The sequence below is a fragment of the Helianthus annuus genome, chromosome 3 (assembly GCF_002127325.2).
Source record: "Helianthus annuus cultivar XRQ/B chromosome 3, HanXRQr2.0-SUNRISE, whole genome shotgun sequence".
NCBI classification, from domain to species: Eukaryota; Viridiplantae; Streptophyta; class Magnoliopsida; order Asterales; family Asteraceae; genus Helianthus; species Helianthus annuus.
The window spans coordinates 166,851,449-166,907,274 of record NC_035435.2 but is presented as its reverse complement, the minus strand read 5'-3'; the positions used below and the strand labels follow the sequence as shown (position 1 = coordinate 166,907,274).

The 55,826-nt window shown below is 36.3% G+C and overlaps 3 protein-coding genes and 1 long non-coding RNA gene across 4 annotated transcripts; 3 read left to right on the top strand and 1 right to left on the bottom strand.

Annotated features, from left to right (window-relative positions):
• The first annotated feature begins 1,421 nt into the window (after positions 1 to 1,421).
• Positions 1,422 to 3,058, top strand: LOC110932498. The gene is made up of 7 exons (XM_022175827.1): positions 1,422 to 1,461; positions 1,593 to 1,677; positions 1,767 to 1,905; positions 2,010 to 2,065; positions 2,297 to 2,612; positions 2,716 to 2,796; positions 2,891 to 3,058. Exons 1-7 carry the CDS (start codon positions 1,422 to 1,424, stop codon positions 3,056 to 3,058), a joined length of 885 nt encoding a protein of 294 aa, XP_022031519.1.
• Positions 3,059 to 14,558: 11,500 nt separating this feature from the next.
• LOC110932497 lies at positions 14,559 to 17,238 on the top strand. The gene is made up of 5 exons (XM_035988261.1): positions 14,559 to 15,060; positions 15,138 to 15,285; positions 15,492 to 16,276; positions 16,320 to 16,403; positions 16,499 to 17,238. Exons 1-5 carry the CDS (start codon positions 14,559 to 14,561, stop codon positions 17,236 to 17,238), a joined length of 2,259 nt encoding a protein of 752 aa, XP_035844154.1.
• A 20-nt stretch (positions 17,239 to 17,258) lies between these two features.
• On the top strand, positions 17,259 to 18,128 carry LOC110932496 (ATP-dependent DNA helicase PIF1-like). Its single transcript, XM_022175825.1, has one exon. It carries the CDS (start codon positions 17,259 to 17,261, stop codon positions 18,126 to 18,128), a length of 870 nt encoding a protein of 289 aa, XP_022031517.1.
• A 22,541-nt stretch (positions 18,129 to 40,669) lies between these two features.
• Positions 40,670 to 45,671, bottom strand: LOC110930557. Its single transcript, XR_002587918.2, has 3 exons — positions 45,535 to 45,671; positions 41,108 to 41,161; positions 40,670 to 40,844 (listed from the first exon to the last, which is right to left on the bottom strand). It is a non-coding gene; the product is annotated as an uncharacterized LOC110930557 (long non-coding RNA).
• Between the last annotated feature and the right edge of the window lie 10,155 nt (positions 45,672 to 55,826).

Genomic DNA, 55,826 nt, shown 5'->3' with positions numbered 1-55,826 from the left:
TTTTACTCTTTTTATCATTTTCGTATTGAGTTTTGTGTAATTTAGGGTTAGACAAACAGAAACAAAGAAGAAAATCTTTTTGTTTGTTTTTTTATGCGAAATAGATGATTATTGTAAATTGACTGTTTGTTACAGCTTCATGAGGATGAAGTTTTTATTCTCTCCAGATTTGGTGTTGGAGAAAACACTGATGCTTACAAAGTTATTAACCATGGTTACAAGATTAACTGTTACCGATGTACGGTTGTTACACGTGCGAATGGTTGGCAAGGTGTTGATTACGGATTTAATTTCATCGCACATTCACACATTCTTAATGGAGATGGAAAGGATCTGCTCACGTGCGGTATGACTGTTTCTGATAATCTGATATATGTTTTGCCTCCCTTTTCAATGTCACTAATTTCTGTTGCTATGTTTACCATTTTAGATGTTGCTGGAATTGTTGTCTCGTGTGGAGATATGGAAATCTTTCCTAATGAAAGAAAAAAGATGAATTTGGATCTTCAAGATGTCCAGTAAATTCTAATTTGCCATTTATATAAATTTGTTTGTGTGTTATGATTGTATTTAATACAATTCCAATGATTAGTTTATTTTATATAAAAGTTCATTAAATGTTGTTCTTATTTAATACAATACCAATGATTAGATTATTTTATATATAAGATTCTTTATTGCATTTAATGGTATATTCATAGTAAATCATTTTAATTATGTAATGTAAATGATTAGTAAATCATATACTATATTCACAGTAAATGAGTGTATGAACTTTCAATGTTGTTCTTTTAATGCTATTCTTTGAGTTAAAACATCTACTATATGTTGTTCTTATAAGTTGGCTATTTGGTCGCGTTATAATAACTTTTAACCAGTGTTATAATGATCCATGGCAGTATCTTTGTGTTGCTCCCCCATCTAACAACCTAACAACCGTTAACCACTGTTACATATAACTACTGCTAGCTAAGGTCTGATACTATTACAACAGACAAAGTAAACAACTGTTTCTTCATTCCACTGCTTCATTCCAAGCAGGGCTTTGGTCTTTAGCAACACTTAGCTAGGGCAGTAGATTAAATAGCAGCACTTTGTCTTCAGCTGTTGTTGTACACAAGCAGTACTTAATGGACAGCAGTTGTAGTATACAAACAGTAGATGAGGGCCATCAGATGTTATAACCACTTTAAAGGGGAAAGTCTAATGCAAACAGCTGCTTAAGAGATATACACTGATGTGTACCAGTTTTGGCTCTTATTATCTGTTTCTCACAAGAACGCAAATGATTGTATTTAACTTTTAATGTTGTTCTTTTACCTTTTTCTTTTTGGGGAGAGGTAGTCCGTTGTACTTTGTGGAATGTGTATGCACAAGAATTTAATGATTTTTTGTCTCAAAACTCTCCGAATGGGACTGTGATGGCTGTTATTCAGCATGCGAGGATTAGGAAGTGGCAGGGTAATTTATATTTGACTGATTTATTTCGTTTAGTTTTCCCAATCTCCGTTTTGTTACATTTTTTAAGAACATTTTTTTATTTCTTTAGTGATTTGTAATGAATTGTTGGATATGTATATTGTTTCTTGCAGGTCAATATACTGTTCAGAGTGATAAGTTTGGAAGTCGTCTATTTCTCAACCAAGAAATTGATGAGTTTAATGAACTTCGCAAGAGGTACTATCCGTGATTTATATTTCATATTTTTCATGTTTTTATTAACATAAGTGTGAGTATTAACGCTAATTGTGTTTTTATTTTTATAGTCTTTTAGTGAAACAATTTGAAGCTGGTGCTTCTTCTTCTCAAACCAGTCTTTCATCTCAGAGTGTATTTCCAGTCCGTCAAGAATTTCTAATTGAGACTCCTAAGAGACATGTTGATGAAATTATTGAGATTGATAGTGTACGAATAATTCTATATACATTCATAAGCATTTTAATTTTGTTAATGTTTTCTGTGTTTTATCAATTGAGCATGTTAATAAAGCTTTATCTGTGATATTGTAGGGAATGTCATGTGTGGTAGTTGCAACGATCAAAATTGTTCAACAAAACTATGGATGGTTTTACCCAGCATGTCGAGACTGTAACAAGTAGGTGTTGACCAAAATTGAGTACTTACAATATGCTAAAACCATTTCTGATGAGGTCATGAATCTGTCACCTGCTTCATTGGTTTGTCCGAAATGCGATAAAGAATGCACATCGATAACCATAAAGTAAGTTAACGTCCGATCTTTTTATGTCCAGAACCGCTATGGTTTTTGTTGTAATTTACTTGGCATTTATTACAGGTTCAAAGTACATCTGAGAGTGCAAGATGAAACTGGCAGCGTTTCTTTTGTGATGTTTGATAAAGATGTAATGAAGCTTATTGGTTCAACTGCGAATGATATAAGGGAACGCCAAGTGAAGCTCGATGATACTGAAACTTTTCCCCATGAAATATCACGGTTGGTTGAAAAGAAGTTGGCGTTTAAAATTGAAGTTTCTTATTACAACCTTAACCATGACTACCACGTCTACACTATCCAAAAAGTATGTGATGATCCGGACATAATTGCTGAATTGGTTGGTGGTAATGGAAATGCTCTTGAGGTTGCTGATGAGGTAAGAGTTTTTGTATATCCTATATTGATTTATTTTTTTCTTCCCAATTTTTGTAGTTTAAATATCTTAATTAAATTCCCTTTTGGTAATATTTTGATATTAGGTGTTTAGTCAAGAAGGTTCAGAAATTAAAACTGTTCAATTATCTGAATCCTCACAGATGGCCGGTGCTGATATTTCAAAGGTGAATAAGAATTCTACAGTTTTGTTTTTTGGTTTAGTATAGATTATATTACATTATTTGATACCTTAGTAGTTGTTTTGTGATTTAATTGAAGGATGTTGTATATGTTATGGCCGACTCTTCCGTTGTCGAAGCCGAGAAGGATTCGGCCACCAGTCCTAATGGTAAACGTTCATTGCAGGATGTGGAAGGTCAAAATGTTGGGGAACTCTCTTCTAACAACAAAAGGAGCCGGAGGAAGCCATCTAGGCTTAACACTTAGCTTCTTTCACGTCGTTATATTTTGATGGTAAACATGCTATGTTTTTTGGTATGTACTTAAGTACGTGGTTGTTTGAAGTTTGGTTGTGGTTGGTAAGTGTTAAACTACTCATACAGTTGTTTTCTATGTTTTAGATGTTGGTAACTTATGAACTTGGAACATGTGGTAAACCATTATGTGGTTTACTTTTTTGTATTATACTGGAAATATAATCTTTGGTTATAATGTGTGCTTTTGATTTGTGAATATAGTATATGGGATGTCTAAATTAGATTGACATAGTCTAAATTCTACTTTTTTAATATAGAGTTTGAATGTATCTTCAGCAGTTGTTGTACACAAGTAGTACTTAAGGGACAGCAGTTGTAGTATACAAACAGTGGATGAGGGCCATCAGCTGCTTATTATCTGTTCCTCTTTAACCACTGTTACATATAACTACTGCCAGCTAAACACTGATACTATTACAATAGACATAGTAAACAACTGTTTCTTCAGTCCACTGCTTCATTCTAAGCAGGGCTTTGGTCTTTAGCAGTACTTGAGTTAGGGCAGTAGATTAAATAGCAGCACTTTGTCTTCAGCAGTTGTTGTACACAAGCAGTACTTAAGGAACAGAAGTTGTCGTATAGAAACAGTGGATGAGGGCCATCAGCTGATTATTATCTGTTCCTCTTTAACCACTGTTACATATAACTATTGCTAGCTAAACACTGATACTATTACAATAGACATAGTAAACAACTGTTTCTTCAGTCCACTGCTTCATTCTTAGCAGGACTTTGGTCTTTAGCAGTACTTGAGTTAGGGCAGTAGATTAAATAGCAGCACTTTGTCTTTAGCAGTTGTTGTACACAAGCAGTACTTAAGGGATAGCAGTTGTAGTATACACACAGTGGATGAGGGCATCAGATGTTATAACCACTTTAAAGGGGAAAATCTGATGCAAACAGCTGCTTATGATGAATCCACTGATGTTGTAACAACTGTCACTAAAATCCATAATTAGGATGGTAATTAGCTATTAAGGAAACCCTAATTAAGAAACCCAAGTAATTCTGCATTAACCCTAAAATTTCCAGAACAATCGGAATCAGGATCAGGGCCCCTAAAACTCAAGGGGGGATAAACCCTAGCCAACGATTATCTTCATAACTTTCAATCAAAATCGAATTTTATAAAACTGTCAACACAGCAAGCCTAGTTACACACGTAGCTACCCTATGAACATAGGTTACCACTCGCGTAGCGCGACGCCTATAGGGGGTACCCCTCGCGCTACGCGACGGTGTCAAATTTCAGGTATAAATAGTAGAGGTTGGGACTTGAATTCTGGCACAAAATCGACGAGAAAATTCGTTCTGTACGTTGAGATATCACCAGATTACTCCAAAAACACAAATCGCTGCCGCAATCAGGGTATAACTCGATCGCTATTACGATTCAACGTCCGATCGATTATAACTATCCAACGATAGTCCGGGTGCTGCTCAATTGAGCTTGTACTTTGATTATTCGTCGTGATTTCGACTTGAATATTTGAGTGCTGTTCGAATTTGGACTATGCTCTGTTATTCGTTGTGAATCCGATTGAATTATCGAGTATTGCACTGATTAATCGTTGTGAAGGTTTAATCTCGTGAATTGACGTAACTGCTGTATTAAGTTACCTACCTAGTTGTGTGCACTAGATTACAAAGCTAACTCAATAGGCTAAGCTCTACCTGTATAAATCTGCAATATATCAAGGCTTATCTGTAGACTAAACTTGGGCCATATGAATCTGCATGATTATAATGTGAGTCATTCTTCTTTTTAAATTGTTTTCTCACAGTTTGTGAGTAAGTATTACAATACCTCAAATTATTTTCAAAGGTTATAATTACAGGGATTAAGTCTTTGTAATCACCAAATTACAGCTGGTATGTGGGGTATTGTGCACATTACTGTTATTATCACTCTATGTGAGTGAATATTACTCTATGTGAGTTATTATTACTCTGTGTGAGTACACCGTCACTACTAGGGCAACGGGACCCAATAGTGGTATGACCACAGTCACAGAAATGAATCGAGTGACAAATACCCATTCTTGATAATTGGTTGATAGAAACATTGTAATCGCTCTTAATACTGTAAATTATAACTAATGGGTCGTTTTAGAAAACAGAATGATTCACATAGTATTTCCCGCTGACAAAACCTTTTTAAAACGCGTTTCAGGTAATTACAGTAGATTGGAGTAAGGATTAGATCCAGCACTGAAGGACTTCAAGAAGTGGCTTATTTCATTAATTAAATCAAAATTAAGAAATATCGTTTTTTTTTTATATTAAAAGCTACCTTTGTAAAACATGGGTTTATCCCATCTATTTAATAAATAAAATCCGGTGTTTTTAAACTCTGATATTTTTCCTAACTCACGGTCCTGATGAAATTTCCGCTGCAATGTTTTCTTCAAAATAAAAATAATCACCGGTACCACGGGACTGCTCACGACACCCGATTCCGTCCAGGGTGGGTCGGGGGCCGTGACAGAAGGTGGTATCAGAGCTAAGCCACTGCTTTAAGCCTATAAGTGTTGTGATAATAATACTTAAGCTTAAATAAAAGAGTTAGGAGATTTCTATTAAATGGTAGCACAGCTGAAAGCAGTTAGACTTGAACATAAGAAAAGATGCCTTAATATAAGCTAAGCCACTGGTTTACACAATTAGGTATTATAATAATACCTAAAGTGAAACGGAGAATTAGAAACTTAATATTATCTGATGGCACTCTGGATGGTATTTAGACTTGAATTTAAGAATTTTGCCTTAAAATAAATTTTAAGGTAAATTACTTATATAAATATAATGTAATGGATACTGGTATGACGGTTAGCAGGCAATAGCACTTAATTGCTATTTATTCTTGCTTATTGATATTATTTGGTCTAGAATAAGATATGTTATGGGAATACAAATTTCCTTGATTCTGGATAAAAGCCCTAATAAAAGAGGCACTTTTTGAAAAGATACTATTTATGGGAAATAGAAAATTTTCTCCAGCAAAACTGGGTATAGAGTAACAGACTCTCCAGCTTGTCCGGACATATTGAGATTACCGCTCCGGCGCGAACCGGATAAGACGGGGTAAATGATATGTCAAATCAGTGACAAGATTTCCCTAAATAGTATCATGACCAAATACCTGAGTGGTTCTTGGAAATATGAATCTGTTAAATACATTGACCTGATAAATGGTATGTTTATTTCAGCATGTGAAATATGTGATTATATAGATAGGTATATCTATAAGCAAATTCCAAAAACCCATAAGGATTGACAAATTGAAATAAAGTACAAGCATCCGTGTCTAGAATTCTCTATCAGGAATCTCTTTTCCGATATCAAACATTATTCCGATTGATCAATTGTCCCGTAGCTCGTTTGACAAAACAATGGAAACCCATTAAGTTGGGACATCATTAAGAGTAAAAGAAATTCTAAAAGAATTACCATATACGATTTACGCAAATAAAGTTGTGCTAATACACAAGAAAACACATGAAACTTATTAAATTATATGTCCACAAAATCTGAAGATTGCGCTAATCTCGGATTTAATTATTTATTTATTTAAAATTATTTTAAATTTGCCTTATTAATTTATTCAATATAAGCAATCTTAAAACAATCATATACTCAGATAATGATACACAAATTTACCTCCTATTCCGATTTAAGTTTATGATAATATATCAGTATTTTAAATACCCTGGTTATTGTCAGGAGCAGATATTGAGTAGCCTAGCCTTAGTTAGGCATGGACTGATCACCTATGCTTAAACAAGGCAGCACTAACCAATATCCAACCATAATAATAACCATTTAATGTATATAAATTAAGTTATCATACTTATTTATTCCAACAGTCAAAAAGAACATTGTGAGCATTTGCATGCACTCTTAACTTTGTTAAGAAAAGAGAAATTGTACGCCAAATTCTCGAAGTATAAATTCTGGCCACAGGAAGTGCAATTCTTAGGTCATGTGGAAAATCACGAAGGTATCCATGTGAATCCTTCTAAACTAGAAACAATTACTAAATAGATGGTTCCGCAAACAGCCATAAAAGTTCGAAGTTTTCTAGGTTTAACTGGATACTATAGACAATTTATTAAAGATTTTTTTTTTCTACGATAACTAAACCCTTAACTAAGCTAACCTGTAAAATAGTTAAGTTTGAGTGAGGACCTAGACAAGAAGAAGCTCTTAAGATATTGAATCAAAGGTTAACAAGTGCTTCAATTTTAGCATTGCCAAAAGAAACTGAAGATTTTGAAGTATATTGTGATACTTCAAAATTAGGAATAGAATGTGTGTTGATGCAACGCAAAAAGGTAATTGCGTATGCCTTCAGGCACTTGAAAAAGCACGAGGAAAATTTTACAACTCATGATTTAGAATTAGGAACTATGATTTTGCCCTTAAGATTTGGAGACATTATCTGTAGATACAGATCACAAAAGATAAAGGTACGTATTTGGGCAAAACAAACTAAACATGAGGCAAAGAAGATGGATGGAAATCCTAAATGAGTACAACTGTGATATCCAGTATCACGAAGAAAAGCAAATGTAGTTGCAGATGCTTTAAGTCATAAGTATCAATGAAAAGCAAGAGTGAGTCCATGCTCTTAGATTAAGATCTACGGTTAGATTTAATGAAGCAACTAAAGAAAGTTCAAGAAACAGCAATCGAAGACGATGCTGAAGGAATAAAAGGACAAGCCAAAGAATTAAAACAAGGAAGTGATAGAATTTGGAGATTCCCTAAGAAAACAATTAGGTACCTAAGCAGGGAAAATTAAGAAATAAGATTCTAGATAGATCTAGGTATACCATGTACCCAGGTAACAATCAGATATACCAAGATTTAAGAAATAACTTTTGGTGGATAGGAATAAAAAAAAAAATGGACATAGCCAGTCATGTATCTAAGTGTCTCACTTGTTCACAAGTTAAGACAGAGCACTAGAAACCTTTAGGATTACTCCAACAATTAGAAATGCCTATATGGAAATAGGAACTCTTAACAATAGATTTTGTTACTAAGTTACCCAAAACCAGAAAAGGTAATAAAGCAATTTGAGTAATCATGGATCGATTTACCCAAATCAGCTCATCTTCTAAACTATGAAAGAAACCTTTAGCATGGAAAGGTTAACCAAGTTATACGTAGATGAAACAGTATCCCTACATGGAGTTCCACTCTCCATAGTATCGGATAGAGATAGTCGATTTACTTCTCATTTCTGGAAAAGTTTTCAGAAAGCAATGGGAACTCGACTAAATACTGCATATCATCCACAAACAGACGGACAGAGTGAAAGAACAATACAAACTCTAGAAGACATGCTCCGAGCATGTGTAATTGACTTTGGTGGTAATTGGGATAGCCATTTGCCATTAATTAAATTCTCCTATAACAATAATTATCATTCAAGTATCGAAACTGTCCCATTCGAAGCACTGTACAGACGCAAGTGCAAAACCCCAGTTTGTTAAGCAGAAATAGGAGAAAGTTAATTATCAGATCCTAAAATTTTACAAGAAACCCCTGACGAAATAACTCAAATCAAGAAAAGACTGAAAACAGCTCGAGATCGTCAAAAGAACTATGCAGATAATCGTCGTAAACCTTTAGAATTTCATGTAGGAGATAAGGTACTTTTAAAAAGTTTCTCCTTGGAAAGGTATAGTACGATTCGGTAAGAAAAGAAAGCTAAGTCCGAGATACGTTGGACCATTCCCTGTGATTCAACGAATAGGACCAGTAGCTTATCAGTTACAACTACCAGAAGAATTGGCTGGAGTACATGATGTATTTCATGTATCCAATCTCAAGAAATGTCTATCAGACAAATCCCTGGTAATACCTCTTCAAGATATAGCGGTAAATGAAAAAATTAAAATTCATAGAGAAACCATTGGCTATCGAAGATAGAAAAGTCAAATTTCTCAAACACAAACGACTAGTGTTGGTAAAAGTCAAATGGGAATCCAAGAGAGGACCAGAATACACTTGGGAACTGGAATCGGAAATGAAGCGAAAGTACCCTCATCTATTCTAGTAAATCTCGAGGACGAGATTTTTCTTAAGGTGTGGAGGATGTAACAACTATCACTAAAATCCATAATTAGGATGGTAATTAGCTATTAAGGAAACCCTAATTAAGAAACCCAAGTAATTCTGCATTAACCCTAAAATTTCCAGAACAATCGGAATCAGGATCAGGGCCCCTAAAACTCAAGGGGGGATAAACCCTAGCCAACGATTATCTTCATAACTTTCAATCAAAATCGAATTTGATAAAACTGTCAACACAGCAAGCCTAGTTACACACGTAGCTACCCTATGAACATAGGTTACCACTCGCGTAGCGCGACGCCTATAGGGGGTACCCCTCGCGCTACGCGACGGTGTCAAATTTCAGGTATAAATAGTAGAGGTTGGGACTTGAATTCTGGCACAAAATTGACGAGAAAATTCGTTCTGTATGTTGAGATATCACCAGATTACTCCAAAAACACAAATCGCTGCCGCAATCAGGGTATAACTCGATCGCTATTACGATTCAACGTCTGATCGATTATAACTATCCAACGATAGTCCGGGTGCTGCTCAATTGAGCTTGTACTTTGATTATTCGTCGTGATTTCGACTTGAATATTTGAGTGCTGTTCGAATTTGGACTATGCTCTGTTATTCGTTGTGAATCCGATTGAATTATCGAGTATTGCACTGATTAATCGTTGTGAAGGTTTAATCTCGTGAATTGACGTAACTGCTGTATTAAGTTACCTACCTAGTTGTGTGCACTAGATTACAAAGCTAACTCAATAGGCTAAGCTCTACCTGTATAAATCTGCAATATATCAAGGCTTATCTGTAGACTAAACTTGGGCCGTATGAATCTGCATGATTATAATGTGAGTCATTCTTCTTTTTAAATTGTTTTCTCACAGTTTGTGAGTAAGTATTACAATACCTCAAATTATTTTCAAAGGTTATAATTACAGGGATTAAGTCTTTGTAATCACCAAATTACAGCTGGTATGTGGGGTATTGTGCACATTACTGTTATTATCACTCTATGTGAGTGAATATTACTCTATGTGAGTTATTATTACTCTGTGTGAGTACACCGTCACTATTAGGGCAACGGGACCCAATAGTGGTATGACCACAGTCACAGAAATGAATCGAGTGACAAATACCCATTCTTGATAATTGGTTGATAGAAACATTGTAATCGCTCTTAATACTGTAAATTATAACTAATGGGTCGTTTTAGAAAACAGAATGATTCACTCAGTATTTCCCGCTGACAAAACCTTTTTAAAACGCGTTTCAGGTAATTACAGTAGATTGGAGTAAGGATTAGATCCAGCACTGAAGGACTTCAAGAAGTGGCTTATTTCATTAATTAAATCAAAATTAAGAAATATCGTTTTTTTTATATTAAAAGCTACCTTTGTAAAACATGGGTTTATCCCATCTATTTAGTAAATAAAATCCGGTGTTTTTAAACTCTGATATTTTTCCTAACTCACGGTCCTGATGAAATTTCCGCTGCAATGTTTTCTTCAAAATAAAAATAATCACCGGTACCACGGGACTGCTCACGACACCCGATTCCGTCCAGGGTGGGTCGGGGGCCGTGACAGATGTGAACCAGTTTTGGCTCTTTTTAGCTGTTCCTGTTTAACCACTGTTACATATAACTACTGCTAGCTAAACACTGATACTATTACAATAAACAAAGTAAACAACTGTTTCTTCATTCCACTGCTTCAGTCCAAGCAGGGCTTTGGTCTTTAGCAGCACTTGAGTTAGGGCAGTAGATTAAATAGCAGGACTTTGTCTTGAGCAGTTGTTGTACACAAGCAGTGCTTAATGGACAGCAGTTGTAGTGTACAAACAGTGGATGAGGCCTATCAGATGTTATAAACACTTTAAAGGGGAAAGTCTAATGCAAACAGCTGCTGATGATAAATCCGCTGATGTGAACCATATTGTTTGCCTCTTATGAAACAACAGTGAATAAGCTCTTGACAAATGTTTTGAGCATATGCGGTTCTGATGAAAGGAATGATTTAAAGTCTAATGCAAACAGCTGCTTATGATGAATCCACTGATATATTATAACCTGTTTTTTAGTATTTGATCGTTTAACCATTCACCAGTTTTGGCTCTTATTATCGTTCCTCTTTAACCACTGTTACATATAACTACGGCTAGCTAAACACTGATACTATTACAATAGACAAAGTAAACCACTGTTTCTTCATTCCACTGCTTCAGTCCAAGCCGGGCTTTGGTCTTTAGCAGCACTTGACTTAGGGCAGTCGATTAAATAGCAGCACTTTGTCTTCAATTTCCGTTATATTTTTTGAGTTAAATCGATTTTCGTTATGATAGGATATAATTCATAAATATAATTCTTTGAGTTAAACTTCAACTTTTAATAAGTTGGCTATTTGGTCGCGTTATAGTAACTTCATTGTAGTAACCAATATATTGGTCAAACCAAGACAAGGATGATTAAAAAATATGAAGTATTTAAATCCATATAAATTATGATGTTTCCCACGGGTCCAACGAATTCCTAATAAAACCAAGACAAGAATGTTTAGAAACATGTAGTAGTTAAATCCATCTAAATTTCTTGGTGCACATAAATTATCGGACAATGTGACTCGGTAAAAATCTATCATTAAACTTCAACTCCAAAATATACATCTTGTGGATCGCGTTGTAATAATTTTATTGTTGGAACCAATATATAGGTAAAACCAAGACAAGGATGATAAAAAAATATGTACTATTTAAATCCATATAAATTATGGATTTTTCAGTTTCACTTGGTTATATTTTTTATACAAAACCAAAGGGCCACAAATTTGGCTTAATTTTGCAATTAAATGGTCTAATTCTTTCAATAATTTCTGGCCCATAAGTTGTGAACCATAAAATCCTGTCAAAGGCCCAAAATGAATCAGGTATGTTAAATCACCATTTCATATTGTCCACTATGTTTATAGCTTCTTTTTCGAATGAATCAAAGTGAAGATTTAAAATTAGCGCCAAAAACTCAACCTATAATTCAAGACGCTCTTAGTTTGGAAGCAATCGATGAACACTAAATGGTAGGTTTTTCTATCTCATTTGTTTAAATCTATTCTCAACATTTGATGTGATCATCCACTTATTTAGGTAGGTTTTCAATAGGGACTTCAATCACCACTAGCTGTTGAGAATAAATGTTTTTTTGGACAGTGATTACAATAATCACCTATAGCTAGCCCTAAATCACACATATGTGCTCAATTCTTATGTACAGTTATGGAGAGTAAAAAGAATTTGATACCAAGACATAGAGAGTATTTTCCACAGTGCAGTCCCCAACAGTCCAAAGAATCAAGGAAGATAAGAAAGTCTATCTTGAATAAGCGTAGAAACAGGGGTGTGGTTCAATTTGTACAGACACCTCCTATTATTGATACACTTCTGGGCAATGTTACTATCACAAAAAAACGATAATGGAGGTATGTTTTTGATGGTCATATGTCAAAATTGTAAGTGTTTGTAGCATAAATTAACCAAATCTCTTCATGTACAGCATGTCACACGCCCGACAATTTAGATCGAACATGTGTTAGTACAATCCCTCTGACTTCATCCAGTCTTGGTAAGGTTATAAATCTTATTTTTTTAAGGAATGCTATCTGATTTGACCTTGTCCCCCTTTGTTTGAATTTTTGGACAATCTGGAAAGGCTAATTATGGTGTTTATGACTCTAGAAAGAGGAAACAAAGTTTGAAAACCATGGATATAAGTAAATTTGATTTATCCATTGTAGCTGATTTAAGCAGGACATCTTCAATGGTCACTCCTCTTCAACCATCAAATCATAAAATTGATAGAAGTCCATTAACAGATATTACAAATTGTATGCTATATACACTTTTGTTATTACTGTTAATCATTTATTGAATGTTAATGTAAGTTTGATAACATTTATAATTTTTTTCTTGCAAGTGGATCGTGTTACAGTAAGGTCCCGTCGAAGTGATATTCCAACTCCTCAGAATATTGACAATAGAACTTCTCGACAGTTTCCAAAATGTTCCGTAGTAGCGTTTAGTGGTATGTGTTTTACTTTTAATGAAAAACTAAATATATGTTTCTGAGTCACTATATTTGTCGAATCTATTGCCTATCTTCCTATCTGTTGTAAGCGATGTTAATTTGCCTTTTCCAAAATGAAACGGCAGGAAAAGAAAATTCCTACCCTGGTGAAAGGTCTAACTTTGATGATCCCGATTCGAAGGATTGTTTACCATCTTCTATAGTAAATAAGATTTACGGAATTGCAAGAGGTAACTACCCTCCTTAAACTTATCAAAGTATCTTTCCAAATAACAGTTTAATCCCTTAATATTTCACTTATATCATCATTTTTTTATCTACCTATATAATTTTGTAGAATACGTTGATCATGGAGATGCTATTTTTGTATGTTCATACTGTCATGCAATGATTTGGAAAGATGAAATGCTTAGGGGTAATTTGGATTCTAAGAAATCTTCTTTTTCTCTTTGTTATTCGAACGGAGACGTTGAATTGCCTTCCTCACCTGCTCCTCCTCCACTGCTCGAAAGATTTTACAAAAGAGTTACTCCTGAAAGCCGCAATTTCATGAATAACATTCGAGCATATAACATGATGTTTTCCTTCACATCCCTTGGTGGCAAGGTTTCTAAAACTTTTCAAAAAACCAAAGGTCCTTATGTTTTTGGACTGCAAGGACAAAATTACCATCGCATTGGTAGTCTGCTACCGAAAGATGGTGAAGAGCCCAAATTTTCACAGCTTTATATTTATGATTCCCAAAACGAGGATTTTAATCGTCAAAAGGCTGTAAGGTAAATTAAGCATTCAGTAAATTCTGATTTATGTCAAGTGTTTTATATATATCTGATCTATACAGTAATGTCGTTTTTTACACACCGTCGAGCAAGGTTCGAAGACAGACACTAAACAACAACTTGATCTTGCCATCATATCGAGTCTTAAAAAAATTTTGGATTCATGCAATCTACTTGTGAAGTCATTTAGAATGGTACGAGATTGTTTTAAACAAAATGATTGGCAAAATGTAAGACTCAAGCTCATTGGAGTAAGGGATAAGGATGGTAGAATTTTTAACTTGCCTACTACTGAAGAAATTGTTGCCTTAATAATTGGTGATTTTGATGGAGCATTTGATAAAAGGGATATCATAGTTCAAACAAAATCAGGCGATCTTTAGAGAATCAGTGAGCTTCATCCCTCTTATCTTGCATTGCAATATCCACTTATCTTCCCATATGCAGAAGATGGATTTAGACTTGGTATTAAACATCGAGGTGTATCAGTTGATTGTGACATACTTAGAACCAGTACCACAATGAGAGAGTTCTTTAGTTACAGAATACAAGACAGAGCCAACCAATTTTCGTTGTTACTCAATGCCCAAAGGCTATTCCAACAGTTTGTGGTTGATGCGTATACAATGATAGAATCTGCACGGTTAGCTTACATAAAGACACAACAACCCAAACTTAGAAGTCAAACATTTAAGAATTTAAATCAAAGTGTTCAAAGTGGCCAAAGCGATGCGTCAAATTGTGGAAAACGAATTTTGTTGCCATCTTCATTTACCGGTGGAGCGAGATATATGATGCAAAAGTATCTAGATGCTATGGCAATCTGCAAAGTTGTAGGATATCCGGATCTCTTCATAACAGTCACTTGTAATCCCAATTGGCCTGAGATTTATAGATGTTTAAAAGACAAACAGTTGAACCCTCAAGATAGACCGGATATTATCGCACGGTTATTCAAAATTAAAATCAATCATCTAATTCAAGATTTCAAGAAACATAAATTCTTTGGTGAGATACAAGCAAGTAAGTCATTGTAAATTGTTTTAATTAATTTCTCAAATAATACTTTTACTAACATTTTTTTGGATGTAATATTTCAGTTATTTATACAATCGAATTTCAGAAACGTGGTCTACCTCATGCTCATATATGTTTGTTCTTAAGTGCCGAGAGCAAATTTCCAACAGCTAAAGAAATCGATTTCGTTATTAGTGCTGAAATACCTGACAAAGAGATGGATGCTTCACTGTATGAACTTGTCAAACAATTTATGATCCATGGTCCTTGTGGTACAGACAATCCTCATTCTCCATGCATGGTTAATTTAAAATGTTCGAAGAAGTTTCCGAAAAATATGTAGATGAGACTTGTGTTGATTCTGAAGGATATCCTGTCTACCGACGTCGTCAATCATGCAACACAGTAGAAAAAAATGGCGTCTTACTTGACAATAGGTTTGTGGTTCCGTACAATGCTATGCTACTCAAAAAGTATCAGTGCCACATAAATGTTGAGTGGTGTAACCAAACAGGATCCATCAAATATCTCTTCAAATACATTAATAAGGGTCCGGATAGAGTGATAGCTTCTGTTTACGAAAGTACCTCCACTACTAATGTGAACCCTCAAAACAAGGAAATGACAAATAATGAAAATCTCTCAAACGAAACAGAAGTAGATGAAGTTAAAGCATATTTTGATTGTAGATATATTTCAGCGTGTGAAGCTGCTTGGAGAATATTTAAGTTTGACATACACTATCGGCATCCATCTGTTGAAATATTACCTTTTCACTGTGAGGATGGTCAGGCTATTGTTTATGACGATAATTCAAACTTGTGTGACGTGGTCAGTAACCCAACTGTGAAAAAGTCTATGTTCACAGAATGGATGAAATGTAATCAAACGGATGCATTTGCTAGAACTTTGAAGTATATAGAGTTTCCCAGATACTTTGTATGGATACGCAAAACACGAAAGTGGGTACGTAGAAAAAAACCTTTTGGTGCAGTTGGTAGGATACATTATGTACCTCCATCAATTGGTGATTGTTATTTCTTGAGAATTTTATTGAATCACGTTATAGGACCAATGAGTTTCAATGATATAAAAACAGTTGATGGAAAAATATATCATACTTTTAAAGATGCATGTTTCGCTCGCGGTCTGTTAGACGATGATAAGGAGTATTTAATGGCCATTAATGAAGCAAGTGCATGGGCTACTTCTGATTTCTTGCGTACATTTTTTGTAATGCTCTTGATGTCAAACTCCATTTCTAGGCCGGATATTTTCTAGGAAGGAAACAAAATCTCTATTATGTGAAGATATATTATATCAGCAACGGAGGATTACTGGTATTCCTGGTAATTTTAAAAACTTAAATAAAATTTCAGATTCCATTTTACTTTAATCAAGTGTTTAAAAAATCTAATTACTGAACATCTGTTGTATTTTTTAGATTTGGTTCTTAAAGAGGAAGAGATTGAAAACATTTGCTTAACACATATCGAAAAACTGTTACTTGGTTATGGAAGTACGTTAAGCAACTTTACTGACATGACAAATGTTCCTGACAACTACACTTTAGGATTGAACAATCAATTGATAATGAAGGAACTTTCGTATGATCGGGCTATCTTAAAAAAGGAAGTTGCAGCTTCCCTAAAATCTTTAACTGATGAACAGCGAAAAGTGTATCAAACTGTCATGAATGCAGTTGTTAAAGGAAGTGGAGGAGTTTTCTTTCTATATGGTTACGGTGGAACTGGTAAAACATTTCTGTGGAAAACCTTTGCAGCTGTGTTACGTTCCAATGGTGAAGTTGTGTTGAATGTAGCATCCAGTGGTATTGCATCACTTCTATTAGATGGTGGTAGAACGGCTCATTCCAGGTTTGTAATTCCGATAAATGTTAACGAGGATTCTATATGCTCTATTGAACCAAACAGTGAGCTAGGAGGCTTAATCAAACAAACTAAGATGATAATCTGGGATGAAGCGCCAATGACACATAAGCATTGCTTTGAAGCTCTGGATAGAACAATGAGAGATATAGCCCGTTCCAATAATCTGTCCTTGCAGAACAAACCTTTTGGTGGAAAGATTGTGCTTTTTTGCGGTGATTTTAGACAAATCCTTCCAGTCATTCCAAAAGGTACCAGAAGCATGATTGGCAGGATTGTCAGTTACTCAAGTTAACTGAAAACATGAGGTTAAAAATGGGTACCAAATCAAGTAATTTTAACGAGACCAAGGAATTTGTTGAATGGATTTTAAGGCTTGGTGATGGTCTACTTGGTGGTCCAAAGGATGGAAAAGTGGAAATTGAAATTCCAGATGATTTACTTATACTCGATGCAGTCAATCCTATATCTTCATTGATCGCTTTCACATATCCGGATATGCAAAAGTTTTTATGCAATTCAAATTACTTCCAACAAAGAGCCATTCTTGCACCCACAAATGAAGTTGTGGATTCAATAAATACAGAACTGTTAAATAGTATGCCTGGTGAAGAAAAGATTTATCTCAGTTCAGATACTTTATGTGAGTCTGAGGATCAAACCGACCTTAACATGGCATTGTTTCCTCCGGATGTATTAAACAAATTGCATCTGTCAGGATTACCTAACCATAAATTGGTTCTCAAAGTTGGAGCTCCGGTAATGTTACTTAGAAACATTGATCAAACAAATGGTCTGTGTAACGGTACACGACTTCAAGTAACAAAATTTGGAAAACTTGTAATCGAAGCAAAGATTTTTACTGGAAATAATATAGGTCATCATACTTTGATTTCAAGATTGAAAATGACACCGTCCGATAAAAGAATACCGGTGAAAATTGCACGAAGACAGTTCCCATTATCTCTATGCTTTGCAATGACCATCAACAAAAGTCAGGGACAATCACTTGAACGTGTAGGCTTATATCTTCCAAGGCCGGTTTTTAGTCACGGACAACTATACGTTGCTGTATCACGAGTAAAGAGCAGGAAGGGTTTGAAGATCTTGATATGTGACAGGGGAAAACAAGTGTGTAAAACCACAACTAACGTGATCTACAAAGAAGTTCTACAAAATCTATAGTCGTTGTAGAAATAGCATTTTGAAGAAAAGTCTTTTAATGTTTGAAATTATTTGGTATTATGTTTTGCACATCCTATCAACATGTTTCTTTTATCTAAGAGTGAATTTCAAGTTTTGTCCTTTATCTTTAGGCCACTTTGCAAGTTTTATCCTTTATGTTTAAATTTGACGAGTTTTGTCCTTTATGTTTAAAAACCAAGCACATTTTGTCCTTTATGCTTGATTTTTAAGGACAAAACGTGCTTGATTTTTTAAACATAAAGGACAAAACATGTTTGATTTTTAAACATAAATGGTAAAACGTGCTTGATTTTTAAACATAAAGGACAAAACTCGTCAAATTTAAACATAAAGGACAAAACTTGCAAAGTGGCCTAAAGATAAAGGATAAAACTTGAAATTCACTCTTTATCTAATAATAATGGATGTTATTTTAAAGAATTGTTTTAAAATATAGTATACATTTTTAAAAAATGATACCTTTAACAATTATAAAATAATGAAAGATAAATAACAATAACATATATCTAAAAGACAAGAAATAACTAATACAAGTAATACGTTCAACCGTTTGTTTGTGGTTCAGTAACATATGAATTAAAAACTTTTCAGTAGCTAACCCTTCGTACCACCAACATCAAAACTAAACTACCAACCTTTACAAAAGTGTTTTGAGCAAACCAGCAACCACAAACAAAAAACATTGTTTCCATACAAAATAACATTATCTGAAAAAGCGCCACAACCATTCAGTCAAACAAGAAAATACCTTTACCCATGACGAACTTAAGGGTAAACTCTTCACGAGGAACCAAGTTTTTATCCTTCACAAACTGTTTCATGTTTTTTATGTAAAACCGATCATCAAGAGACTCGATACCAACTCGAACATCCCAAACATTTCCAGCAGCATCTACAATCTTTAAAGTTCTTTTCCTATCCAAGCCAAGTTTTTTAGCAAGAACTTTTTTAATGCGCTGTAACAAACAAAAAATAATGTTAACAAAGATAGTATTATAATATGGTTAACACAATGTAAGGTCCTGTTACTACTTTTTAGTTACAAAACTTACAAAATGATTGTCCACACGGAAAACTACTGGAATAGTTTCGTTGTTCGTAGTTACAGCGAGAATTTTAGTTTCATTGTCCTTAGTTATGTCATCCGCATCTTCACCATTAGAGATACTGATAACCTCTTCTACCACTTCTTCCTTAATAGCAGCATATAATTCTGGTGGCAAGATTAAATCAGCATCCTTGGAACAATTGAAAACAGACATATCAAAAGTGTGAAGATCAATCATTTCAAACACAAGAAGATGTTCATCACTTAGTGAAAATTTCTTCTTAATCCGACCCCATCCAGTTGTTATGTAAAGCTGATTGTCACTAACATCCATTCGAACAAAAAATTTATGCTTCCCAGGACCTCTAATAACAACCGGATAATTTGGAATGGTATTGTCCATCTTGTGATGTACAAATAAACGATTGATATGCTACAACGAGAAAAAAAAATATTAGTAGTTTCATATACGGAACCATAATAAATAAGAAACAATAATAAATATACCGAACCCAGATTGCGAACTACATACCATAGCATCAGGTTTATCAAAAAAGCCATTGGGTCTGTAGTAAAAATAATCAGATGGAGCAAATGCAATATTGTCATAGAAATAAAATATCCGGAAACTTTGTAATGCTTCTTCATACTGAAATACGAGCCATGATCCAGTTTGTAGTTTCAAAGTTTGAACTACGGAATACCACCCATTATAGAGATAATAGAAGTTTCCTATATCATATATCTTGACTTCAAAGACTTGCCCATTAGTTGTCCGTACTTTGACAAACCCAACAGGATAGTTAAACTCTTTTATCCATTGTTTATACTTTTTTGGCAGAACGTATGTATAAGTATATTAAAATCAGAACTGTCTAACATGATGTTATAAAGAAAATAAATTCGACATATCTGAGATTAAAATACTAACCAAAGATTTCCTTTGGTTGTCGGTCATGTAACAAGCAAAACCATAAATCTTTCTATAAGAATAGAAAAACGTTTAAAGATGGTAAGTAACTGAGAGAACATGATGAAAGGAAATAGCATTAGTATGCAACCACTGTTTGACCAAAGTCAAACCACTTTTTTTTAAAAAAATCTATTAGCCTATTTGACCAAAGTCAAACCACTATTTGCTAAACTATGACTCTTAGTGGTTCAAAAGTCTGCTTGACCATGGTCAAACCACTGTTTGTCCAATGACAAACCACTGTTTTCTCCTCAAAACACTGTTTAACCCAACAGTGATTTTAAACATATATTTTCATTCATCTGTTAACCAAAGTCAACAGATGTATCAACAACAATGATTTTAAGTTGATGAGCATTATTTATGAAAAACGTTAAAAGATTATTCTAGTTAATGCAATTAAAAAGAGTATAACTAATAGACTAAAATATTATATGTCACACCCCGATTTCCACGTGTCTCACCGGTGGGCCCGGTGGGGGATTACCGTGACGATGTTGGCAACAATATAGTCAAACCACACAATTATATAATGCACAGCGGAAGCTTAAAATAAATATATAAACTTCAACCTCTGGTTGTAATATCAAATGTATTACAGAAGTTGAATATATCCACAGCGGATCAAAATAAATAAATATTGTTCATTCAGATACGGCATCGAGTTTGCGAGACTATGTACGATGCTTAGGCAGCTAATACCAGCCAATTTCGTCTAGTACCTGCACTTAATCTTTTTGGGGAAAATACGTCAGTTTACACTGGTAAATACATTCAACTGACACATTTGAAAATGTTTATTAAAATTGATTTGAATGCACAAGGCACAAACTCTTTTATAACTTGGGAAAATTATAATAAAATCTTATGAACGTTTTACATGTTCTTTTATGCGTTCAGTAGCCCGGGTCGTGCCGGGTTAAAGATTTATAGACACACCACGTTTGCGTAAAACCGTAGTATAAAAACCAACGGCTACGTCTTTTAAATTAATGTCGACACTTTATACCGGGTGTACGCCTACACCGGGATGTCGATGGTCGTGGCCATTTCGTAAAATGATGCCAAGGATATCCGGGACAACGGTCATTAAACCCCCCCAAAGGCTTTTAAGCAACAAAACTGTTTAAATGAGCCGATCATATTATTTAATTAACCACCTAAGCGATGGAAGAATATAATGCTCAATCAAGCGGTATTAATATACCGTAACCCAAGCCCATATAGGGGAAATAAGTTAAAGTATTTACCTTTGCAAGTATATTTCCTTAATTTGGATTAAATCACCGATAGCTTTTACTGGGGCTCCTAATCTGGAACGAAGGTTTTAATTAATCTCTTAGAATCCTAACGAGTCGTTATAATGGCCGTAGCCTAGACTGGTAGGTTCCGTTATATATAGATATGGTTTAATCGCGCGAAAAGGCGAAAACCGAGAATGGAGTGTGATTCTGACCCAACAAGTTCAGAGACTTGTTTTATACGGGTTAATGGTTCACACTCTGGATTTTGGGGTTCAAATAATATAATTTGACCCGTATCGGCTAATTTATGAAAACTAGTTTCATAAGCCGAACCGTGCGCGCAATAGGCGAACCGGTTAACCATGAGAGTCGTACGCTTATTTCCTAAGTCAATATGCCTTGAATGGGTTGTGGTATCAGTAGGATACCTTCCGTGATGCCCGTAACGAGTTTAAGTTAATATTATGCCCCGTAGGGGCTTTTCGGTCATTTTAAAGACTTTTAAAGAGCTTTTCGAGTTCTACAGGAAATCTGAGTTTCTCGAACAGCTTATAAAGCTTAAAATACTTTACTTATTATTTAAAACCAGTAGCAACTGGAATCGGGTCAAAAGACCTTGTAGAACTCATGTTTTGGCCGAAAAAGGGCATATTCGGTATTTACCGAACCGTAGCCATAACCGCAGGTTATGAGCGAGGTAAAAATTATTAAAAATCTTTAAAATTCCCAAAATATTATTTTAATACAGTGGGTAAAAGTTTTGGTGACGAAATCTTGGTTTAGATAGGTGTTATGCTAATTGCGCCGTTAATTAATAAAGTTTACTTTAAATGCGCCATTTAGCATAACTCTCATTCTAGACCTCGGATTGACGTGAAACTTTAAGGACATGCTTAAAATTTAATAAGCAAGGTTATGGTCCGTTCACGTGTCCGAAATACTCGTTTTATTTTATAAAGGCCGTTACGGTCAACTTTTAGGCGAATGACTGAAATGCGCAAAAGACTCGGATAACTCATGAACCGATCACAGAGGTTCATACCATCATGTAACCTGGTCCTAAGAGAGTCCTAAGGTATATCTATACCTCAATAAAACGGGTCAGAACTGAAGTCAAAGCAAAAGTCAAACTTTTGCGACATTCGGCTCCGAACCGGTTCAATATAGCAAATGGTCGATTCAAACGAGCGCAAACAAGTTTATATACTTATTATCATGTATTATAAGTGTCAAAACAGGTTTCATAACATATACATTACAGATTATGCATAAATCGCTAAAATAGCTTTCTGTTGACTTTTTAACCGCACGTTTGACTCGATATTTGACATAGTTAGAGTGGTGATCAGGGGGAACCCTTTTAGAGGTTTATTACCCACATAATTACCTTCTCAAAACTACTTTTGATCCGTCATAAGACTGAACCATTTGCAAGTTATTGTAATGACGACCGTTAGTTACGACGGTTGTGTTTATAGGCTAAAACTATGGAAATGTATGACCAAAATGGTTATGAACGACTTACAGAAGTGTGTTCTTGCTTATAGAGCAGAGAAAAGGACTTGAGAGCTTAGAATGATCAGTAGATGAGTTGTTTGAGTTGTGTGAATGTTGTAACCACAACATTGCTATTTATAGTGCTCAAAGGACCTCAAGATCATCACAACTCAGCCTACATTTGATCATGGATCATGGGCAGGTGTCCCTAAGGTGTATGGGTCGAGTAGGGGGCGCCCATGCTTCATTAATTGAAGATTTGATCGTTCACAAGCTCAAAAGGCAAGTCTGTCCAAACATTCTGCATTTGGGCGTCTAATGCGGCCCGCATGGGAGTTCCATGCGTTTCTAATGCGGGCCGCCTGGGATTTAAATACCAGGCGAGTAAAAGAGGAGGCTCGCGGCCCGCCTCAACTTAACCACAAATGCAATGCGGGTCGCGTGGGGCCTGTTTTTCAGATTTTTAAAATCTTTTGAAATGATTACGAAATCCTGGTAATTAATAACGAAATCTTTCGTAATGATTTACCTGATCTTTCGGGTTTGAAGGGGTAACTTCGCGGTTTGGCCCTCGGTTATTTACCGATAGGGGCCTCGTGTTATTTACCCGCTTTATAAAGTCCCCGTTTAGTTTATTAATTATTTGGAAAGCCTTAACTTTCACTGTTGACGCTTTTAACCCTTCTCATACGAATTTGAGTATAACTCTTTCGTTTTAAGACGGAACTTCGCGGAATTTATACAGTATATTCTAGTGAGCGTGTAATACTGTTACGAAGCCTTGGGAATGTTAAAGGGTCACTCAGAGGTAATATTAAACATGTTGACACAGTTAACCCCTGTAGCTCGTAATCTCTCACCTTCTTCCGCGTTTCGCTTCCGTACGATCTATGATTTATTCGTTTGAAGGTTCAAGCGTTATTTAGGGTTACTATACAGTATATTTACCCTTGTTGACATTTATAACCCTCGAATTTATATACTTTCAAGGTTTGTCAAAATTAGTCCTTTGTTTATTATGGATGCCACGTGTAATCAAATGACACGTGTTAACACATCATTGGACACAAAAATTCGAGGTGTTACATCCTCACCCCCTTAAAATAAATCTCGACCCGAGATTTACTTAAATAAATAAGGGTACTTTTCTTTCATTGTAGCTTCGACTTCCCACGTATATTCAGGGCCTCTACGAGCATCCCATTTGACTTTTACAATCGGTACGTGTTTTCTGCGAAGCTTCTTCACCTGTCGATCTTCAATCGACAAAGGTTTTTCTATAAATTTTAAGCTCTCATCTATATGCACATCTGTGTGTGGAATCACCAATGATTCATCGGCGAAGCACTTTTTGAGATTGCAGATGTGGAACACGTTGTGAATTCCATTGAGCTCTTCAGGCAAGTTTAACTTATAGGCAACTGATCCGATACGTTCAATGACCTCAAAAGGTCCTATGTATCTCGGACTCAGCTTGCCCTTCTTGCCGAAACGCATCACACCTTTCCAGGGTGACACCTTAAGTAATACCTTTTCACCCACTTCGAAGTGAAAATCCTTACGCTTTGGATCAGCGTAGCTCCTCTGCCTATCGCGGGCAGCCTTGAGACGTTCCCGGATCTGGACAATCTTGTCCGTTGTCTGGAAAACAATCTCTGGTCCCGATAATTGGACCTCTCCTACTTCCGCCCAACAAACAGGCGATCTACATTTCCTACCGTATAATGCCTCGAAAGGCGCAGCCTTTATGCTGGTGTGGTAGCTATTATTGTAGGAGAATTCGATCAGGGGTAGGTTCTTATCCCAGTTACCACCTAAATCGATCGCACATGCACGAAGCATGTCTTCAAGCGTTTGTATAGTACGCTCACTTTGACCGTCCGTCTGTGGATGGTAAGCCGTACTAAAGTTTAAACGCGTGCCCAAAGATTGCTGGAAACTCTTCCAGAAGTGAGACGTGTATCTGGTATCCCTGTCGGAGATAATAGACACAGGTATGCCATGTAAGGCTACAATCTTATCAACATAAAGTTGGGCTAACATATCGGAGCTATACGTCTCCTTGATGGGTAGAAAATGAGCTGATTTAGTCAGCCTATCGACTATGACCCATATTGTATCGTTTCCTTTCCTGGTTTTGGGTAACTTGGTTATGAAGTCCATAGTTACGCATTCCCACTTCCACTCGGGAAGTTCAGGCTGTTGTAGCAAGCCAGACGGCTTTTGGTGCTCGGCTTTGACCTGAGCACAAGTCAAGCACTTTGCTACGTGGGCGGCTACAGACTTTTTCAAGCCTATCCACCAATAATTTGCTTTTAAGTCTTGGTACATCTTATCAGCACCAGGATGAACTGAGTATTTGGAACTATGGGCTTCCTGGAGAACAACATCTCGTAGTCCTCCATAAATCGGAACCCATATACGTCCGTTCAGCCTCAAGATTCCATCCTTGCTAAGAGTCAACTGCTCCTCAGTTACTCCCAGCTTTTCATTTGGATAGTTAGCTTCCAACACAGCCTCTCGCTGTGCAGCTAATATCCTTTCAATTAGGTTGTTCTTGACTTCAATGCTCTTGGCATTGATTCGAATGGGTTTTACCCTTTCCTTTCTGCTCAAGGCATCGGCGACTACATTCGCCTTGCCGGGATGGTACCTGATTTCGCAGTCATAATCATTCAGGGTTTCCATCCAACGGCGCTGTCTCATGTTCAACTCTTTCTGGTTGAACAGGTGCTGGAGGCTTTTGTGATCAGAATAAATCACAAATTTAATACCATAAAGGTAGTGCCTCCACAACTTCAGTGCAAATACAACGGCACCCAACTCCAAATCATGGGTGGTGTAATTCTTTTCGTGCACTTTTAATTGCCTTGAAGCATAGGCAATCACCTTGCCCTTCTGCATAAGCACACACCCCATGCCCGTGTGTGATGCATCGCAGTAAACTACGAATTCATCAGTACCTTCAGGTAATGTCAACACAGGTGCGTTGCTCAGCTTTTGCTTCAGGATTTCGAAGGACTCTTGCTGCTTTGGGCCCCAAATGTACTTTTCTTTCTTCTTGGTCAAGGAAGTCAAGGGCGCAGCAATCCTCGAAAAATTTTCAATAAATCTCCGGTAGTATCCTGCTAATCCTAGGAAACTACGGATTTCGGTAGGCGTCTTTGGCTCTTGCCAGTTCATGACTGCCTCTACCTTAGCGGGATCCACTTGGATACCACGCTTACTTACAACGTGCCCTAAAAACTGAACCTCTCGTAGCCAGAATTCACATTTCGAGAATTTGGCGTAGAGTTTCTCACGCTGTAGTAATTCGAGAATGCAACGAAGGTGCTTCTCGTGGTCTGCTTGGTTCTTGGAATATATAAGGATATCGTCGATGAAGACTATGACAAATTTGTCCAAATACGGCTTGCAGACGCGATTCATGAGATCCATGAACGCAGCCGGTGCATTTGTGAGCCCAAAAGGCATCACTAGGAACTCGTAATGACCATAACGAGTCCTAAATGCTGTCTTATGTACATCTTCATCTCTGACCCTTAGCTGATGATAGCCCGACCTTAAGTCGATCTTTGAGAAGTAGCTCGCTCCTTGCAGCTGGTCGAACAGATCATCGATCCTTGGCAAAGGATATCTGTTCTTTATGGTAACTTTATTCAGCTCTCGGTAGTCGATGCACAACCGCATCGATCCGTCCTTCTTCTTTACAAATAGGACAGGAGCTCCCCAGGGAGATGAACTAGGTCTGATAAAACCTTTCGCCAGCAGTTCATCCAACTGGGTCCTCAGTTCTTTCATTTCCGTTGGAGCTAGCCTGTAAGGTGCTCTTGCTATCGGGGCAGCTCCAGGAATGATGTCTATTCTGAACTCCACTTGTCTATCTGGTGGCAAACCAGGTAGTTCTTCGGGAAAAACCTTGGGGTATTCAGAAATGACAGGAAGATCCTCGATCTTCGGCTTCGGTTCTTCTATTATCACCTGAGCCATGTAAATTACGCAGCCTCTGTTCAAACACCTTGAAGCTTTCAGCATAGATACGTCTTCGGGCAATCCGTACTGCGTATCCCCTCGAATGGTAAGTGATTCACCACTCGGAGTCTTTAGCACTATATGCCTCTTGCCGCAAATGATTTGGGCCTGATTACGGGATAACCAGTCCATGCCTAGGACTATGTCAAAACCCGCTAATTTGAAGGGAAGTAGAGATAAAGGAAAAGAATGGTTCTTAATGGACATTTCACATCCTTCTAGAACAGTTGAGACGGTTTCTATCGTGCCGTCTGCTAACTCTACCTCGTATTTCATATCAAGAGTTTTGATAGGCATATTTAGTAGTTGGCAAAATTTCTGGTCCACAAAGGATTTATCAGCGCCAGAATCGAATAGTACTCTTGCAAATATATTATTTACGAGAAAAGTACCTGTAAGCACGTTGTCGTTCTGGACCGCTTCCTTTGCATCCATGCGAAAAACTCTCGCATTCGACTTCTTTGTTTCTTCCGCCTTCTTGGCATACTTAGGGCAGTTACTCTTGATGTGCCCTTTTTCGTTACAACCATAGCAGGTTGCATCCTTGATTTTCTTGCACTCCACAGTCTTATGATCCTTGGACTTGCATAGTCCACAGGAAGGAGTCTTTGATTGCGACTGTGAGTTCGATGCAAATCTGCATTTCCCAGAGTGGGGTTTCTTGCAGATCTTACAGTTGGGCCTTTCACCAGTTTGCCCATCCTTCTTTGCCTCCGACCCTCTTTTGCCTTCACCGTTTCCACGGTGCTTCTTCCCTGATCTTCGTGAGGTATCATCCTCACGTTTTCTCTTTTCAGCCTCCTTGTTCCTTAGTGTCCTCAGACGGACAGCGTCTAAGGTGAGAGACAAGGAAAGGTCAGTAACTGACCTGAAGGTCGTCGGCCGAGAGGCCTTTACACTCGCCTTTATTGCGGGCTCCAAGCCCCCAATAAAACGGGCGATTCTTCGAGGTTCTGGGGTCACAAGGTACGGAACCAGGCGAGACATCGTATTGAAGCTCGTCAAATAAGCCTGGCAGTCCAGGTTCGTCATTACCAGTGACACAAAGTCAGCCTCGATCTTCTCAACCTCATGCTGAGGGCAGTAGTTTTCTTTAATGAGAGCAATAAATTCCTCCCATGTCATCTTGTACAAAGCAGACTTACCAGATGCCTGCACCAACGCCCTCCACCATGCCAGGGCCTCGCCCTTAAAAGACTGGGACACATACTTCACCACATCCCTCGCTGCACACCCGCTGATGTCCACTATAGTGTCCATCTCATCTAGCCAGGTGATGCAATCAACAGCACCTTTCTCCCCTGTAAATTCCCGGGGCTTACATGATACAAAGTATTTGTAGGTGCAACCCTTAGCACTGGATGCATCAGTATATTCTATATCGCGATGAACGCTGTGCTCAGTGGACGAGTGTTTGTCGTCATCTTTCTTGGGTTCAGAGGGTGGTTTGGAGTGTGTCTTTGGTTTAGAGGGTGGTTTTGACACGGTTCTGCCTTGGGACTCAGTATATTGACGATCAAGAGCTGCCTGAACAGCATTGTCAATTAGAGCCTTCAGTTGTGCGCCTGTCAGATGTACTGGCGTATTGTCATAGTCATCTTCATTTGTGTGGCTGTTCTCTCCATTGGGATCCGCCATTGTAACTTGAATCTGTTACAGAAGATAACAAAATTTTATTTAGGAGATTATTATATAATTGTCTTTTATGAAAATTTGTCAACCATGGTACAGAGACCATATTTGGTTAACTTATTATTTCATTACATATTAGGATTTGAATACATCCTATTTCAGCTATATAAATAGTATTGGCGGCATAAAGCCTAATCACGAGGATGTTTTATAATATTAGCCGAGATTTCAGAGAATCAAAGGCATAGAGGTTTGAACCGTAGTTCTCTTACCTCTTTCTGACAGAGAGTCATAGACTACCACTGCCTTTTGTCTTTATAAGACAATTATTACGGCCCATAGGCACTACACCTCTAATGGATGTTTTTAATATGGTTGGCCCGTAGGCACTACATCACTAATGGATGTTTTAATAATACTGGCCCGTAGGCACTACATCACTAATGGATGTTTTAATAATACTGGCCCGTAGGCACTACATCACTAATGGATGTTTTAATAATACTGGCCCGTAGGCACTACATCACTAATGGATGTTTTAATAATACTGGCCCGTAGGCACTACATCACTAATGGATGTTTTAATAATAATGGCCCGTAGGCACTACATCACTAATGGATGTTTTAATAATACTGGCCCGTAGGCACTACATCACTAATGGATGTTTTAATAATATTGGCCCGTAGGCACTACATCACTAATGGATGTTTTAATAATACTGGCCCGTAGGCACTACATCACTAATGGATGTTTTAATAATATTGGCCCGTAGGCACTACATCACTAATGGATGTTTTAATAATATTGATCACTTCATTGGTGATTTAACCCACGATTTATAAATCATTTATTTGGGTTCTGAAATCCTTAAAGGATTATTGCATAAGAATGACGTGTGTGATTTTAATGAATCACATCTGCCATGATTGTTAACATGCGTACAGAGGTTAACAGGGAATCAGAATCTTTTCAATTAGGTCGTACCATCTTGACTGGATCTTAAAAGATACCAAGCTAGGTTTCACCTTTTAAGATTCTTTATTTAGGCAGATCAATATAAAAGGAATGGTTTTGATTTATTTTATACATATTAAAACAACACTCATAACATACATTCCATAATCTCAAATACAATTACATATTGCCCTAAACGGGTCTTTCAAATAGTACATACCTCCTTAGAGGTATAAAATAAGTGACAAGTCCACGCAGGGACTAGCATAAGATAGGTGTCCATGTAAGGACTAAAGATAAGTCTTCGTAGAGACTGAATACGATAAATGTCCACGCAGGGACTTTATTTCAAAGTAGAAATTTCATTAGTACGACTATTAAGGGCTAATGGTCACGTTTCTTCTTTTTGCCCTTTAGTAGGTTCGCCAAGCCCTTGAGAAATCCTCGGTGGCTCTTTTTCTCTTCTTCGAACTCTCTCTCCACACGATCTAGTCGATGGAGTATTTCTTCCTGTTCAGGAGGAGAGAAACGTGGTTGTGGCACTTGATGCGGAACGGGAGGTCTGGGAGGTATTGGATACCCATGAGCTGAGTAGTCCGGTGGTCCCATGTTTCCATGTGCTCCGTCAGGGTAGCGCGCATTATATCTTGCCGACACCACATATGGGTCGCGCTCATAACCGTAGTTGTATTGTGCTTGTGATGGTTCGAACGGGTTGTACGCCGTTGGACCCGTATAAGCAGGTATGGGTTGATCATACCCAAATGGTGGCGAATTTTGTGCAGCTGGTGCGGAGTTCGCCTCCTGTATAGGACTTGAAGGTCCTTCTTCTTGTAGTGGTGGATAGTGGCTACTACTAGAATGTCGAGGAGTGCTGAAGTGGATACCCCCTCCTCCTCGTGTAGACATACGAGCATTTGTCCTCCTACGCCTTGGCGGATCAGGTATTACTGGTTGCGCCGGTGGCGGAGGTGGTGGCGTAACTGCCACAAAGCGTGAATCCTCAGAGGGATCCTGTGGATGTCGCGGTTGTTGAGATGTTTGTTGAGGTGGCGTGTAGTACCACTCATGTCGGTCAAACAACGCTTGGAAACTGTCTGGTCCCTGATAGGGTGTGCCATGGAAGGATGACCCATCAGAGACTTTTATCGGATGCGTGGGCGTACCACGAGCCGGTTCAGTAGGATCCCCATCTTCCTCCATGGGATCTTCAGAAAAGTGGTCTTGTGGCCCTAGTGGAACAAAACCTGAAGGTTCTTGTATGTAGTCAGCCGGATTAAACTGACCTATGTAGTATGGAGTAGGGTCGTCATAATTTCGGTGCGATACCGAACGTTGTAGAGGTATGAAGGAAGGTTGTGGATTGTTGGGATCATTTTCTGAGTTTGGCCCAAAGGAGTGCCGATAGGATGGCGTCGAGCTGTGTGAGGTGGAATGCCTCGCGGGTTCGTAAAGATCTCTTCGTCGTTGTGGCTCTTCGCTCCGTGTCATCGAAGGATGTCTTGTACCAGATGGTCCAGCTTCGTTATCGTGATGTGTCACGATTTCTCCTCTGCCTCTTCTTCCCCTTCCTCTTCCTCGGAATATAACAGGTGGCATTTTCCTGCTCCAAAACTTATTAAAAATCGAAAGGAAAATAAAGACAAAAAGGAGTATTAATCCGAATTTGTCCTAAGTTCTTGTCTAGACTCAAGTATGTGCAATTGTGTCATTGAGATTAAACACTATGGTGTTTAATTCACTCAATGTTGGCTCTGATACCAACCTGTCACACCCCGATTTCCACGTGTCTCACCGGTGGGCCCGGTGGGGGATTACCGTGACGATGTTGGCAACAATATAGTCAAACCACACAATTATATAATGCACAGCGGAAGCTTAAAATAAATATATAAACTTCAACCTCTGGTTGTAATATCAAATGTATTACAGAAGTTGAATATATCCACAGCGGATCAAAATAAATAAATATTGTTCATTCAGATACGGCATCGAGTTTGCGAGACTATGTACGATGCTTAGGCAGCTAATACCAGCCAATTTCGTCTAGTACCTGCACTTAATCTTTTTGGGGAAAATACGTCAGTTTACACTGGTAAATACATTCAACTGACACATTTGAAAATGTTTATTAAAATTGATTTGAATGCACAAGGCACAAACTCTTTTATAACTTGGGAAAATTATAATAAAATCTTGTGAACGTTTTACATGTTCTTTTATGCGTTCAGTAGCCCGGGTCGTGCCGGGTTAAAGATTTATAGACACACCACGTTTGCGTAAAACCCTAGTATAAAAACCAACGGCTACGTCTTTTAAATTAATGTCGACACTTTATACCGGGTGTACGCCTACACCGGGATGTCGATGGTCGTGGCCATTTCGTAAAATGATGCCAAGGATATCCGGGACAACGGTCATTAAACCCCCCAAAGGCTTTTAAGCAACAAAACTGTTTAAATGAGCCGATCATATTATTTAATTAACCACCTAAGCGATGGAAGAATATAATGCTCAATCAAGCGGTATTAATATACCGTAACCCAAGCCCATATAGGGGAAATAAGTTAAAGTATTTACCTTTGCAAGTATATTTCCTTAATTTGGATTAAATCACCGATAGCTTTTACTGGGGCTCCTAATCTGGAACGAAGGTTTTAATTAACCTCTTAGAATCCTAACGAGTCGTTATAATGGCCGTAGCCTAGACTGGTAGGTTCCGTTATATATAGATATGGTTTAATCGCGCGAAAAGGCGAAAACCGAGAATGGAGTGTGATTCTGACCCAACAAGTTCAGAGACTTGTTTTATACGGGTTAATGGTTCACACTCTGGATTTTGGGGTTCAAATAATATAATTTGACCCGTATCGGCTAATTTATGAAAACTAGTTTCATAAGCCGAACCGTGCGCGCAATAGGCGAACCGGTTAACCATGAGAGTCGTACGCTTATTTCCTAAGTCAATATGCCTTGAATGGGTTGTGGTATCAGTAGGATACCTTCCGTGATGCCCGTAACGAGTTTAAGTTAATATTATGCCCCGTAGGGGCTTTTCGGTCATTTTAAAGACTTTTAAAGAGCTTTTCGAGTTCTACAGGAAATCTGAGTTTCCCGAACAGCTTATAAAGCTTAAAATACTTTATTTATTATTTAAAACCAGTAGCAACTGGAATCGGGTCAAAAGACCTTGTAGAACTCATGTTTTGGCCGAAAAAGGGCATATTCGGTATTTACCGAACCGTAGCCATAACCGCAGGTTATGAGCGAGGTAAAAATTATTAAAAATCTTTAAAATTCCCAAAATATTATTTTAATACAGTGGGTAAAAGTTTTGGTGACGAAATCTTGGTTTAGATAGGTGTTATGCTAATTGCGCCGTTAATTAATAAAGTTTACTTTAAATGCGCCATTTAGCATAACTCTCATTCTAGACCTCGGATTGACGTGAAACTTTAAGGACATGCTTAAAATTTAATAAGCAAGGTTATGGTCCGTTCACGTGTCCGAAATACTCGTTTTATTTTATAAAGGCCGTTACGGTCAACTTTTAGGCGAATGACGGAAATGCGCAAAAGACTCGGATAACTCATGAACCGATCACAGAGGTTCATACCATCATGTAACCTGGTCCTAAGAGAGTCCTAAGGTATATCTATACCTCAATAAAACGGGTCAGAACTGAAGTCAAAGCAAAAGTCAAACTTTTGCGACATTCGGCTCCGAACCGGTTCAATATAGCAAATGGTCGATTCAAACGAGCGCAAACAAGTTTATATACTTATTATCATGTTTTATAAGTGTCAAAACAGGTTTCATAACATATACATTACAGATTATGCATAAATCGCTAAAATAGCTTTCTGTTGACTTTTTAACCGCACGTTTGACTCGATATTTGACATAGTTAGAGTGGTGATCAGGGGGAACCCTTTTAGAGGTTTATTACCCACATAATTACCTTCTCAAAACTACTTTTGATCCGTCATAAGACTGAACCATTTGCAAGTTATTGTAATGACGACCGTTAGTTACGACGGTTGTGTTTATAGGCTAAAACTATGGAAATGTATGACCAAAATGGTTATGAACGACTTACAGAAGTGTGTTCTTGCTTATAGAGCAGAGAAAAGGACTTGAGAGCTTAGAATGATCAGTAGATGAGTTGTTTGAGTTGTGTGAATGTTGTAACCACAACATTGCTATTTATAGTGCTCAAAGGACCTCAAGATCATCACAACTCAGCCTACATTTGATCATGGATCATGGGCAGGTGTCCCTAAGGTGTATGGGTCGAGTAGGGGGCGCCCATGCTTCATTAATTGAAGATTTGATCGTTCACAAGCTCAAAAGGCAAGTCTGTCCAAACATTCTGCATCTGGGCGTCTAATGCGGCCCGCATGGGAGTTCCATGCGTTTCTAATGCGGGCCGCCTGGGATTTAAATACCAGGCGAGTAAAAGAGGAGGCTCGCGGCCCGCCTCAACTTAACCACAAATGCAATGCGGGTCGCGTGGGGCCTGTTTTTCAGATTTTTAAAATCTTTTGAAATGATTACGAAATCCTGGTAATTAATAACGAAATCTTTCGTAATGATTTACCTGACCTTTCGGGTTTGAAGGGGTAACTTCGCGGTTTGGCCCTCGGTTATTTACCGATAGGGGCCTCGTGTTATTTACCCGCTTTATAAAGTCCCCGTTTAGTTTATTAATTATTTGGAAAGCCTTAACTTTCACTGTTGACGCTTTTAACCCTTCTCATACGAATTTGAGTATAACTCTTTCGTTTTAAGACGGAACTTCGCGGAATTTATACAGTATATTCTAGTGAGCGTGTAATACTGTTACGAAGCCTTGGGAACGTTAAAGGGTCACTCAGAGGTAATATTAAACATGTTGACACAGTTAACCCCTGTAGCTCGTAATCTCTCACCTTCTTCCGCGTTTCGCTTCCGTACGATCTATGATTTATTCGTTTGAAGGTTCAAGCGTTATTTAGGGTTACTATACAGTATATTTACCGTTGTTGACATTTATAACCCTCGAATTTATATACTTTCAAGGTTTGTCAAAATTAGTCCTTTGTTTATTATGGATGCCACGTGTAATCAAATGACACGTGTTAACACATCATTGGACACAAAAATTCGAGGTGTTACATTATATAACGTTAAAAGGTTATTTGGGTATATTCAATGTCAACAATGTGAAATACCAAATGTTATTTTCGATGCCGAGAGTTTCTAAAGCTTATTAATATGTTTCTATTTTTGACAGTGTGATACAAAACCCCAAACATGTGAAATATAATCTGATAAAATCTGTCAGGAACACGAACTGAAAGTTTACTAAACATCATAATCTTAAAAAATCTTTATACGACAACTGATAAACAATCATTTTTAACATAGCCCTAAATATCTACACCTCAATCGAACATCCATACAAAAGTAAAAACTTCAATCGAACATCAATACGAACATTCATATGATGGAATCTGAAGTATAACAAATCAAATAAACAAACATGATCACAAATTACAGTTCATATAAAAGAACAAACCTAAGATCAAAAATCATACATGCAAGCGTGGTATAAAAAATTACATGAAGCAAAGATTTCAGAAAAACAAAATCGAATCAATACGTTTTCGATTACCTTTTGCTGATAAGGAAAAATCTTTAACACTCCCTGTCATTGGTTTGTCGCCCTTCGAAGTTCGGAGATGGAAATGGAACGGTAGATGAGTGATTAGAATTTGGGGCCGGATTTGATATAAGGGTTTTAATGGGCCTACAAAATCTAATCTATTTTTAAGCTTAATTGGATCAAATATAAGGGGCTTTATTGAACTGATCAATAACATTTAATTAGTTGTATTAAATACAAACAATATAAATGATGTATTATAATCTATTTCGATGGTTATTAAAGCTACCCGTGTGGTCACACATACTGTTTTTAACATTACTTTATAAAGATATATAACTAAAGACCAAAATTTAAATGATATATTATAATCTGTTTTTTAGTATTTCATTTTGATCATTACTAAACCTACCTGTGTGGTTACACGGGTGCTACACCTAGTTTAGTATTAAAGACGAGATATTTAATACAAGATCACGTATTATTACCCAACAAATAAGGATATCTAGGTGTCAAGGGTGCTTAGTAATTGAGCCTGCGCGGTGCTATGGGTATGTTAGATTTTAAAATAATCTGTATGTGTAAGTGATCCAGTCAATACATATTATTAAATACTAAACATATTACTAAAAGAAAAATAAACAAAAGAAATTAAAATATTAAAATATTAAATTCAACTAATTAATAAATATTAAATATTATATGACATGTTATTTGAAATTGTTTTCAACTGAACACACTTTGACTCAAACCAAAATAATCTCTTTAGGTGGCCTACCTAGTCTGGCCCAACATACTCCCCGGCCAGACCCAACCAATACGTATAATTAAATGCCAAACGTATTATTAAAAGAGAAACAGATACATTTATTAAATACCAAATGTATTATTAAAAGAAAAATGAATTAAAGAAATTTAAATTCAACTAATTAATAAATTGGAAAATTTTCAAATATATAGTCTCCTAAAAATAAAAATTCGTGGGAAGGGTATTGAATAGACTTCTATTAAACTTGTGACAATCCGAACTTTCAAGGTCGGTATCTCTCAGTATCTCTTAGTCACGTGATTCCGTTTTCGGATTATTTCCTTTCATATCTCTTTCGACGATAAAAATTGTTAAACATTAATGTATGTGATATACTTGCTATATGTATAACGTGACTAGGTATGTGTAACATATGCTTAACTGATTAACGGCATGAAGCCGTTAGAACGCTCTTATGTGCCAATTAACTAACTTAGAAAATTACCCCCCCCCCCCTTCCCCCCACATTGTTAATATCGGCCCACATACACATAGATTAGGCCCGAAACCCAAACCCCTATTTTATATGTTACGTAATGTGCTTTTTGGAGGAAACTTGAAACACAAACCAAATCAAAACCCTACCCCTCCTGTGATTGGCGACGGTAGCAGGCTACCCCTCCCCCCTCGTGAAGATAGCATTCTGTTAGTCAAAAAAAAAAAAAGCTTGGTTAGTAAATTCCTCCTATGATAACTAATAATTGGATTGTTCTTTTATGTTGTTATGATGCAAGTCCAGCGTGTATGCATGAACGAGTAGTGATGGTGGTTAATTAGTAATATATTGCATGTTGGGCCAATTAACATAATGTTGAATCAATGAATCATACTCTATGATGTGTGTAATTGTGATCTGATCGTGTAATCTTGACATAATAATAATAGGTTTGGTTTTCATGTGAGTAGGGTTGTTAATTGTGTCGTTATGTGTAGTTTCGTTTTGTATGGATCAAAGTGTTATATGCATGAGGAAATAATTATGTTGTTATCTTTCATATAGTTTTGCTCGATTTCGAATCTATGTTAACTCACGACTGTATGTGCAAACCATGATGTCGGAATGATTGAACTATAGTACTCGATCCGATTCGGTCGGCTAGGGAATATGTATGAACTACTACGTTAATCCTTAGTGTGACATGTTGAAATTCTTCATTGAAACCTGAATCGATAGCATATGATCTGATTGATAACATGTGATGTTGATTGGATTATAACGTGTTCCACCTACTGGATGGATTGAATTGGGGAATGGGCCGCACCATATAATACGAAACGGGCTGTTATAATTGGACGGCCCAACCGGCCACACAAAGACAATGGGATGAACTTCCTGGTGGGCCGATTAGATTAAGTGAATGGAACGATAGTGTGGTGATGTTATGTAGCTAGTTATTGGGCCGAAGGGTTTAGGGGGTGCATAGCCTGCTATGGTGCAGCTGGGCTGCGTGGCTACGAGGCTTCAGGCAAGCCCACTTCATCTTAATTGGTGGATAGGTTAACTGGGCCATGACAAACAGGTTAGGTAATTTGGTTATGTTAAGTGAGTGCAGTATAAATTGCAAGCTATTAAACATTGTGTCTTTTGTTAATTGAGGTGTGTTGAACTAATGGTTCGGTAACATATGTTGCAAGATTTAGTTAGCTTCATCTGATTTAATGTGTATGATTGTGTTACTGTTTGAGTAAACAAGGATAAAGAATAATTAATGATATTTAACCGATGTGTAAATTGATTGGGATGGAACCATGTGTGTGTGTTACCTGTATCTTGCTTTTGCAATATGCGAAGAAGGGATGCTTGTATGTGAAACGTGTGGATTAGGTGCACTACTGACTGATTGTTGTTAATAACTATTTTAGGACGTGTTTGACTAACTGATAATCGAGTACCTAATCTTACCGAGCAAACCAAAGGTGAATTCACTACTTTTGAGCATGCGTCCCGGTGGTTGGGACAGTCCGTGGGTATCCCGGGGAGGGATAAGTCTTTTGGGTAAAACTGGTATATTTGATAATATTCTCATTCTATCACTCTTAAGTCCCATCTTTTGTTACCGGGGAGATAACGGGGGATTAGTTGATAGCGCTACTTAGGTTTGGCACCCTCACACCGTACCGGGGAGGACGGTTGTGAACTAAGTACCCAGTCGGGCCCAGTGCTTTGATAGGAGCACTGGGGAAAGGGCAAAACATACATCAGGAGCCGTCTTGTTTATCAATATCACTTTTATTTTGTTAATGAACTGCAATAAACTCTTGGTAACAACGTTTTCATAAACTGTGAACTCGCCAGCTTTGTCTGATACACTTGTTGCATGCTCGCAGATCGTTAGGTATTCTGGGTTGAGGAACTTGCTGTCTGAGGAAGCTGGAGTGGTCATGGGTCGACTGAAGTGATTCATGAGACGTTCTTGATATTATAACTTGGCTTATTGATACTGTTTGACTTTAGTTTTCTATTTTGCTTCCGCTGAACTTATTGGGATTTACTAAACTTATTATTGGTATAATTCTTTAATAATTGGTATTATTTACAAACTTATCATGAGTTCAATATGATTGGTGGCTCGTTATTGGTTTGTCACACGCCTAGCAGGGACACTCCCAGGGTGGTATTTTTGGGGGTGTGACAAAACTCATTCTAATGGTATTGGAATCGTCTCGTCGATCTCTATGATTCTAGATTTTACGTTTACGCTTTTGGATTATTATTTTTTTCTGGTTGATTTTAGAATTTTTGTTTAAATCATTGTGTCATTTTATTTGGCATTGTGTTTTTTTTTCTTTCCGTCATTGTGTCTTTTTTGCGATTCATTGTATCTTTTTTCTTTGGCATTGTATTATATCTTGTGTTCATTATATCTTTGTACCCTTCGTAGATTTAGAAGACTTTGTAGAATAACTTTACCCTTAATAAATATTACTTATTATATGACATATTCTGACCCGAAACTATTTTGACCTAAACCCGTTTTGACTTTATGTAACCTGTTCTGACGGGACATGATGTCTGACCAATACGTATAATTAAATACCAGATGTATTGTAAAATAAAAATGAATAAACTAAATGTAAAAAATCAAAATAATAAATTCAACTAATTAATGACACGAACCCGTTTTGACTCGAACCAAATAATTCTTTTTATGAGACCTGTTCTGGCACGACATGGGTGTCCGATCGTACCAATGCGTATTATTAAATACCGAATGTATTACTAAAAGAAAAATTAATAAAATAAAATTTCAATTAAAATATCTAATTCAACTAAGTAATAAATATTAGATATTGTGATATGTTCTTACCCGAAACTATTTTGATCCGACTTTTTTGAGTCGAAAAAAATAACCCTTTTCATGTGACCTATTCTTACTCGACATGTTGTCCAACCCGACTCGACCAATACGTATTATTAAATACCAAACATGTTATTGAAATAAAAATGAATTAAAGAAATTCAAAATCGAAATTATAGATTCAACGAACTAATGATACGAACCTGTTGCAACACCCCGGCTACGTGGAACTTGTGGCGGAAACGTCGGGGAGTTACGTTATAAATTGTTCACAACACATGGTACTAAAGTTTTATTATATTGCTTACATTGTTTTACAAACACAAAGGAGTACAAGTAATTGTTTTTAAATTTAAAAGCAATCTAAGGCTCGAGTGTGTTACTATGTGTAGCATGCTTGAAATGTCGATACCTTTAACATATGTGAAAATAGACGATCAACAATAATGTTGGTGAGTGACATAGGTTTTGTGGACAAGTATATAGCAAAAGTTTGTTATTGCAATACATTGTCCAACTACATGAGTTGACGAGTGAAAATAGATTTTTGTAGCCAATGTATGGCAAAAAGTTTAGTATTGCAACACATCGTATTTGATAGTAAAACTTTGTGACAAAAGTGTATTGTGGATGGCATTATGTATAAAACCAAGAAATTTGTGTTAACAAAATTGCACGTTATACTTTGTTTCACTTGTACTTTGTTTCATCACAACATAGAGTATTCAAGTGATTTGGATAACGCTATGATGGGTAATACAATAAGGGCACTTATATATAGGAAGTACCAGCGACGTATCCACCATGCCCTTATCGTATTACACTCGTCTCGTTATTCTAAATCACTTTTATATTCTATGTTATAATGCCACACGACTTCACACACAAACATAGAAATCGTGATGGGCTAGTGAAAGTAGTATTAGAAATCCAATCAAGGATTTAGAATGGTACTTTGAGAATCCAACAAGGATCTAACTTGTGATTTGTACTTTGTTTCACCATAAATGATTTGCACATAAACACTTAGCATAGAAACCAACCAAGAACTTGTGAAAGTACTTCTAGAAATCCAATCAAGGATTTAAAATATTACTTTGAGCATCCGACAAGGATTTCGGATTTGTACTTTGTTTCAGCACATAAATTGTACACACAAAGAGCACTTAGTATACACATATGCCATACATATTATTTGAGAAAATGCTTAGCACATATGAATCACCCCAAAATAATTTGAAAACGGAAAAGTGGGGACTATGTACTCACAGGTTGCTTAGATGATGTTTCTACACGTACTCGCAAATCTCAAGTGTTTCTTGTCACACCCCGACCCGCAGCGGAATGGTACGGGGCATGACTGATTGCTCAAAGCTGATAACAACTATTTAAAATTTAAAGTATTTAAAGCATCAATATTAAATTGTCACACATAACATAGAATTCAAATATTAACAACAAGATTCTTATTCAAATAAATAAAAGAAACATAACATATCCGGTTTATTACTAAGGCAGTCCTACGTGTCTTCAACTCAAAATCCGCCCACCCTTGTGTACCTGTATCACGCGTAAAAGAGTTTTGGGTCAACAAACATGTTGGTGAATAGATTCGGTTTTTATTTAAAAACGTTTTTGAAATATTATTTTTTTGAATAACGGTATTTATAACATGTGTTTAGAAATGTGAAACTATGACATACATTACAACAAGATACATCACAAATATCATAAGCAACACAACATAGTAATAATAGTAACAAATGACACATAGAGAGATTCAAGCCCCGAAAGGCGAATCTACGAAACAATGATGGCAATACCGAGTTCGACCCATGGCCGTGGGGAACCGGTCAGTCAGGTGGATCCACGCGAACCTGTGACACAAAGCGAGTAAGACATAGATGCACGTATAGAGAAACAATAGAAATTAGCAACAAGTGACACATAGAAACACATCGAATAACATGTTATCAATTTAAATAATAAATTTGAAATCAAGCACGAGATACACCCCAAAAGAGTTAATGGCAAAAAGGGGGAAAAGAGTCGAATCTACTCATTGGTTGCGTTCCTGCTTAATCTTGTAAAACACCGAACGATTTGGGAAAACTCGAAAGATGGAAAGTCACCCTAGTATATATGTAAAAATTAAATACTAAATGTTACAATATAAACATAACCTAATAATATAATATATTGATATTTATTATTTTACAATATACTTTTAAGATTTCTATACCAAACCTTAAAATTCAACAATTATGTCTAACTATCTTTTTGTGATATATAAAATAAAGGTACAAATAAATTCATAAGTCCATAACAAATATATATTGTGATTAAAAAAAACAAAAAAAAAAAACTAAACATGACAATTTATACATTAGAAATTTTACAAGTTATACCAACTAAATATCAATGTTAAATTTACAATATAATGGTAAAAGTGTATTTTTAAATATCAAAATTGTATGAAGAATTATATACTAATAGAAAATAAACTGAATGAACAGTAAATTCAATATATATTAATTAAATAAATAGTGATTTCAATTAATTAAAACAAACTAAATCAATAGTGATCTAGGAAATATAAGAATATGGGGTATGGGGCGGGGTTGTGACGTGGGTTGAGTACAAACGCCCAAGTCACCATCCTGGGTGGGCTTGGGTTTCGGCGTGGCCCCTTGGGCAGGGGTTTCAGCCAGGGCGATCGGCGGGGCTATCAAGATGACATGGCGGGATCTCATTGGCCAAGACAAGTAGCCGTTTGGGCTAGCCGTTGGCCAACGGCTATGTGTTAAAAAAAAAAGATAGATCTAGGAAATATTATAATATGGGGTATGGGGCGGGGGTTGTGGCGTGGGTTGGGTACAAATGCCCAAGTCACCACCCCGGGTGGGCTTGGGTTTCGGCGTGGCCCCTTGGGCGGGGGTTTCAGCCCGGACGTTGGGCGGGGCTATCAAGATGACATGGCGGGATTTCATTGGCCAAGACAAGTAGCCGTTTGGGCTAGCCATTGGCCAACGGCTATGTGTTAAAAAAAAGATCTAAGAAATATTAGAATATGGGGTATGGGGCGGGGGTTGTGGCGTGGGTTGGGTACAAACGCCCAAATCACCACCCCGGGTGGGCTTGGGTTTCGGCGTGGCCTCTTGGGCGGGGGTTTCAGCCCGAGCGTTGGGCGGGGCTATCAAAATGACATGGCGGGATCTCATTGGCCAAGACAAGTAGCCGTTTGGGCTAGCAGTTGGCCAACGGCTATGTGTTAAAAAAAAAGATCTAGGAAATATTAGAATATGGGGTATGGGGCGGGGGTTGTGGCGTGGGTTGGGTACAAACGCCCAAATCACCACCCCGGGTGGGCTTGGGTTTCGGCGTGGCCTCTTGGGCGGGGGTTTCAGCCCGGGCGTTGGGCGGGGCTATCAAGATGACATGGTGGGATCTCATTGGCCAAGACAAGTAGCCGTTTGGGCTAGCCGTTGGCCAACGGCTATGTGTTTAAAAAAAATATCTATTCACTATAAATACTCACACTTCTATTCATTTTTTTACCACAACTACTCCACCTCTTCTATAATGATCTCTATCTTATTTTTAAAAAAAATTCTCATCCAACCACAATACGAAAAAATGAATCCTCATAATCGAGGTTTTGACCCGAACAATCCGTGGGCATTCCAAGAAACACCTAGCCCAGCATCCAATCGTCCAATTGCTCCCTTTTTAATGCACTCCACGATGCCGGATATGACTGGTTACGCATCGTTTATCTCGAATCGTTTGAAGAATGATGTCAGTCAGTTTACTTACTGTGTGTATAAAAGGTAATCTAAACTGTGCAATTACTTGTATTGCTACGTTGTTACAGGATTTTATGAGCTCGGTACCAATCGGTACCGAAAATACCGTTACCGAAATCCCCAAAAGTATGTACCGGTACCGAATATACCTGGTACGGTTCGGTACCGGTTGGTACTGGTACAACACCGGTATTTGAGGGTAAAAGTCGGTGAACACCGGTGCCGAACCGGTACCGAAAATACGTTACGTTTTAGTTCGAGCTACTTTTTGTTATTTGACATGTTTTGTCATTCTTATAGAACGATTTGGTTTAGCGCGCTGCAACGCACGCGCATGGTAAACAACTAGTTCATCATAAAGTATCATTGTGTCAAAAATCACCCTTTTAATATAACAATCATTTATTAATTAAAATGCCAACTTTAAAATAATTATTTTCATTGACTTGATTATAATCCAAAAATCATAAAATCTATGACATCTCTAAATCTTGAACTTGCGATTAAATTCATGATATCTAGTTTAGTTGTTTTCGTATTTTATATATTTCCCTTTCATATATTTTTTTCAATAAAAATATATAGCATAACCAAACGAATCCTAAAAATTCCCAAAAATGTACCCTTTTATATATTTTTGCAATAAAAATAAATAGCATAACCAAACGAATCCTAAAAATTCCCAAAAATGTACCAAACTAATCTAATATGCTGACGAACAAAACCCTATGATCAATTTAATCAAAAAGCAAGCCTAAGACAAAAAGCTTCAATTTTTATCATCAAGAACCCTAGAAATTGGGTATTTAAAATACGTACAGATTAAGCCATCTATCATAGAAATTGATAGAGGAGTATTGTAGAGCTTGAAAATCTAATGAGGTGCCAATAATATAGCCCTCTATCATTGATCTTGGATAAGAATTTGCAGGTTCTTGATGATATGATATATTGTGTAAAGATGTTTGGGACCGATAGGTGCCAATAATATAGGTTAATTTTCCCGAAATCCTTAAAAATACGTTTGATGTTCTAGGTGCTTTGATGGTAATCATGTTAAGACTTAAATTATGCTTTATGTTGCAATTAAATTCGTTTAAACGAGGTGTAACCGAGTTCTCCATGAATACGAATCAATTAAGGTCAAAACAAGGCTTAATCGTTGCGTTTTTTAGTCATAAATGTCGGATCGGGTTGGGTTACGGGGTTGGGTCGCGTCATTGATGTTCCATCGAAGAAAAAAGGAAGCTGTAGCTCAGCTTAAGAGTAAATAAATAAAATTCAATCTTAAAGTATTTGCATTTAATGCTGCAACGCAGCTGGTCATCGCGTGAAGTGTTAACCGAGTTGGCTCGGGTTCGAGTCCCAATAGCAACGTTTTTTTTTTCCTTAAATTTATATAATAGTTTACATATTATGACCACAAGGCCCTTGTGTTTAATAGGTTTAAGATATTGACAGAACAAGACCCCCTAGTTATATAACCAATTAACTAAGGTATATATATTAACTTGGTTAATATTTTATCTAACTTAGCTTATTAGTTTAAGTAACTTGATTAGTTGATTACCCTTGAAAGATCAAACTTAACTTGATAAAACACTAATTGTGTTGAACGATTTCTTTTACATATTTTAGCGAAGCTAGTGGGGTTAAATTGTTTTAACTTTAAAATATATATTTTCAAACTTTCTAGTTAATTATTAATTATTTATTATTTTACTTTGACCAGTGAACAAAATCCAAAACAACAAGAATAATAGAGTCTTGCTTTCTATTTAAAATATTCCGGATTTAGTTTTCATTGCAGGTCGGGTTTCGGGGATCCGTTTTGATGGATGTTACATTTCTAGAAATATGGATTTGTTCGTCAAAGTTTTCTTGTGATAATGTTTGTGGATGAATGTAGGTTATGGAAACATCGTAACTTTGAAGAAGTTTAGATGTTTTTAGAAGATAGAAAATTTTGACAGCCTTCTGTGTTGTTTTTGTAAAATATGTTAAAAATATTAAATGTTATCAAAAAATTATAAAAACTTCCAGTCTACAAAATTAGAATGTGATCTACAACTTTCATTTAGAAAGTCTTTTTGTTTGGAACCCGGTAAATGGTCAAAACTGTGGATCTTTGCAGATCATTCAGTTTTGACCTTCGGTTTGGTTTAAAACAGTTGAGGGTCCAAACGAAAGTGTTTTTAAGTGTATAATATATTATTGAAAATATTTTTCGATGTACTTAATTATGAAGTAAGAGTTTACTTCATTTGGTTAAGTTTTGACCAAGTTATGGTCGTTCAAAGTGACAACACAAAATCTGTCCAAAACAGGAAAAACATTTATGTGTTTTCGTTGTATTTTTACTATGCGTAAAAATATGGGTTTGGACGGAAATAATCTATAAAAATAAAAGCTTAAGGAAAGAACTAAAGAAGAAGGATACTTACTTGCTTTAGAGGACTCTTTAAAAAGACTAGAAGGGGAGCTCCCAAGGAAAACATTAAGAAGCTCACACAAGACTTGTGTTTTTGAATGAAAGGTGGGAAGAAAAATGAAGGTTCAAAGGGGTATTTATAGCTAAGAAAGTTTGAGAAGATCAAGACAAATGTCCCAAGGTGTTCTAAGATGAGGATTAGTGTCAGATGAGGATTAGTGTCCCTTTATGTGTCAAGGCTAGAATAAGTGTGGCAAAATAGTGAAAAGCGCCAAAACATGGGCAAGACAAATGTTCATGGGTGTCTTAGGAGATGATTTGTGTCTTGCTAGGTAGCACAACATGGTAACTTAAGGTTTTTGGTATTTTTAGTACCTAGACTTTGAGTTTGGTGTTTTGACGATTCTAATCACTCAATTAAATTTAGGAAGGTTTCAAGGTATATAATACTTAGATTTGTTCCAGTAATGACACTAAGTTAAAATTATGTTTGTATTAACGAATATTTAGAACAAATATCAAAGGTTCGAAAATTTCACCGGGGTTATACCTGTTTTGACTCGAACCAAAATAACCATTTTTGTGTGACTTGTTCTGACGCGACATGATGCCCACTCTGACCCTACCAATACATATTATTAAATATCAATCGTATTATTAAATATCAATCGTATTATTAAAAGAAAATGAATACATATTATTAAAAAAAGAAAAAACTGAATAAAACAAATTTAAAATGTAAATATTAAATATTAAATTCCACCTTTTAATAAATATTAAATATTAAGTTACATTTTCAGTCCTAAAATTAGTTTGACCCAAACCCGTTTTAACTAGAATCAAAATAACCTTTTTATGTTACTTATTCTGATGCGACATGTTGCCCGACCCGACCCTGACGAATACATATCATTAAATACCAAATGTATTATTAAAAGAGAAATAAATAAAAGAAATTAATATTTAAAATATTAAATATTATAAAAAAAGAGTAAATTGCTAAAATCGTAACTGAGGTTTAGACATGTTTGCCAGTTCATCTAAAACAAATTTTTGTGTCATAAAACACACCAAAAACCAACAAATAACAGAGTAAAAATTACTAAAACAACATATTCATCCTATAAGTCCATAAAAACTTCAAACACATCAATGTAGAACTATGAATGTAAAACACAACATGTTAATCAACATAAAACAACATAATGTTTGTCATTCCATAATTAGAGTTTTATCATCCAAAACACAACATAAAACCCACAGATATGGTGTTTTAGTAATCTTAATTTTGTTATTTGTGGGATTTTAGTGTGTTTTATGGTTGACATTATGTTGTTTTATGACTTTGTATACTTTTTAGGAAATTTGGACTTTATATATATATATATATATAGAGAGAGAGAGAGAAAGAGAGAGAGAGAGAGAAACTATAATGTACTTCAGGGCTTAACCTACATTAACATACATGACAAAAATATAACGTGCGTTATTATCATAGAACGTGCGTGATTATAGTCCCATGCGTGATTATGTGGTCTCATGCGTGATTATGTGGTCCCATGCGTGATTATACCCCTGATCCAACGGTTACCATTGTCTCCTACGTGATGTATGATAAGGCTTTTTGTATGTTAACCTTACTCTCTCTCTCTCTCTCTCTATATATATATATATATATATATATATATATATATAGGGGAAGGATGTATAGAAAACCCACTTTAATTTAGAAAACCCGGGAAACTCAAAGCTCCCGATGTTTTTTTGTTTTGAAAAAATTTACACATGTTATATGCATGTTTTTAAGGGTTTTGGGCAAAAAAAAAATCAAAAAAGCGCCAGGTAGATATTTTTTAAAAAAATAAACAAGTTTTGGTGTAACACATGTTACATTCATCTGACATATTTGTAACATGTGTTACACCAAAACTTGTTTATTTTTTTAAAAAATATCTACTCGGCGCTTTTTTGATTTTTTTTTTTTTTTTTGCCCAAAACCCTTAAAAACATGTATATAACATGTGTAAATTTTTTCAAAAGAAAAAAAAACATCAGGAGCTTTGAGTTTCTCGGGTTTTCTAAATTAAAGTGGGTTTTCTATAGATACTTACATTATATATATATATATATATATATATAGAGAGAGAGAGGGGGGGGGGGGTTAGATTCAAAAGAAAACAACTAAAAACTTGAAAATCATGATAACTATTATCAACCAATCATTAATTTTTTCATTTCTTATAATTTTTAGGCTAGTATCGTAATACATATAGCTCGCGAATGTGTATATATGTTCTAATACGATGTATATATGTACGTTTTTTTTTTCTTAAATATTAATAACATATAAAATAAATGAAAAAAATCATAGCTGACAGTGGTTATCTTACGATTTCACGTTTCTTTTAGGTTTTTTCAATATCTCTCATATCTCTCTTTCTACACATCAGTGTGTATACATTAGAGAGATCATCTGTATTGCACGAGGAACACCGACAGTAGTAATCATACAAAAGTTAATTTTCTTTGTAAATTAGAATGAATAAACTTTAACAATACCATACTCAGATTGAATAGAATATAATGCTCGTTTTTATATGTTATTTAAAAATATATATGTTTTAAATGATTGTGCAATATGTTTTAAAAGTTGTAATTAATTAAATTATTAAAATATATAATTTTGTTTTTTTTATCATTCTTATATGTATTATAATATAGTATAGTTATAAATCTTATTCACACCTTATTTTAATTCATAAAATTGTATGAATTGAAATGCTCGTCTTTATGATGTAATTAAAAAAATAACGTATGGAAAAGTTATGGTTGTTTAAAAATCATTCGGAAAGTTGGTTTAAAAGTTAACCGTACGTAATAAATGGTTGTGTAATGTGTATGAAAGTTGTAATTACTTAAACTCTAATAATTATATAATATTATTTATATAATATTGTTTAAAAGAACATGTATTATAATAGGCCGCGCGTTGTAGCGACGACGCCTTAGTTGTTTGTAGCTTGGGCCACGATATGTGATGCGTTAACCATATTAAAACGTTTGTTTCAACGTATCTGACGTATCTGATTTAAATCATTGTGGTTACAAAAGAAACGGAATTGAACCCGAGCTGGTTCGTTTAGTGAGTGTTCCACCCAACCACTACACCACCCTTACCTTTGCATGAGTTGGTTCGTTTAGTGAGTGTTCCGCCTAGCCATTACACTACCCTTACCTTTGCATCAAGACTTGGTGGCGTCAAAATGTACAATAACTCGAATTTATATTGTCGAATGAAAACATATTATACTTGACCTGACTCATTTCTGAACACAATTTACGTCAAAACGTAAACGAGCCATGAAAACGTATTATATTTGACCAAACTTGTTTCCGGAAAAAAAATATGTTAAAAAGTGTTATATCGTTTACATTGAAATGTGAATTTATACCGACACATACATTAAAATGTTAAAAAAAATTAGCTCAACTAAAATATAAAAATAAGCATGAAAACATATTATATTCGTAATCGAGAAAAATATAGTATACATATCTTATTCGCACCTTGTTTTAATTCATAAAATTGTCTTGTGGCAATTGTAAAATAAGTTTTTAAAATGACAAAAAGGGTGTTCAAACTTTTATCTTCATCATTTCCAACGATTGTGCCAACTTCCAATACAGTTCAAATTATTGTGCTTGCTTTTCTTCATGTTGAGATTGGATCTACACAACTAATCTCATCATGACATCGTCAATGACCTCCAACTCAAGTGGTAGGAGGACTTGAGTTCTTCTATAAAGACTCAAGTTTGATTCTCATTTAATACAAAAAAGGAATGAGGCACTGGTGGGCAATGATAGGAGACCCAGGAAAACCTGATTTCGATCCTTGAGCCAAACGAGTTTTACCGGTAATTTCACCGTTGTGCCTACGGTCGGTTGGGTAACCGGGTTTTCTCCGAAAGTGGTGGTAGACGACTTAGATTACTCTTAAAGTACTCCGTTTGTCCAAATAGATGTCCCAAAAATACTCGTGATTGATTTGTTGGCCTTTAAAAAAAATCTCATCATGACATGGATATTTTTGTTTTCCTACCATCAATTAGTGCCATTGATAAATCAATCTCGAAAACCCTAGAAAGAAAAATCAAACTTGTCTTTATCCTATATGACAAGGGTGTTATAAAAAATTCAAACCAGTCACGTCTTTTTCGTATATACAAATTATACGTCTTTTTTGGTATTTACAAAACTTTTACGTCTAGATTGTTGTCAATATGAGTTTTTAACAAAAATAAGAGAAATATTAAAATTTTCCCCAACTTTATACACAAATATTTATATGTAACTATGGTTCATATATGTATACATATGCGTATACGTGTATATATATATATATACGTATATATATATATATATATATATATATATATATGTGTGTGTGTGTGTGTGTGTGTGTGTGAAAGTTTTGCAACCTACCAAACAACGTCTAAAATGAAACTAAAATGAATGAGATATCAACACTCGAATGTAAGTCGTCAAAGGTGCGAATATTTTACCATGCGTCAGATTCGTAGAGTGAAACATGTCCTAGATAAGAAGAAAGATAAAACTTGAGGTAATATATATAGATGTGAAAGCTTTGCAACCTACCAAACAACGTCTAAAATGAAACTAAAATGAATGAGATATCAATACTCGAATGTAAGTCGTCAAAGGTGCGAATATTTTACCATGTGTCAGATTCGTAGAGTGAAACATGTCCTAGATAGGAAGAAAGATAAAACTTGAGGTAATATATAAGTCTAAGCTCTCTTTCCTTATTGATTCCATGTAACCACGCTCTTAACTCGCATTCACACACGTTCATGTGGTATGGGCGATGGGTGCAATGCGGCAAACTTTGCCCTACGCATGTGTGGCGGATGCAGATGGAACGGTGTGTGATCTATATGGCAGACACCACGTGGCTTGTGTGTGCTTTGGGTGGCTAATGTACTAGTGTGCGACATTGTATGGCACGCAACAACGAATCAGTGTGTGGATGCAACAGTTACAGTTGCATATTAGTTTCCACTAAATGGAGCAACACTTACGATCAAACTTAGTATGTTCTATTTAGTTTCAAAAACTAAATTAAAATGCACTAAAGATGTGCAATGCATATTATTTTTTCGTTCTTAATTCATGTAGCTGTTTCAACTTTGTGTTGACTATAAAACCAAGGCTCACCTTGGTTAGAAGACACATAGAAAAACTACAACTCTCTCTAAGAATTTTCTAGCAATCTGTGTGATCATCTTGTTTCGAATTCAAGTTACAATTCAGGTTCTCGTGTTTTCCCAGGTGGTACACACTGCTTCGGCGATTATACACCAGAAAACAGACAGATTTTCCTTCCAGACCCTTAATCTGTTTTAAGGGGCCTATGTTGAACAAGGATGCTTAGCCAAAACCTCTGCTACTCCTTTGTATTTCGTTTTGTTTAGGTGGTGGTTGTAATCGCATTGTAATGCATCGCTTGCCTTTAGAGTCAGTAATTAATTTTTTTTGAAATGTGCTTTATTTATTTATTTGACGAAGGACTTCTTTGTATTCCATTTTCTTTAAGTTTTAATTGCATCGTGATTTATTGCTTGCCTTTAATTTCTCTGTGATTTAATTTTTAATTAAAAGTTCTTTATTATTTATTTTACAAAGGGTGATGTGTGCGAAGTGTTATATATTTTAGATGTATATTTTAAGCCCTTTTTACACTTTTAGTCAAGTTTTAAATTTATAAAACATGATATTTACTAACACTAAACATACATATGGGCAAGTGCACCCATCGTGGACGTAGTATAGTGTTGGTAAGATACCGAGGTCGTCCAAGGACACAAGAGCTTTTAGTACCGGTTTATCCTCAACGTCTAATCAAATCAAAATGTTAGAAAAAAGATTTTTAAACTAAGAAAATAAAACTAACTAAAATGCTGAAAATAAAAATAAAAACAGATAGACAAGATGAATCACTTGGATCTGACTCGTGTGTTAGTGTAACCTTTGATTATCTTCGCACTTTTGCACTTGTTTAAGAGATTATCTTAGTTATTGTAGTAGGCCCCTCTTTTGAAGGAGACGTTACCCTCAACCCAGTAGTTTGAGTCAGCAAGGATACAATCCTAAAGGGTCAGATTATTGAAAGATAATTAATTAAGTTATTAATGCATAATGTGGTAGGCCCCTCTTTTGAAGGCGACGTTACCCTCAGCTAAGTAGTCTGAGTCAGCAGGGATACAGTCCTAAATAGTTGGTTTAAAGTTTTAATAGTAGTTTAACTTATGAGGGGATCAAAGAGTTTGGATCCCCGCCATCCAATACCTTTGGGAATTGAAGGAGGTCCTACTAAATTTGACCCAGGTCCCTTGCAGGATCTCTAAACGCTGAACAATGGCAAGACTCTTACCAAACCGTTTCCTTAACCCCCGACCAGGTAGCCAACATACCTCCATATAGACCGTGGAGATATAAATGGTGAAAATCTTTAATTTTATATAGACAGTAAAATAATGCCAACACCACGGACAAACGATAAGGAAGAATCACCTTCAACATAAGAAACTAGTAATTAAAGTCATTAATACAAAACCAATTAAAAAGTGCAAAAGATTAAAAATAAAAAGTATTACACTAAACACTTGTCTTCACCAAGTGATGTAAGAGACTTAGGCAAACATGGCCTTTGATTGTCAAGAACTCTTACGATCAATCTTGGATCCCGAGACGACTCACACACTCTATGATGGACAATGGATGATGGTGGTGGATGATGGTGTTATGGTGGTGGTGGGTAGTGGGTGAAGTGTGAGAGAGGTGATGTGCCAAGGGATGAGTTGAAATGTCTCCAAGCACTCCTATTTATAGGCTGAACAGAAGCTCGGGCACGGCACCGTGCCCGCTGGGCACGGCCACGTGTCCATCCTTGACTCTCTCCTCATTAATTGTAATTCGCAATTACAATAAATGCGCCTGCAGGAGTCTGACCATGCCCCCGTGTCCACTGGGCACAGCCCCGTGGTGGGCAATAGAAGCTTCTAAAGGTTTGTCTTTTCTGCTGCTTTTTGGGCACGGCCCCGTGCTCGCTGAGCACGGGGCGTGTTCAGTCTTCTGTGTCCTTGGTTTTGCTTGGGAAGATGCTGTTGAGGGGTCGGGCATTCCACTTTTGTTCCTTTTCTTGTATTTATGTTAGATATTGTTGTCTTTTTGCTTCTTTTGTTAATTTGAGCTCATTTAATCCTGAAAATACAAAAGGAAGACAAAAACACACTTTTTCCAACATTAGTACTAAAAAGGGTTAGTTTTATGCCACATTTGATATAATTTATATGTTGCATTTTGCGCATATCAAATACCCCCACACTTGAATCTTTGCTTGTCCTCAAGCAAAACTCTTTATAACGTGGCTTTATTCACTCCCAAATGGAATTGGTAGAAGAGAAGGTTTTTGGGCTTGTCATAGAGTGTCGGGATTTCCAAGATTCTTTATTGAGGTGTTATTTTTATTTATTTACAATCCTATTCGGCATGATTTATTAAGAACATTCTTTAAGATAAATTACTTATTTGGGCATATTACTTTTTTTTTAAATCTCATATATATACAAGTTCACATACCTCACGGGAGATCACTCAACACTCGGCCGAAGGTGTATTTTTTTAGTGAATCACTCGAGAGCGGCATGGAATTTACTTCTACCATAAGCTTGCCAAGCAATCAATCCTCCTCCTTTTTAACTATATTCCTTTGTAAATATCAAGATGACTTTATGGGTTTTTTGGCTTGGGCTAAAGGTGGGTGGTTGGGTTAGTGGTTAGTAAAAAGGGCGAAAGGCGTAACAAACGTTGGTTTGAAAGACTTTTTATTTTTCCTATTTTTATTTTATTTCGATGGGTTGTTCAAACAAAGATATTTGATAAACTTTGTTTTTTTAGCTTCATCGAAATTTTTTTTAAGGAAGTCATAAGAGAACCGAACGTTGTTACTAAAAATTAAAATAAAAAGGTTTAGGTGGGTAAAAGGGGTTGTTTTGGGTTAAGAAATGAAAAGGTTTAGGCTCAAAGAGGTTAACTAGGGGGATTTTGGGTAGGTGGTAAAAAAAGAAAAATAATGGTGTAGAATGAAAAAAGGGTTAGTCCTAATGCCTCCATCATTTACTTACTCGGGTTTAAGTTGGTAAGGACCGGGAATGTATTGTTGTGGCAAGTTCTACAGTCGTATGAACCAAGCGGCTATTCACACAAGAAACGAAAAATGAGCATTTAGTGTAAAGATATATATTTGTATGCTCGTTTAAAGGCTCAAAACTCACTTTTGTGGGAAAAGGTTTTTTTTATGTGAACAAGTATATATAATCGTATTTTAACTAAGTTTGTCATGCCTTTTCATAATCTTCTTATGTTGGTTCTTTTTATCACGACGCTATCGGTTGTAAATTTGTAAAAATATAACCTTATTAAGACTTGAATTCCCAACTTAAACTTAGACAAGTAAAAAAAAAGAAAAATTTTTGGAAAAAAAAATTGGGGTGATTAGCGGTTCCAATAGAGTTTTGTGTAAGGCTTGTTATTAGGACTTGCAAAATTCAAGGTTTTAGCATCCCCCCCACACTTAAATTACACATTGTCCTCAATGTGTCCCAAAAATAAATTTTAGGTTGATTTAATGTGTAAAATGGTGTTAAAAGCATAATTTTATGTTACTGGCAGTCTGGACACGTGTAACAACTGTCACTAAAATCCATAATTAGGACGATAATTAGTCAATAAGAAAACCTTAATTAAGACACCCAAGTAATTCTGCACTAGCCCTAAAATTTTCAGAATGATCGGAATTAGGATCAGGGCCCCTAAAACTCGAGGGGGGCAAACCCTAGTTGATAATTATATAAATTTAAACGTTGCTATGCTCTGATTGGTTAAATTTTTGAATCACCAAGGCTAGTACCGAGTCTAGGCAGCCTATGAATTAGGCTGCTTAGCTTACGGACCGTAAGGGGTGCGGCATACGGTCCGTAAGCGAGTCCCAAAAATTAGTATAAATAGCCGACCTTGGGACTTGAACAGAGAATTAAAAACGACGTAAAGTTGTTGTCTGTACGTCGAGTTAGAGCTGCTACACTACAATTAAACACACACGATCACGAGGTGCTGCCGCAATCAGGGTAATAACTCGATCGCTATTACGATTCAACGTCCGATCGATTATAACTATCCAACGATTGTCCGAGTGCTGCTCAAATTGAGCTTATACTTTGTTATTCATTGTGATTTCAACTTGAATGTTTGAGTGCTGTTCGAATTCGGACTATGCTCTGTCATTCGTTGTGAATCCATTGGATTATTAAGTATCGCACTTGATAATAGTTGTGAGGGTTTAATCTCGTGAATTGACGTAACTGCTGAATTAGTTACTAATCCCGTTTGTGGGTGCATTGTTATTTAAATTATGTTAAAAGGCTAATCAGTAAAGCTTATACTCTGCTCGTAAATCTGCAATGTGAGTCATTCTCTTTTTATCAACTGTTTTACAAAACTCCAAATTATTTTCAAAAGTTATAGTTACAGTGATTAAGTCTATGTAATCACAAAGTTACAGCCGGTATGTGGGGTTTTGTATACATTACTTATTTCCCGTCACACTTGGACAACGAGTTAGCCAAGGGGTGATCTGACCACAGTCACAGACACCATTTGGACAACGAGATAGCCAATAGGTAGTCGAGTGACAAATACTGTGGGTAGTTGGTTTGAAATCAGAAACATTGTAATTCCCCTTAATACTGTAAATTATAACAAAAGGTGTCGTTTTCAATAAAATGAATGATTCACTCAGTATTTCCCCGCTGACAAAACCTTTTTCAAACATGTTTCAGGTGATCTGGTATGAGCAAAGAAAAGTGCCATGGAGCACTCCCAGCTTAGAAAAGTGGCTCAATGTAAATAAATAAATGAACATGTTTTGAAAATAAAAGATTTCCCGGAGAAATCATATTATTGTAAATTATGGGATTTATCCCTCAGCTATAAAACGGGCAGTTTGAATTATTAAAAAGATCCTGTTTTAAAAAGACTTCCGCTGTCGCCTAAATTAAATACCACGGGATTCCTGTCCCGCGGCTCCTGAAACGGGTCAAACCGGGTCGGGGGCCGTGACAGGAAAAGGTGGTATCAGAGTGTTTTAAGCTTACTGATTAAGCTCACTGTTCTAATTAATTTAAATCTATTGAAAATCTTATTTGTCATTCTGTGAATATATGC

Excerpts from the sequence above, each read along its gene's own strand:
- LOC110932498 (XM_022175827.1), top strand. The coding sequence starts at position 1,422 with ATGGCTGTTATTCAGCATGCGAGGATTAGGAAGTGGCAGG. Across the intron at positions 1,462-1,592 it reads GAGGATTAGGAAGTGGCAGG|GTCAATATACTGTTCAGAGT; the intron begins GTAATTTATATT and ends TGTTTCTTGCAG. Across the intron at positions 1,678-1,766 it reads TTTAATGAACTTCGCAAGAG|TCTTTTAGTGAAACAATTTG; the intron begins GTACTATCCGTG and ends TTATTTTTATAG.
- LOC110932496 (XM_022175825.1), top strand. The coding sequence starts at position 17,259 with ATGGGTACCAAATCAAGTAATTTTAACGAGACCAAGGAATTTGTTGAA.
- LOC110932497 (XM_035988261.1), top strand. The coding sequence starts at position 14,559 with ATGAGAGAGTTCTTTAGTTACAGAATACAAGACAGAGCCAACCAATTT. Across the intron at positions 15,061-15,137 it reads CTTTGGTGAGATACAAGCAA|TTATTTATACAATCGAATTT; the intron begins GTAAGTCATTGT and ends GTAATATTTCAG. Across the intron at positions 15,286-15,491 it reads AAAGAGATGGATGCTTCACT|GTTTGTGGTTCCGTACAATG; the intron begins GTATGAACTTGT and ends ACTTGACAATAG.